Here is a 68,482-nt window from a genome sequence, read left to right on the forward strand (position 1 = left end):
GCGTGGCCCTGTGAAGGAAGGGCTTGGTATCCTCCTAGCAGACGTGGGATGCCCAATGCCCCTGCCCTGACATTGCTCCCAAAGAAAGCTTGGCCCACCCACTTCAAGACGAGAGCACCTCCTTTCTGCTCTCATGCAGGAAGGTTCTTCTTCCGTTCTCTGTTGACACTCAACTTGTAGGGTGTTTTCCCAGCCCCAATCCTGGGACACTCAACACCCAACTGTTTTCCATTTTCAACGCAGGGGGTCCCTCCCCAATTCAAGAACCTGGAATCTGAGCTCCTCCAACCTTCCTGGTTCCTCCTCATGACTTAGTTCCTAGGACTCGATCTCTGCTAATGGGAGCTATTCCCAGAGCCCCTAACAAACTGCAGTTCCCAGGATCATCGGGGGAAGACATCTGCTTTTTAGAACAGGAATGAGGAACCTGCAGCTTGCTCATGAACATTTCCTAGGAACTGGAAGCTGAAGTGCTTCTTCTAACAGTATTACAGGGTCTTTTCTTCAGCCAGAATTCTCCGGACCTCCGTTCCAGCACCTTAAAAACAAATTTGTCCACCTTTCCCCTGCTTTCCCCCTACTGGCTGCGAAAAGCATCTCCCCACCTGGCAGCGCAGCTAAGATGGCTCGCTGCTGCATGCCCAAGGAAGGGCTGCCCTTGCCCACTGCAGCAGACACCTTGTGTGTAAAGAGAGGGACGCTGATTGGGAAGCATTGCAAGAAGAAGCAGGCAGCTTCTGGGATGCAGATTCCTGGACGTCCTTGCAACTGTGTGGATGCAGTAATTGCTGGGCAGGAGCCCTGGTCCATTTGTGGGAAAGAAATCAAGCTGCCATTCAGGTATATCTTTATCATAAAGCTGCCATTCAGGTATATCTTTATCAGCACCACCTACAATGTCACTGTGTGGGGAAAAAGATTTGGGAATACCCAGAAATGTTACTTGGAGTAAACTGGAGGGAAAGCACAGTAACAGGGTGGGGTGCAGTGGAGAGGAAAAGTGGGCATGATGGAAAAGCTCAAAATTGATGCAGGACTGCAGGAGGTATTGTGCAGCCTTAAGATGAACATTGTTTTATGGAATTCAATGTGTACTACAATAAAATACACTGCAATCTATGAGAAACAAAGGAAGCAATTTGGGCACCATTTGCGGGGGAAATGGTTGTTTCTAATCCTGATCTGTGAGGCTGTCTTCCACTTGGAAATAAATCCCAACAGTTCCATGGGATTTCCTCCCCAGGAAAACGTGCCTGGACTGGGGACCTCAATGGCTAAAGTCATTTGTGAGTGGAAGTACTGCTGCCCTAAGATATTCCAGAGCAATTGCTGGGGTGTCTCTCTCTCTCTCTCTCTCTCTCTCTCTCTCTCTCTCTCTCACACACACACACACAGTGGTACCTTGGTTCTCAAACTTAATCTGTTCTGGAAGTCTGTTCCAAAACCAAAGCATTCCAAAACCAAGGTGTGATTTCCTATAGAAAGCAATGCAAAATGGATTAATCCGTTCCAATTAAAAACAACCCCTAAAACAGCAATTTAACATGATTTTTACTATCTAATGAGACCATTGATCCATAAAATGAAAGCAATAAACCAGGCTGCAATCTACTACAAAGTATCAAAAATTGGCAATTGTCTACCCATTGCCACTGGAGGGACGAGGCAGGGGGGGTTAAGTGGGGGGAGGGGAGGAAAGTGAGGCAAAAGTTCTCTCCCCCCCCCAAGCCCTTCCTTTCTCTTTCTCTCTCCCCCCTGCATGTTTTCTGGCATCTGCCAGAAATAAATATGGATGAATAGATGATAGACTTCCACTGATAATCTTTGCAGCTTAAGAAATTATTAAATATAGTTTCCTGAAAATAAACTACTAACCTCATTTTATGTGACCCAAGTGAACAGCAGAACAAAAAGCAGATAGCTCTGGTAAAAGCTTTATTACACAGAGGTAAAATTATAACATCAAAATTCAAATGCTACAACAACAGTGAGAAACACCAAAGTAACCCCCATAGATCGGAAAGAAATGGCAACTTGGGAGGGCAAAAGTGTTCTAACGACAAAGAGCTACCTTTTTACAGTAATTGGAACAGTGCTGGTGCTTTATTTCTCATGAAAGAACTTCATTCATAGCCTTTTACAGCTGCATGTAGCTCATCTCTTATCTCACAAGCATTAATTCCTCTCCCCCTCCTAAACCTTTAGCTCAAAACCTGAATTAAAAATTTCAAGCATGTATAATATATGTTTCATCCCCCTAAATGCTTTCTAGACTGAAGAACAGTGCATTCAACATATATTTTAGAGTAGTATTTTAGCTATTATTTTCAAGCTCAAAGGAAAAGGCTCCCAAATTTGACAAATCAGTTTCAGTACACATATAAACAATGGACACAACTCACTGGCAACATCTCTTGAACACAGCTGTAATAAACCTTGGTCATTGGATGGTGCATAAGCATTATTATAGGTTACTGTTAGGGAACTTTTGAGTATATTATTTGCTAAGAGATGACATAACTAGCTATATTATCAGGTTAAATTCAACCACACTAAATATTCTCATCTAAATCTATCCTGTGTCCAAAACCAACAGTAGCAGTACACGGGGAAGGCTATTACAGCATTTTTCAAGTCTTATTCCAAATCAAAACCATGACTACAGAAATATGCTGAGGCTGATAGTAAACATTCTCAGCAATATACATGGCAGATCAAAGTAAACAAGTGAATTGAGGCAGAAATTGAGGTAGCAGGTGAGAAAACAGGCAACACTACTGAGCTCTGAAGTTGTTGAACAAATGGATTCTGGGATACAGCTTATCATATAATGAACAGAAGCAACAAACTAGTTGCCTATTTTTGGCAACTAAACAAAACAACATGGAGGTGCTTCTCCAATGGCAAAATATTTTCATCTTAAATTAGCTGTCCTGTAGTAGGAAACAGGATAACTTGCTCTATGAATATGAAAAATACATTTGCACCCAAACTGAAACAGTAACTCAAGTTCACAGGCACATTGAAGAGTTACTAGTTTCATTAATAAATTGGCTATACTTTTCTATTTAAGCCCTGAAAACTCCTTCAAGAGTTTCTGGTTAGGTATGACACAACTGATCCTTGGACCAGGAAGCTTGCTCACTTGCTCCTATTTTTTTTACTCCATTCAATATCATAAGGATGGGTTGACTCAGAATCACAGGGAAACAATAAACAAATAGCCCTCTGAAAGAGTGCATGTGTGGTCAGTATATTGAGCAAGATGTTACCAGTATGATCTTGTCTCTTTAATTTTTTTCTGCAGAGCGTTTCAAAAGGTACACAGCAGCATGGAGTCCCCCAACATTCACCCAGATGGTGTGAGACTTTCGCCATAGGTGTCCCATTTTTGACAAGGCCTGAAATGCAAACAAGTGGCAAGTTTCTCTTGACAAGCAGATATGAAAGTTACAGATATGTTTCCATTTTCACTTGCTATTGAAAATGCGCCTATATGTCACTTACTACAGCCCCTATCTGAAACTCTCTCTTTTTTTTAGTCAGTACACATAGTGTACCAGGAAAATCAGTTTCTCCCTCTGTCCACCTCCCTTCTTGGCTTTTTTTTTTTTTTTGAGGGTGAGGGAGCCCTTTATCCTTAGTTTAAAAGCACAATTTGGGATCTAGAATAATATATATTACACAATTGAACAATGAAAATTGATAATGCTGTAAGAGAGTTAGTCTTTTCTAAATGGCAGCAAATTGCTCTATACCGAAACAAGAATATTTGATTTTCAGTTCTGGCAGTATTTATCCTAGATAACAGCAATACCATTGTCCTGCCTTCAGCAGTGAAGAGCAAAAGGCACTGTTAACAAATGCCTGGGGGTTAGCTGGCCACTACCTACCTTGGCAAAGCATTTCCTATCTTGAGTCAGCAGCACAGCTCTGCCAGTCCTTGGTCTGCAGATCCGGCCCATCTCCATAAGGCAGGATGGGTAGAGATCCCAGTTCTTTTTCTTGGACCCTATCCTAGAATGAAATTGAGAAGCAACAGAAAGGAAACTTAGAAGTACAAACAGTCTATTGTCCAGTATTTCTTGCCCATAGTAGTGAGTTTATCCATATATTTAATCTACGGCAACTCCTTTCAAATTAATGAGGTGGAGTGGGGAGAGAATCCAAGCCTTTCATACTGCCTTGCTTTTAATAACTTATTGAATGAACATTGCATAGAGGGTTGCATGAATACAAGTGAAGAATAAGGTCTCCAGTTTGGAATCTGGTTGGTTATGCAGAACCCTGATAATCTCAGATTTAACTAAACTTCAAAAAAGATTTGTAAACGGTAGAATAATCCTCCTACCCTCTACCTCCCTTTTAAGCAATTTTTAAGCATCTTAAAGCAAGGGATTTCCTGAACAAATACTGAATATTTGCAGGGAATGTTCCTCCCATCTTAAGGTGCAAAAGGGAAATTGATTATGGAGATATTTTAACATTAAATACCATCCTGGAAAATCAGCCATGTACGATGAAGAAATGGGCCCAACAATGTCTTGGAAATCTGCACACATTTCTAAAGAAGATTATGAACCTATCTAATTCAATTTCACTGCAGAATGTATTATTAATAAAATAATTAAATATTACAATGAATTTCTAAATCCAGAAATAGGAACGCAGTACTTAAATGATTTAAAGCAATGGCAAAATACCAGTTTAAAAAGTACACTAGTAGCCAAAATTGTGGAAACCTTTTGGGAAAGTGTATTTCCGAGGTCTGATGGCGCATAACACCACTTTTTTTGGAGTAATACCATAAAATTATTTATCAATGGAAAGTTATTTAATGAAGAATGTAATGCAATAAATTTTATGAAGGATTATTCATTACAAGAGATACCTGATTGGCTCTCTAAACACTCCTTTTTTGTTATTTGGCTATAATTTTTTATAGAATAAAGATAATTGAACAAACCAAACCTTGTTGCATTACATTCTTCATTAAATTATCTTTCCATTGTTATATAATTTTATGGTATTACTGAATTAAAAAGTGGTGTTATGAGTCATCAAACCTCGGAAATACACTTTCTCCAAAAGGTTTCCACAATTTTGGCCACTAGTGTATAAAGAAGATGTTACAGGGTCAGGTCATTTTGACCACTGAAGGGGTTACAGGAGTTATGGAAGGAAAGAGAGTCATATTGTTCCAATACTTTCAAATTAGAGGGGCAACCTCTTCCGCGGTACATAAATATGGGGAAACCAGGAAGAGAACAAATGGATTTTTTTATGACCTTTGGTTTAGATTGGAATGAGGTTACATACATGAGAAAATGGCAACAAGATTCAGGTCAAAGAATAACTAGGAAACAATGGAATTGCATTTCAGCAGACCCAAATAATTATTTTAAGACCATTTATCAGTGCTATTTAAAGGTAAAGGTAAAGGTAAAGGGACCCCTGGCCATTAGGTCCAGTCGTGGCCGACTCCGGGGTTGCGGCGCTCATCTCGCTTTACTGGCCGAGGGAGCCAGCGTACAGCTTCCGGGTCATGTGGCCAGCAGAACTAAGCCGCTTCTGGCGAACCAGAGCAACGCACGGAAACGCCGTTTACCTTCCCGCTGGAGCGGTACCTATTTATCTACTTGCACTTTGACGTGCTTTTGAACTGCTAGGTTGGCAGGAGCTGGGACCGAGCAACGGGAGCTCACCCCGATCGGCAAGTCCTAGGCTCTGTGGTTTAACCCACAGCACCACCCGCATCCCATCAGTGCTATTTAACACCCCCACAAAAGAAACTTTATATATAAGTGGGTATCAGATAAACACTGGTGATGCGGATCGAGCAAAGCAAGGTATATATACACATTGGTACCTCGGTTTTCTAACATAATCTGTTCCAGAAGACAGTTTGAGTTCTGAAACGTTCGAAAACCGAAAACTCAATAGCCGACAGCAAGGCCTCCAAGGCGTATTCAGAAACCGATGTATTTACTTCCGGATTTACGGCGAAAACTGAAATATTTGTCAACGGAAATGTTAGAAAACCAAGGTACTACTGTACACACCTTTTGAAACTGCTCTCAAATACAAACTTTTTTGAAATTTGTACAGGCTACATTTCTGGTATGTTGGGATATCACATACCTTTAGAAGTTAAAATATGTCACTTTGGTATCTGCATGATGTTGTCCAGGAAAATGGCTGAGAAATATTATTCAACCTTGTAACTGCTGTGAATGTTATAGCCAAAATCTGGAAAAATGTTTATCTCCTACTTTATGTACATGGTTTGAAAAAAAATCTGGTCTATAGTAACAATGATTACATTAACTTATTATAAAAGAATACATATGAACCAGCCTAATCTGTTCATAGAAAAATTGTGGGTTGTTTGTCCAAATATTATGACTGTTTGTCCAAATATTTATGTATTTACTTTATTAGAGCTAATAATTTTTTTTAAAAAGAAAGAAAAAGGAATAAAGATCAAGACCCAAAGATATGTTGACCATCAGCTGAGCAGAGATGGAGACCTATAGAAATGCGATCGTTTTCAACTTGGTAACTCTACAATGCAGTTCTCTACACTCAAATCCAGCAATTTCTTCCTAGTTTGGAAGCTTCATTGTACCTGTAAGGCTCTGGATCAGAAGCACAGCTGTAAAACACCCATCATTTACCTCTTTCCAAATGGCATATCTGTTACAATGACATCCACAGAGCCAGTCCTCAGAGGTAGAGAACATATATCCCACTGAATACTATCTATAGGTTTGCCTGCAGGTGTGCTGTTAAGAACAAAAAAAACTAGATAAGTTAAGGAGTCACTACTTGGAAGAAATTTTTCATACCATACCAACAAGCTCAAGTTAATGAACTGGGAAACATTTTTTTAAAATATCTAAGTGACTATAAAAAAGTTACACAAACAAACGGCAAAACAAATATATGGCATAAACCACCACTGGGTACTTAATTCCCACCTTTCTTTACTTTGAATTTGCTTCAGTAAAGAGGCGATATTATTTGCTGTTCTCTTCACAGCCTGTGGATTGTTATCCCCAGCCATATGGTAGCAGTTAGGCCATTCAGTAGCCCCCTATCAATGAGAAAGAAACAGCAAACTTAGCAGCAATGCAAGAACCCAACTGAAATCTAATTCTAGGAGATAACATCTATGAATGCATTACCGGTATATGGCACAAATTATCAGAAGGGGAACTGATCCTTAGTCCACCACCCCAAGTAAGGGGGCGGGGATTTCTCTGCTGTAGTGCCAAGGAAATCCCAAGGGTCAAACAAACAGAAAGCAGATGAGAAATCCACCCACCTAAAATGACTTTAGATTGGAACTTTATGTCTCTGCATGGCAGCTAAGAAATTATTCCCTTTGTGGGAGGGAGGATTGTTAGACAAAAGCCCAAGCTAACCAAGATGAGGTTTCCAAACTGTGATCCCAGCTCAGAGGAGAGCAATTTGTTCTTTTACCTTGCTTAGATTCTGGAAAGACCTTTAAGCCAGAGAGTCACAACAAGTAGAGAGAAAATTCTGTATCGGACAGCTGCTGAAAATACCTCCCACATTGAGCTGTGGGATCTTATACAGGACCAGCAGTGAAGCAATATTGGCCTATCTCCTAGGGGTGCTACAAAGATTTCCAAGACTACATTAAAGATGACCAAGCACCTTTACTTAATCATAGTTGTCCAAGTAGAAATGGTTTATACATCATGCTATCCTGAGGATGCGCAACTTATCTGGTCATAACATTTACACAACACAGCATAAGGAATCAAAGTCTACAATCCTAATCAAGCAAGGGAGTAAATCCCTTTCAACCCAGTCTGATTTCCATGTAGAGATGTTTAAGACCGCTTTGTCACCCTTATGTTCCAGTACACCAAATCCTATACAATGTGTTGCAATAATACATTAACATGCCAGGACATTTCTGGGACTTCAAGGGATTAGGCTGTTTCGTAGCTTTCTATCAAATCTGAAGATATTGCTACTAATAAATAATAATAATAATAATTTTATTATTTGCACCCTGGCCACCAGACTGCTTTGCCCCAGATTGTCAGTAGACATGGTGCAATCCTATGTATGTCTAAGAAGAACCTAGTACCACTGGATTTAATGGTACTTACTTCCTGATAAGTGGGTATTGGGTTGCAGCCCAATACCTGGGTAAGGTTTTTTATGCTTTAAAACTGAAAAGATAAAAAGCTACAGTACCTCTATTGGTATAGCACCTGTACCACACATTGGATCAATTATTATGTCCGCTGGCTGAAGATCACAAAGCCTAAACAAAATGAGGACCAAAGTTTGTGTAATAAAGACAAAAGCAAAATCTAAAAATATTATAACAGACATAAAAAAAATGAAAACAATGCTGTTTCTTTGAAAAATACATCCAACTTCCTCTTTTGAATTTCTGGGCCGAAATCAAGGGCAAAGTGTAAAGTAGTGAATCACACAAAAGACACTGCCAAATAGATGTCTGATCTTAAAAATCCCAAGCATACTGTAACTAATAATTTATAAATGTGGTCCCTAGAGGCTGTATGACATAACAGAAAAAAATTAATACACTTAAACATTAAAAAAAATATATAAAAAGGTGAACAGGAGTATTTCATTTGAGGAGGATTACTTATGTAAGATACATTGAGACTGTCCTCTGCTTAATGTTTAAAAGTAGCAGAATATGCAGAACATGCAGTTACACAACAAGTTTGAACAGAGAACATATGTTTTAAGAGATCTTGCAACTGTTCCAGTTTCCTTACCTGAGCATACCATAAGCTAGAGTAGATCGAAGAGTTGTGGGTCCAAAATGGGTAATATTTCTTCTATGAAGACTCTCTTCTGTTAAGGCAATCCCCACTACCACTTCATTATTGTGGATGTTGAGGAGAACCTAGAGTAAAAGTCCCTTACATTTAACACAGACATTCCCCCTTTCACTGTAGGTAAACAATGAAATATACACAAAAAACAGAACAGACTACCTCACTGAAGGTCTAATGTAGGATTTCCCAAAATTCTATCCTTTAAAGGGCTATCTTCCATAGTCCTCCTATACTTGGGAGATGAACAATCTGACCCACATAATCTGTTTAGTCTCCCAGGATCTAGTTCATCCTTCGCTACCTGTCCCTTCCTACAGTTATGACAGGATAGCTGAAATAGGCAAACAGCTGAAACATCCCAGGCTAGGAATTCTATGAATTAGAAATCCTAAGGTCAGAGGAACCAACTTCTAGGAGCTGTGGGGGCTTTGGCCTCCACAATAAAATATTTGAGGGGGCTGGGCCCCCACAAAGTTGATAGGCATTGCCATTCAAATGGTGTGTGCACTGTGTCACGTGATTGATTATGCGGGGCAGGGCTTCCCTGGGCCCCCACAATATTCTATTCAAGTTGGCACCCCTACCTGAGGTAATGCAAAGAAAGCAATGACCATCCACTGGTGTATTTTTGTTATGTGAAGTGGAGTCTGAGGTGGGGGGGAAACTAGGAAAACATATGCCAACCACTAAAATATACAGCAATCCAACCAATTCTTAGAACATTTATCCTCCCCACCCCACTTTTGCAGATTACAAGGAAGGGAGATAGAAAACACTATATCCAACCTCCACTATGTTTCCTTGTAACATAGAATGAGGTATCTTGCAGTTGGGCAAACTTGAGACCATTAGTCAGCACTTGATTGTCAGTCATTCCAACCCTAAATCTCTCGAACTGGGAAGGCTATGTTATATCTAATGTAAAAGATGTAATTTTAGACTGGCCAGTATATGTGACCAGTGGTCCCAGTATGAAATCTCAACATAAATTAATACTAACATAGCCATCTCCATTTTCGTTTGAGCTGGTTCAGACATCAAGACAAAGAAAAGCTATGGTTTTCCATGATGGGAACAGAACACAGCAAGCCTTGGGCTTCAATGCTCCCCCACTGTCCTTTCTTCCTTTGGCACAGCTGCAAGATCAGATGTTTTCACTTCTGTTTTTTTTTTTTAACTGTAGCTTGTCTTTTAGTCCAAACACAACAGGCTCTGACTAATCTTAATTATAATGATTTTGAAGCTAGCTTGTGCCAAATAAGCCATTGTTAAGATAACCCCCCTTTAGGGTTAGGGCATAATGTTAAAATTGCAGTTAATAGCACACATAAGCAAAAAAGCTTTGATCACATGAACTTCATTGTAATGTCAGAAGCAGACTACTGCATATTGCTAAAACATGTAAATTCTGTCATATTTTAACCCACCCCTACTATTAATGCAGTAATAGTAATAATATTTTAATTGGGGGGGGGGGAGAAAAGTATGCTGCACCTCCACATCAAAATTTGTCATGTCTGCTTTCCACTGAAAGAAATCTTGCACAGCTCCTCCAAAATCTCTCGCCGCCTCATTTGATTTGAAGCTGTGGTTATCACCGGCTCTGTTGCATGTTACCCGGAACTTCAGCGTCTCAGCTTTCATTTCACACTTCTTGCAGTCACCTGATCCATTTTTGCTTTCGCCATTGGATGTCAATTCTTCTTTAGAATCAGACAGTTCATCATCACCTGGTTGCACAATTTCATCTGCATTTTCTGGGTCTTGGACATCAGTATCCTCAAAAACATTTTGCACAGGTTCATTAATTGTTTTATCAACAGCTTGCTCTCTGCTCCCATCATCCTCTTGTTTCTCTTTCTTTGCATTGGTTTGATTGCCCTTTTTTCGCCTTGTTTTTCTTTTCTTAAGGCTTGTATTTAACCTCCACACATCCAAAGGGTCCGTCCATGGCAGTTTCTTAACCAAGTCTTCTAAATCCTTTAGAGCTTCTTCCTGAAACGTATCAGGAGAAAGTATCCATAAAAGTCATTTAATACAACCAATTATTTGCTGTTTGCTAAATTTCAGAAGAGTAGCTGAGTTTATCTGGAGCAGCTGCTGCCCTGCTGCAGATATGGCACATTAGAGATTGGGCCTACCATGATGGAAGTTTAGGTACGTGAAATGGTTCGTGTATGTCATTAAGCTTTCAACCCCATTCACCAACAGCCACACCTTCATATCACATAGACAACTACTGAAATTATCCTGTATTTAAAAAGCACTCTCACATGTGGCACAGATGGGGTGTGTTCAGAAGGAAAATAATGTTCTGCAGTTCTTTAGAATACTTTCATAGGATATCAATGTCATCAGATGTGTCAAAGAGGCAGCAAAAGTGGGTACATATACACAAAAAGAAACTGATGACGAACAATTTTTTGCTGCAAGAGACTAACTAGGCTACCTCTTTACATACTGATACATACAAGGCGGTGATTGAGAGAGAGAAACAACCTACCTTAGTTTCCTTGAATTGATAATCTTTGAATTCTTGAACAACAACAAATAAGTTGTCCACGGACCTTAACTGGTGAACCTAAATGAAATTAGAGACAATATTTTTTAATGCTGTATTCTCCTTTTCTGATATTTGTCACTTGTACTTCCATTTGTAGTGGCTGTCTTTATCTTAAAAAATGTAAAACAAAATGTGTTGTGTCTGAGGGCATTTCATGTCTTGAAGACATTTTGTGTTATATCACTGTAAACTTTAAATACAATTTTTTGTTTCATTTTTGTAGCTTCTATTTGCAGAAATGCAGAAATAATGCACATGCACCTCCCTTCGAAATTAAGTGTGATATGGTATTAAATGCTTCAGTCCTGTATCTACTTACTTGGGAGTAAGCCTCATAGGACAGAATGTAGATGTGTAAGGATTGGCATAAAAGTACCATTATTTCAAAATAAAATACAGACAACTCCCTTTTTCCCCTGGGGTTGCATTCTGGGTCATTGTGCATGTCAGTGATCACACAGAAACATGCTGCACCCCCTCCCCATTCCAGGAAAACGAAACATACACTGGCGGTTGCGCTGGTATTTGGCTGTTTCCGCCCCCCTCAGTTTTATTTCCCCCCCAAATAATCTTTACTGGTTTTCATGTAAATACAAGGAAAGTTTCCTTGCTCCACAAAGACTTTTTTTAAAAAAAATGTTTGCACTTCTACAGTTTACTATAATGAAGGAAATGTATATATCAGTAACTGCAAGGAGTACAATCAATCAAATAGTTACCAGGATATATTATTCAAATAATAAAATCTGCAAACCTTTGGAAGGCTGGTTACGGGAATTTCAAAATAGATTTTCCCTCGGTCCTTGCTAATTGTAGACTTTGATGCTAGCTTCTCTTGTACTTCATCCGCTGCAGTTAGCTCAAAGCCAGTTGGCACAGTAGCTCCAATAGTGACCACAATATCTTTAGGGGTTGCATCAGGATTGGCTTCTCTGTGCTCATCTAATGGCTTGCATGAATCACCAATGTTCACTTCAGATAGCACAGCAGCAGCATCTTCAGCTCCAGACATTCTGGTAGCATATATGGCCTGCACAGAGGCTTATGTTTTAGAAGAACTTCTGTAAAGGACAATAAGTCTTTAAGCAAATCTGCAAATGTAATTCAAGTAATTCACTTGTTGAGGTACAGTAAACAGTACAGATTCCAAAGCCATTACTTCTTCCCTATTTATAGGCAAAGTACAATTTAAAAGATGTTTTTGTAACAAACAGCACATCTTTTTACGTAGAGCCATCTGATCTCATTGAATTTGATGGACTTACTTCCAAATTAGCATTCACAGGATTGCTGCCTAAATTTCAAGCAAGTTGATACTTGTCATAATCTCAAGATAATTTATTTTTATTTCTTTTAAAAATATTTATAGACCACTATTTCATTAAAAGGATTAAAGCAGTTTACAATAAAAATACATAAAACCATCCAGTAAAAACGTACAGGCAACCCCCCCATTTATGTGGGGGTTACGTTCTGAGGTACACCATTGAAAAAAGCCTGCAAACACCCCATTCCACCCCTGCCTTATTTTGTGACATTTTCAGGTCACTTCTGGGTTTGGGCTGATGCTTGTTAGTGCTGTCACACACACATATTGAATGTGCATAAATGAGAAGTTGCCTGTATTAAAAAGTTCGTAACAGGTATAAATTAACCACTGTATAAAAATGTATTCTTAATTTCTTTCATAGGCCTGGCAGAATGAAGATGTTTTCAGCAGGCATTCAAAAGTTAAAACAGCAAGCACCTGCTGAATGTCTATTGGCACAGCATTCCACAATATTGGGACAATGACATGACAGGTTCTATTTCATGTTGTTATAAAGTGAGCCTTGCTAACTCGAGGAATGAGCAACAATGCTCCTGCAGATTATCTCAGTGATTGAGCTAGGATTGAAGGGGTCAGGTGATTCCTGAAGTATCCTAGACCTAAGTAGTTCAGGGCTTTGCAAATTAATACAAGGATAAGGCTCCTCTGACAATAGCACTCCAAAAACACAGGGTTGTGTTTCACTTCTATTTTAATTATTCCCACCTATCTGCTTATTCAGATACTTGCACACAAAAAATAAACCTCTGTGAAACCTGATAGATAGCCCAATAAAATGTATGGCTACTAGAAATCTTTATTTGGCAACAGCTTTCTATTTGATATTGCTTCATGCCAAATTACAGCCAAACTCAGCACTCCTAGGTGCAGTTACTTAAGAGGAGGTAGCATTCAACATGGCAGAAATATACACTAAGTTACACACCCAAATAAATGGAATTAATATGCACAAGTAATTGAACTGGGGCCCTACTGGGATGAACTTAGGCTGGCGAAGGCCCTACTGAATCCTAAGCCAGTCAAGTCCCCAAAAGGGACCCAGTCCAGGTCCACTGCTGTTCAAGCGTGGAGCAGGCACAACTAAACTCACAACCAAATACTTCAAAGGTTTTCACATAGACTTACAAGGTCTTGCACAGCTTGGTGCTAGCTACATTACCTTTGAACTGCTTCCTTCCATACTGCCCAGCTCACTCACAAAAGTTATCATCAGAAGCTCTTCTAGCTGTAATATGTCCAGTGGAAGTACACCATATGGTGACTGAAAGGAGAAATTTCTCTGTGGTTCGCTCCACACTGTGTGTAACTACTGACTTTTGGAGATGTGCCAGGCATCTATGGTGCAGGTGTTGTACCAGCTGCTAAAAACTTCATGCCAGCATCCCTAGGCAACGATCCCTAGTACCAGTACTATTGAACTTTGGCAATCTGTTTATAAATGTTATTGCGTTGGCTTTATTTTGCAAACCACCTTGTTGTTTTTATAACATAAGAAAGTCTATAAATGGTTTAAATAAAAAAACCTGCTGCCACATTCTATTCTGGCTGGAACTTTAGAACTTTGTGAGTCCCACTAGACATAGTGGAACTTCTTCTATTCATGTGTTTACATAAAATGTTTAAAAACAAGTTTAAGCCTTTCACTAAAATTAATGGGACTTAAAAGCAGTTACAGCTACTAGTCACAGAATAACAGCAAAAACAAGTAACACAATGAATTATTATCATTACATATTTATTTATACCCCACCGTTTTCCCTGACGGGACTCAAGGCTACTAACATACTGTAAAAACGATCACTAAAATCATTTAAAAATCATTAAAAAACAATCAAACATTAATAAAATCAATACTATATACAGTACATGAACCACTGAGTCTTGCAGAAGAGTACAGGTGAAACTAAAAAAATTAGAATATTGTGGAAAAGTTCATTTATTTCAGTAATGCAACTTAAAAGGTGAAACTAATATATGAGATAGACTCATGACATGCAAAGCGAGATATGTCAAGCCTTTATTTGTTACAATTGTGATGTTTATGGCATACAGGTGATGAAAACCCCAAATTAACAATCTCAGAAAATTAGAATATTAAATGAAATCAGCAAAACAAGGACTGGAAATAGAGCAATATTGGACCTCTGAGAAGTAGAAGCATGCACATGTACTCAGTACTTGGTTTGGACCCCTTTTGCATCAATTACTGCTTCAATGCGGCGTGGCATGGATGCCATCAGCTTGCGGCACTGCTGAGGTGTTATGGAAGACCAGGAAGCTTCAATAGCAGCCTTCAGCTCTTCTACATTGCTCGGTCTCATGTCTCTCATCTTTCTCTTGGCAATGCCCCATAGATTCTCTATGGGGTTCCGGTCAGGTGGGTTTGCTGGCCAATCAAGCACAGTAACCCCATGGGCATTGAACCAGGTTTTGATACTTTTGGCAGTGTAGGCAGGTGACAAAGTCCTATTGGAAAATGAAATCAGCATCCCCATAAAGTTCGTCTGCGGAAGGAAGCATGAAGTGCTCCAAAATTTCCTGGTAGACAGCTACGTCGACCCTGGACTTAATGAAGCACAGTGGACCAACATCAGCTGATGACATGGCTCCCCAAATCTCTTTTCTGATGAGAGCAGCTTTTGCATCTCACTTGGAAACGAAGGACCCAGTGTCTGGAGGAAGAATGGGGAGGCACACAATGCCAGATGCTTGAAGTCCAATGTAAAGTTTCCACAGTCTGTGTTGATTTGGGGAGCCATGTCATCAGCTGGTGTTGGTCCACTGTGCTTCATTGAGTCCAGGGTCAACGTAGCCGTCTACCAGCTGTACGCCATAAACATCACAATTGTAACAAATAAAGGCTTGACATATCTCGCTTTGCATGTCATGAGTCTATCTCATATATTAGTTTCACCTTTTAAGTTGCATTACTGAAATAAATGAACTTTTCCACAATATTCTATTTTTTTGAGTTTCACCTGTATACTTAAAAAAAATGATCCACGTAAAGCTAAGCACTGATTTCCTCATAATGAAGTTAAGCATATTGTTAAGTCCCTTTCTATTTGAATAAATGGGTTTACAATGCTTAAATCTGGATGAATCGTGGCATATAAAATATCCTGGCCGGAGATGAGACACACGAATTCCTTTCAAACCTTTTTGTGTGTGTGTGATAGAAATGATGCTACCTTATTTTTTAGAACGACGACGATAAAACTGAAATATCCACAACTTCCCAAGAGTGACACCCACAAACCCGGAAAAGTTAACTACTTAAATAGGACCGAAGTTCGAAAGGAATAGCAAAGAAGAAAAGTTTCTCGTGTCTTACAAGGCAGGAGGGGGCAGGGAGGGAAGCGCCTTTCCTTCCGAGCCCGATTCGCGTCGCCCTGGCGGTCCGGGCGCCGCGCAGAGGGAGAACGAGGGCCGCTCGAAAGGTAAGACACACACAGACACAGACCGTATTTCAAGTTCTTCTCTCAGGTAAGGCAACTGCCGGGCCCGTTTCCCTCAGCCGCAACGGCAGCAAGCATCCGATCCGGCCTGCGCACGCGGAGCACCGGGAATTTCTTCCGGGGAAAAGAAAAGGAGCGCGCTCGCTCGCTCGCAAGCACTTCCTGCGGAGCGAAGTGAGTCGGGGGCGCTCACGGCGAGGCGCCCGCTCTGCTCTCGCGCACCGCTCACGGCGCCGCCGCCACTCTGCCGCCTGTAGGAGAGCTCGTGCTCAACGGCTACATCGGCCCGCGTTGCTATGGAAACCGACCTCGCGCGAGACCCAAGGCATTGGCTCAGCCGCTGCCAACTGCCTTTGTTTTTATAGGGGTGCTCGTTTGTTTCCGTATGAGTGCCGGATTTACGTAGAAGCTAAACAAGCTGTACTGTATAGCTTAGGGCCCCACTCTCTTGGAGACCCCCCAAAATTTAAAGAAAACAAACCCTGGATGTACATTTCCAAAATATAAGATAAAAAACAAATAAAATAAAACCAACATACAGCAAAAGTGTTTTGTGTTGTGTAGGCTCCTATGATGCAAGTAATGGGCCCCGCCTGCTAGCCTGCTCTCTAAAATAACACTGGTTTGCTCATTTCTATATATATAGTGTGCTTACATTCTGCATGGACTGGTTGCATTTCAGTTCATCAATTACTTTGATAAAATACAGATTTTGTGATGTGCAAATAGCTTTAGATACCTATTAGGTCCATAAATTGCCATTTAGCATATAGTCAAAACAAAAAACAGCGACAATTTGTTGTTGACAAAGGACAGCTGGACATACAAAGGGCCCCATTACCTTCAGTAGCTTAGGACCTCATCAAACCTAAATCCAGCCCTGCATATGACCCTATAACAATAAGCCGAGGTCCTGTTGGAGCCCCCGCATCGCCTTATTTGCCCTCTGCAGGCAACAACAGCACAATCGCATTTGCATTTACTGTGGGGAGCAAGCCCCATTGCACTGAGCAAGGTTTGCTCCCAATCAAGCATTATATTTACACAACTTTTGTCACCAGGTTCTGTTGTTGCAGCAGTGTGGATCTGTCCCACGACCAATGTTCATTGCTTTGTGGCAGGGTCTGCAACAGGGATGGAGAATGCTTGGACCTCCAGGTGTTATTATTATTTATTAAATTTCGAAATCAGCCTTCATCCCAAGATCACTTTGGGTTACCGGTATATAGAAAGACAAAACTGTGTAACATAGTAAGAAAAAAAATAATCCCTTCCCCCTCAGGTTGTCAGGCCATAGATTGCCTAATTAGCTAAAGGTCTGGGAGAAGAGGGATGTTTTTGCTGAGTGTCTAAAGATATGTAATGAAGGTGCCAGGTGAGCCTCCCTGGGGAGAGCATTCCACAGGTGGGGAACCACCATGAAAAAGGCCCATTCTCTTGTGGCCGCCCTCCGGACCTCATCTGGAGGAGGCACACAAAGAAGGGCCTCAGATGATGATCGCTAGGTCTAGGTCACTTAATATGAGGAGTTGCAGTTCCTGAGGTATTACAGATGTTGTTGCACCACAACACACATCATGCCAGACTGGATGGGGACTAGCAACGTGCCCCATCCCTCTCAGAATGCGCCTGGTGGGTTTGCCTGTGTGTTCTGATGATGACGAAACTGAACTGAAATCATACTGAAAGTTGTTTTCTTCTCTGTCCAAACGTCTGACTAAGTTCACCTACATAAATTTGTTTAAGTTGTTTAAGTTATCTGCGTCCTGCTTTTCAAACAATGTTCAAAGTGGTTAACAGGAAAAAATAAATAAATAAAATACATGGGCATAGCAATGCCAAAAGGAAGCAGTGAAGTACTTCCAATGAAAACAGCACCAGCAGTATATCTGTACTAAGGCTGACTAACTCATAGCAGGGGCGTAGCGCTATCTGCCAACGCCCAGGGAGGTTGCATGGGCATATGTGCCAGGGTGGGCGGAACACATTTATCCAGCCCTCGCCACTGCCGGGAGGGTGCGGGGCATGGAGAGTGTTCTTCACCCTTTGCGCTCCCCAGCCCCCATTGCTGATGGTGGGCGCTTGCGCGTCTGATCTCTCTCTCTCTCTCTGTGTGTGCCTGGTTTGCCCAATCTGTACCCAGGGCAACAGCCCCCCCCCCGGTGCCCCCACACAATACCACTGACTAGTAGTCTTCCTGGTGTTGGATGCAAACACCCATCAGCCCCAGTTGGCATGGCCAATGGTTAGGAATGATATGAGCTGTATTCCAGCAACATTTGAAGGGCCACAGATTCCTCCCCTCTGAACCACTCGCATGCGCATAGTAGGAGCCTCCAGCAGCCATGTTCCTCTCCAGCAAAAAAGGCACCTAAGCTGCAGCCTAATGCCTTCAGCCATCAGATTTGGGGGTTAAGGTTGCTCTGTAAACTATCTTCTTATGTATGTAAAATGTAAGGCTGTCATCACGCTGCAGTTTGTGCAGCTGCCAATATGAAGACACATCAATTTCCAGCATGACAACAGGCAGACAAGCAAGGAGGCAGCAGCTGGCCTAGATGTGTTTATCAAAGGGGAGAAAGGGCAGCACCCCCACCTCTGACTTAAAGGTGGAAATAATACAGTCTCATCTTTCAGATGCAGAAATCCAAATATATTAAAAGAACACCGTAGTCACAGTACCAAGTAAAATGCTACAAGCAATGTAATGCTACATATGTAATAGTTCACAAGTCCTGGTCTTTATTTCTAAAATGTTTTATTTCTTCTAGTCCTTTTCTTCATATATTCCTTTCAGTGTTTTCTAGGGTCATGCAGCACATTTTTGTTTTAAAAAATGCACCAAAAGGTGATTGCAACAAGGTGATGCACCAAGAAAGCATTTTAATGGCAGCCACCTGTGGCTGTTTGCAATGAGGAAATGATGAGTGGGGAAAGGGATAAGCAGGCCTCCTGCTGGCCTTTCTCCCCTATCAATTGCACCCTTCCAAAGTGGCCGTTGAAACAGGACATGGGGAGCTGAGCTGCAGCTTCATGTGCCTGTGTGTAATATGTGGTTTGGCTCTCAGGATGCTCACTGAATGATTTAACATGTGTGTCCAGGGTCAGCATTCATCACATCTTCAGAAGTCTGAGGGAAATGGGTTGTACCAAAATGGAGGCCATTATAATCTGAGAATATATTCCAACAGTCTGAAGACTAGTTTATCAATTGGAAATCCACCAGGAAAATAAACAGGTGTTGACTTCAGCTGAGAGTCATGTGATTTGTTAAAGGATTATTCCAAATATTGCTCCAAGTCTGAAATGCTCATTTTACTTCAGCTTGATTCCCTCAAAGCTGATATTTACCGTATTCTGTGGGTGATACTGAATGGCTCACTAGAGGGCAGTATTGCATGAATATATCAATCATAAACCTCACAACCACATCAATAGGTCTGGCTAATTAGTACCCAGGGTAAAACCAGCAGAGTGGGCTGAGATTTTAATTCTGGAGGGCTTTGAACATCTAAAACTCTTACTGAGGACAACTCTCCATGATATTTACCATCTAATAGGTCTGTTAGGTCAGTTTGGCAGTTGCAAAACAAGTGTGGCCCACTAAATAAAAATAAAAGCTGCAGTGTAGAGTGCTTCTGTTCATGACTACAGGGATCCCATAGGATACCCCATTCCACTCTCCTCGGTTTTCCATTTTTCTTTGCCAACTGATAACATGCCTTGGCCACTGAACATTCCTCATTAGCCTCTGGCTTTTCTTTAAAAAACCCCACCAATGTTTTATGCCTCAAATGTACCCCCCACTTCCTCTCCCCACTGTCCTCACACATCTCCCCACTCATTTCACCTTCTGTTTCTTGCTTATTTCCACTTCCACCCCTGTCAGCCATCTCTCCCCACCCTCTCGATGTAAGTGGCTTGGTTTGGTGGCCTGGTGCTTCCAGATTTTATATTTGCTCATTACCACATGTTTGTGCAATCTAGCTGTTCTCTGTTTTCAAAGGATGTTACCCCCTAAGCCTGGGTTGGGGGATCCCTTTTAAAAATTTTCTAGAAGCCATTAACTCATGCTGGGGGACCAAACAGGGGCCAGTAGGCTTTTCTTAATCCATGGCCCCTGCCAAGGCTGCCCCATGTTGCATCCTCAGTCTTCAGCCAATTTACAGCATAATCACACTTTCTCTCTGCCACCACCATCAGATAATAAAGTTCAGCATTTCTAGTCACACTTTAATCAAAGGTAGTCTGATAAGATTCCAAAATGGCAGCAGTTGGTTTTTGCTTTAAGCCGTGCCCTATATCAGATGTACATTCTGTGCTCAGGTTTGACTATATGCTATCTTAAAAGCAAAGCATAGGATTACCTTGTCCTTATCAGGCCCATAATGAGAAAATATATCCCTGTTGTTAACGCAATCAAATTAAAGACTCCACTCACTTAATATATCTGGCTTCTTCATCGACTTTTGCAGTGTAATGGTCTCAATAGCATTTTTTTTTATTTCAAATGCAGAGGGTTTCAGACTGGAAATATCTCCTTTCTAATATTCAGACGATGTAGAGGAATGGCAGCCCTTGTTGGCTCTTGAACAATGTGAAAATGTGTACTGTGCCAAGAGGAACTATACCAAGCCAAATATTAGGAAAAATTTTTGTCTCAAGCGGTTGGTTTCAGATGGTTTTGTAGCATTCTGATCCAAATGATTGTGTACTCAGAGCCATTGTTAATCAAGCAGCTTGTGTAGACAGCTTTCGCAGTGTGCCATTGATGAGGGGGCTGGCATATATAGCCTTGGAGAAACTGTACATTGCAATGCCAAGACTGTTAGAAGTACTTCTGCAATCAAAGAACCTTATACTCCAGTAGTCTGTTTACGAATGATGGTGTAAAACTGTTGTAATTTTAACTCATCTTCCAGTTAGTCAAACAGATATGGCAGTACAAAGCTGCTAGTCAGTTTTTCTGCCCTGGCAAGACTAGCTCCAATGAATGAATCTCTCTGTGTATCCTTTATTCACCACTAAAATGGGAACATAAGCTTACCTCAACTCATTTTGGAAATTGGGCACTTGAGAATTTTAATTATTCTCTGTTCAGCATAAAAAATTACCACTGTGAAATACAGACATGCTAAAAAGAATGAAGCACTTATGATTGACAAAAAAATATTGAAGGTCAGCATTAAGAAATAAAATACAGCAATTAGGAACTAACTTATAGCAGCCTCAAGGAATCCCTGTTGGAGTTAGAGAACAAATGAGAATGGAAGCTGTGAGGCACACAAGCAATGTCATTAAACAGAAAGACAAATACCAAGCACCTTAAGGTGAAGAATTGTTTCCATGACAACAGATTGCTGCTAGAGCTATTTCTTAAAAAAAATATGATGATCTTTCTGTCTGTTTGGTTGCTACAATCTAGGCCTCCATGTTCAGGAAAATTATGCTGATGAACATGAGAGGTATATCATCCTCTTGACTTCTTGTTCTTACAACCATGGTCCTAAACACTTGCTTCTTATTGGAACGATAAGAAACCTTGCTATAGTTAAAAGGGTATGAGGAAGTGATGCAGTGTAGGAGGGAGGGAAGAAAAAAACAACCCCAAGATATGTTTTATAGTTTTAGGGTTGCCATACATCCAGAATTTCCTGGCCATAACCAGAATACTGCAGTTGGAAGCAGTGTCTGGGCGGAAATCACTGAAATGTTTGAAATATGCACCTGATTTGTCTGGGAGAGATAAACCAGGAACCTGGATTCACACAGAACACTAAGCCAAAGCATAGCTTAGCTAACAGCAATGGGCAGTGGTGGTTGTACTTACTTACTTACCTACTCTGTAATAACAAACTTCAAACTCCACTCCAATGGGTTCTCCTAGACCCAGGCTACTACTACTATTCAGTCTCACTTACTCCCTGTGAGCTCCTAACAATAACCTAGGAATTGTGGGGTAGAGGAGTAGTACAAAGGCAGCTAGATACAGATGTTACCATTAACAAATATATTTATGCTTCTTTGTTACAAGATCAAAGTATTATTTATACCCCGCCCAGAGTTGCTGGGGAAACTCAGCCAGATGGGCGGGGTATAAATAAATTATTATTATTATTATTATTATTATTATTATTATTATTATTATTATTTTATCATTAAGTGCACAGGCTTATCTGGTTATTTTAAAATAGTACTGCATATTTAAACGAGCACACACTTTGTTAACTTGTTAGGTAAAGGTAAAGGTACCCCTGCCCGTACGGGCCAGTCTTGACAGACTCTGGGGTTGTGTGCCCATCTCACTCAAGAGGCCAGGGGCCAGCGCTGTCCGGAGACACTTCCGGGTCACGTGGCCAGCGTGACAAAGCTGCATCTGGCGAGCCAGAGCCGCACACGGAAACGCCGTTTACCTTCCCGCTGGTAAGCGGTCCCTATTTATCTACTTGCACCTGGAGGTGCTTTCGAACTGCTAGGTTGGCAGGCGCTGGGACCGAGCAGCGGGAGCGCACCCCGCCGCAGGGATTCGAACCGCCGACCTTTCAATCGGCAAGTCCTAGGCGCTGAGGCTTTAACCCACAGCGCCACCTGCGTTACTGCCCTTTTAAATACCAACAGCTTCTATTCAACTACAGTACATATTAATGAAGGAAGGAGACAGCTTGAAGGAAGCAGTTAGTTACCCTATAAAAACTCCTTACCCAAAATGCTCCCTTTATCTCTCTATGCACCCCAATTAAGCTCCACTAACACTGTCAATGAGGGCTGGGCTGGAAGCCTTCTTTCCCCAGCCCTTTACTGGCCTATTAAACCACAAGCTGGTCTGGCTCCACTGCCCTGGAAATCTTCCCCCTGATCCTTCTACCAGCCACTAGAGACCAACATCCCAAGCTGCTTCTCCCTTCTCCCCAGTTTCTCCCCTTGTCTCTCTCATCTAAGCCAAGTGATTCAATTGGCCTCAGCAAGTCCCTGGCTATCTCGATCCATTTCAATTGGGGTTTTGGCCTAGTTTTGGCCCATAAACTGCTTTGGACTCTCTGCATGATAACCTCTGTCAGGAGAAAGATGGAGGAAATGTGTTACTGTTAATTCTCCTCAATCTCTCAGCAGCTTTTGATACCACCTGGAATGGCTGTCTGAGTTGGCACTGATTTTGCAGTGGTTCTGGTCCTGGATGGTCATTTCCCAGAGGGTGATGCTTGGGGTGGGGGTGGCCCTGTGTAGCCTCCAATGTGGGGTTCCTCAGGACTCAATTTTATCCACCATGCTGCTTAACATCTACATGAAACCGCTGAACTTCTGGAGTTTTGGAGCACGTCAGCAATATGCTGATGACACATAGCTCTACCTCTCCATGATATCTGCAGGTGTAGCAGTGGATGTGCTGGACCATTGCCTTGCCTTGGCAATGGACAGGATGAGGGCCAACAAGCTGAAGCTCTATCCAGCTAAGACTGAGGCATAGCTAGTGGGTGCTTCACTAGACCACATGGCTGGGAGGTTGCCTGCTCTTGATGGGGTTACATTCCCTTTGAAGGAGTGGGTACATAGCTTGAGGGTACTCCTGGATCCTTTGCTTTCGCTTGAGGCTCAGATGACTTTGGTGCTGCAGAGTGCTTTCCATCAGCTTTGGCTGGTGGCCCAGCTGCACCCTTATCTGGACAGGGATAGCTTAACGCAGGGCTGCAGGTTGGGGATCCTCACCTAACTTCTGTTGCATGTGCTTTGAACCTCTAGGTTAGTTTACTGCAAAGCGTTATGTGTAGGACTGCCTCCGAAAATGGTTTGTAAACTTCAACTGGTGTGGTATTTGGTGGCCAGGTTGCTCATGTGATCATCATCTGAGGCCTGCCTTTGTGTGTCCTCACTATGAGAGGCCTGGAGGGGAGTAACATGAGAATAAGCCTTTTCTGAGGTGGCTCCCCATTGGTGGCTTGCCTGGTGCCTTCATTACATATCTTTACGCACCATGCAAAAACATTTCTCCATTACCAGGCCTTTGGCATATTGATTTGTTTATTTTATTATGTATTTTGTGTTCTCATTTTGTATTTTTATGTTGTAAACTGCCCTGTGATCTTTGGATGAAGGGCAGTATACAAATTTAATAAATACCAATTATCTTCATCATCATCATCAAGCCACTCTGCCTGCCTCTGAGATCTTCCTTCTTCTTCCCTGGTCCTCTTCCATCTTCATCTTCTAGATGACTTCATGAACACCAAGCTCCAACATCGCTAACTAACTCCCTACTGATCAGCACGCATTCATATATACACTTCCTCCGGTTCCTCTAGTTCAGCTCCAGCCAATCACAGTGTCTAACTGAAAATTCTATACTGCCCTCCACCAATCAAAATCTCCTTTCCCTCCTTCTTCATACTGAGAATTCTGACACAAACCTTCCTTGCATGAGTCTGTTAAGACTCCAAGCACAGTTAAACTGATTTTTAAAGGATCAGACAAATACACTACAAGACAAATGTCACTATGAATTATATAATACCCATTCATATGAACAGGATTTCTCCATAACATCTAAAGAAGGTGGGCCAGGGAAAACAGTTAACAGCACAACCCTTAACTGTTTTCTAGTAAGAAGTAAGTTATATTGAATTCAATGGGTTTACTTCCAAGTGAGTGGAATGATTGCAGTCAAAGCACAGAATCTAAAATTACCTAACTGCACCAATAACTGTCAGGGCCTGTAAATCTTATTGCTGTTCCAGCAAGGAAGGAGGCATGCGTAATCATTTCCATACTGTTTTTCGGGTCAAAGTTGTTCTACCCTCTTAGGTTGTTTTTTCCACTGCAGGCAGACAAATAGAAGTACAGTGGTACCTCGGGTTAAGTACTTAATTTGTTCTGGAGGTCCGTTCTTAACCTGAAACTGTTCTTAACCTGAAGCACCACTTTAGCTAATGGGGCCTTCTGCTGCCGCCGCACCGCCAGAGCACAATTTCTGTTCTCATCCTGAAGCAAAGTTCTTAACCTGAAGCACTATTTTTGGGTTAGCGCAGTCTGTAACCTGAAGCGTATGTAAACTGAAGCGTATGTAACCTGAGGTACCACTGTATACTTGACGCATAATTAGACTTTATACCTTAGACATTTTTAATATAGATGTAGTTTACGATTTTTATGCAGAGGATCAACTGCTGACTGTGTGAGGCTACTGTAATGTGACAGTGCCATATTTCTCTATATTTTCCTCTGTTCTATTGTAAAAACTTCAATTGCTCCATTATTGCCATATTATTTGGCACCAAGGAAGCCATTTACAACAGAGCACCATTATAGCTGTGCTAATTGAAAACCAGTTTGGACAGCTATAATTTAAAATTGCTGACAACTGAGTTCCAAAGTCCCTTTTGTTTTAGTACATCATAGGTGTGTGGGGTGTGTGTGTGTGTGTGTGTGTGTGTGTGTGTGTGTGTGTGTGTGTATACCACCAAATTATTAATCTATTAATATAACTTTACAGAATAAAAGTTGCAATGTCTCAAAATAGTGGTTTTAAAAATACTTAATGAAGCTATGGAACCTACAAATTATTTTCTATGAGCCAATTTGAATGGAAACGAGACTGGAACTTACCAGAAAGAAGAAGAATCCCCTTTCTTCCACCTGTTCTAACTGAACAAAGAGCTCCATGTAACTCAAAAGCTTCCTTAAAGGAACAAAGTTATATGAGCTATAGCTCTACCCATCACCATAAGATGGTTACTTTTTGTATACATTGGTGGCTTCTAACATACCTCCTTCCCCACTTTAAAAAGAGTGGCAAACCACCAGTTTCTTCTAAACATTTTAGTGTTGTTTCACACCACCCCAATCTCCAAGCGGTGTGAGATTCAAGGGGTTCCAGGCGCTTACCCAGAGTTCATGTTTCCTTAGGAATTGAGGCACAGTGGAGACTGTGCTGTCTTTAGGATATATGGTATATTTACACATATATACAACCTGAGCTTACAATGGAGGGGTTCACAGCATCAACACCCTAAAGGGTCTTGTTTTTCCCATAGCCACAGCCCTGGACTCAAGCTGAGATCTACCATTTCTCTGCCTTTCTGACTTTCTCGCTTGCTGCCTTGCTTCTCAGTGATATAACTCCTTCCCCTCTCTACTCTAAATTCTGCCTTTATCTGTTGAGGGATGGGGGTTTCAGCCATTTGCCGACTTGCACAAGCCATTTGATGCCCTTACCAGTTCATTAGCACCATGCATCAAAACTCTAGGACTGAAAGGTACATTGGGGGTGGAATTTTATTTTGAGAGCTATCGGCTGTTTGGAGACTCCTGTTCAAAAGTATTTTGATATAATGTTTAGGCTGTTTGTGGCTTCAGATCTGTTCATGATGAAATTCCAGGTAATGTTTCATAGGCTTGGCTTCCGGCCTCTATTAGTTCTAAAAAATATTGACATTTGATCCTTTAAATAGGTGATATGAGACGTCTGCTTCCAGTGTTTTAAGATGGCATCTATGAATGTTTCTCATTTTACATCAGAACCTGGGAAAATAAAGTAGAGACTTCCTACTAGATAGTCTGGCTGCAGTAAAACCTATTTTATTAGGCTGTGTATGCATTTGTTGTTTAGCATTTAGTCGTGTCAGACTCTTCGTGACCCTATGGACCAGAGCACACCAGGCCCTCCTGTCTTCCACTGCCTCCCGCAGTTTGGTCAAACTCATGTTTGCAGCTTCGAGAACACCGTCCAACCATCTCGTCCTCTGGTGTCCCCTTCTCCTTGTGCCCTCCATCTTTCCCAACATCAGGGTCTTTTCCAGGGAGTCTTCTCTTCTCATGAGGTGGCCAAAGTATTGGAGCCTCAGCTTCACAATCTGTCCTTCCAGTGAGCACTCAGGGCTGGTCTCCTTAAGAATGGATACGTTTGGTCTTCTTGCAGTCCATGGGACTCTCAGGAGTCTCCTGCAGCACCATAATTCAAAAGCATCAATTCTTCAGCGATCAGCCTTCTTGATGGTCCAGCTCTCATTTCCATACATCACTACTGGGAAAACCATGGCTTTAACTATACGGACCTTTGTTGGTAAGGTGATGTCTCTGCTTTTTAAGATGCTGTCTAGGTTTGCCATCGCCTTTCTCCCAAGGAGCAGGCGTCTTTTAATTTCGTGACTGCTGTCACCATCTGCAGTGATCATGGAGCCCATGATCCATGATACGCATGGTACGCATTACCAGCTTACTACTTCACTCCTCTCCAGTGTGTTTCCACTGCTGGTGTTTAGAGGTGGCACTGTGGGTTAAACCACAGAGCCTAGGACTTGCCGATCAGAAGGTCGGTGGTTCGAATCCCTGCGACGGGGTGAGCGCCCATTGCTTGGTCCCTGCTTCTGCCAACCTAGCAGTTTGAAACCACGTCAAAGTGCAAGTAGATAAATAGGTAAACAGCGTTTCCCTGCGCTACTCTGGTTCACCAGAAGCAGCTTAGTCATGCTGGCCACATGACCTGAAAGCTGTACGCCGGCTCCCTCGGCCAATAAAGTGAGATGAGCGCCGCAACCCCAGAGTCAGTCACAACTGGACTTAATGGTCAGGGGTCCCTTTACCTTTACATATGACATAGCCATAATCCAGGTGTATCCTGTAGTTTCTTGAGAAATACTTGAGTTTGATGTGTTTCCCCTCAAACCAGCTTTCATCCAATTTAATTATGCAAACCATGGTTAAGCTGAAGTATGTACAGTTCAGAAAGTTGTTGCACATGTGCAGAAGACAGCTTCCTTGAATAGGAGTTTGCGGGGTTGCAGGGAAACAAATAAGGTCATATCTACAGTGGTACCTCTGGTTACACACGCTTCAAGTTACCCGAGAATCAGGGGGTGGGGGGAGAGTTAGGAGAAAAAACTTAAGTGGGCCACCTGCATTCCCTAAATGGAACAACCTGGATTGAGCATGCTTTGTGGTCACAGAACACAGGCTGAAGGCGGGGCAGAAAACTAGGGAGGAGGAAGGAGAATGGAATGGAGTATCCTGAAAAGAGGCAAAGTTGGTGGAACCCTGAACAGGAGCACTCCACTTGCTAAGTTTACAGAAAGCAGCTTCTACCTCACGTAAAAAAAGAGGGGGAGGGAGTCCCTTTACTCTATTATTAACTAAAGAAATGCCCAAAAGGAACTAGAGCAAAGCTTTCCAAACTTTTCAAGTTGGTGACACGCTTTTTGGACATGGATCATTTTGTGACACAGTAAGTCAGTTTTACTAGCAAACCGGAGGTTAAACTAACCCTTTCCAGTCCCAGGAGGAGCGCAGGGAGCGTTTTGTGTGACACACCTACTACACATTGTAGCTGACACACTAATGTGTCGTGACACATAGTTTGGAAAGCTCTGAACTAGAGGCTAAACTGGCTTGTTCATGTACCTTCGTAGTTCTGGAGAAAGGAAGACTGCCGGGGCTCAAGTTGACTTAGGGCTGCTACATCAGCCACTATAATTTATGAGCACGGTAATATCGATTTTACAATATATGAAAGCAGAACATTGATCTTCTTGCCTTCTCCCCCTTCTTGCCATCTTCCTATCCATATTTCTCCCCCCCTGGAACTGCATTGATTTCTGAGCTCAGTGGTTGAGCCGTTGAATGAATCACAGATTTACAGTGCTGAGCTCTGCTGTGCAATTGAACACAGGGAAGGAAGTCCAATCAGGGTCTAATCAGAGATCTACTCTCCAAAAAAGCCTCCTGACTGCATCACAATTAGATTAATCAGAGCTTGAGAATATTTTCTGACCTCTGCAGCTGAAGCAGATGCAACACAGGGAAGGCTTTTTGCTTAGAAAATGAAGACCCACTGAGCTGCAACTGAGGTGAAGGGATAAATCACCCATTTTAGTCACCATTCAGCACAGAACATTATTATGCTTACCTTCTGATTAGGGTGGAGCTCTGTGTGGGAACACAATGGCACTAAAATACAACAGTTCTATGTTGAATTTTTCCTGAGAATTCAATTATTATTCTTTAAAAAAAATAAAACCTGGATTTGTGTGTTGTTTCTTTTTTATATATGCGTGAATTTCCACTTGTGATGGCCCATGTTCTGTTGAATAGCTAGAATCATTAAAGTTGGCACCAGAATGTTTTATGTTGCTTTTCCTCCAGAAGGCCTAATCACTCACTCACTCTTGAGAACAAAACATTAAATTGGACTGCCAGTGTTGCCAGAATCCCAAAAGATGGGCACTTAATTTGCATCTAATTTAACTATTATTTGCATACTTTGATGTCAGAATGGCATTTGCTCAAACAATTATTGCTGCCTGGATATAATCCCAATTTTTCACATACAAACCCTGTCTACAGTGCCTTCTGTCCTCTCCCTCTGAAGGGAATAGGCGGGAATCTGTACTACGTTATCAGACGCCAGCGACCATACACCGTCTCTGCCCTAGCACCCTGAACTTTTATAGTGGGCTTTTAACGGTGAACTTCTTTTGGGAGCTAATCTTTACTCCAAAGCAGTGTGTAAATGTAGGGTGGAGTCTTTGTGCATCTGAAGGGCATCTGATCCAGTGGATGGCTCCACAAATAGTAGAGGGGAGGTTATTTTTACCGATTCTCTGCTCCCCTGCAGCTCCCCCAAACCCAAACATTGGCTCCAGAGAGTTGGGGCATCTTCCACTGGTGTATCTCCAACATTAGGAAGTTGATTAAAGATAAAAAAGGTAAAGGTAAAGGACACCTGACAGTTAAGTCCAGTTGCAGACAACTCTGGAGTTGCGGCGCTCATCTCGCTTTACAGGCCGAGGGAGCTGGCGTTTGTCCACACACAGTTTTTCTCAGTCATGTGGCCAGCATGACTAAGCTGCTTCTAGCGAAGCCAGAGCATCACACGGAAACGCCATTTACCTTCCCGCCGGGGTGGTACCTATTTATCTACTCGCACTTTTTGGCATGCTTTCGAACTGCTAGGTTGGCAGTAGCTGGGACCGAGCAATGGGAGCTCACTCCGTCACAGGTGCTTTGAAGAAGGGCGAGCCCAAGCCATTCTGCTGCCTGAGGTGGAGCTACCAAAATCAGCCGCCTGAGTTGGTCACCTCACTCTGCCTTCTGGCAGGGCCAGCCCAAGGCAGGTCCAAAATGCATCTTCCTAGGAAAAGCAGCTGCAGTTTAAAAGCTCAGAATACGAACCAGCTGATAGTAAAGAGCATTCTCTGTATTTTAGGAACACCCCCGACAACACACATTACTCATTACAAACAGAAAACGGTTAAAAGCTCGGGGAGGATGAGGATTAATACAGATCTGTTTTTGTCCTCCCATAGCTTCACTCCTCAGGACTGGAAAGCTACTTATCGGCTCCAAACAGAAATCAACACCCTTGCGAGGCTTGGCAGGAAGTTCGCTTTTAAAAACCATTTACAGTAGGAGATTTCCCTTTGTGTGGAAACTGCTAGAGGATTCGAGGGAGAGGAATGCAGCCAGGCTCAGATGCAGAATTGTTTGTGCTCAGTGGATAGGAAAAGTGAATGAGTGCGGATGGGTCGGGGGAGGACTGTAACACGGCCAGAGAGTCTGTAAGAAGAAAGAGCTGTTTGGCATCTGGCTTCCTGAAGCTCGGCTGCCTCTCTCTCCTCTCTCGCCTTGTCTGCCATATCAAATAGCTTTTTGAATGCAACGTTCAGTGAACCAAAATACATTTCAAGATCTTATGTGGGGGAGCCTTGCCCCGAATTGAAGTAAGTGGTGGAACTCCCATTAATTTCAAAGCAAGGTAGAAGGAAGGGGGAAAGGCCTTTGTCATCGTCCCCCACATTTTTGCCTTTGTTTTCCCCCTCCTCCTCCATGCTCTGAAAATCATGGCTCATATCCATCTCTGGTGGTACTTGAATAACTGCTCTGCTGTGATCTGCATCACAAAAGTGCCTTTAAAAGCAAGTCAAGCGAGCAACACAGCGCTTGTCAGGGCTCCATTGCTCCCTCTCCCACTTTGATTTCTCCTCCCTCGGGACCAACTGCAAATCTGCCAGGCATCCAGATTTTGTTAGACAGAACACGGAAGCGTTGGAAACAGAAATGTGTGGCGTCTTTGCAGCGGGAAACTATGGGTGTTTTCATTTGCCGTGTGCTCATGAGACACACAGGGTGGGTAGGTGGGGGGGAGGGGGGTGAATAGTCAATCAATAAATTCTATAGGTATCTGGAGAACTATGTTTTCAGGGGACGAAGCCAAATTTCCAAGAATGAACAGGTCATAGGACTGGTGAATGTAAAAGTAGGCAAGGCCAGCAAATGCTTCCCTCTAGTTCAGGCATGCCCATTTCCATGAGTGGACTGCTGAGTCACTTGATTTGGCAGGGCATACCTGAAGGGTGTTGGGCACCAGAGCTGCTGTGTAAGGGTAAAGGGAACCCTGACCATTAGGTCCAGTCATGGCTGACTCTGGGGTTGCGGTGCTCATCTCACTTTACTGGCTGAGGGAGCCGGCGTATAGCTTCCAGGTCATGTGGCCAGCATGGCTAAGCCGCTTCTGATGAACCAGAGCAGTGCACGGAAACGCCGTTTACCTTCCCACTGGAGCCGTACCTATTTATCTACTTGCACTTTGACGTGCTTTTGAACTGCTAGGTTGGCAAGAGCAGGGACCGAGCAACGGGAGCTCATCCTGTCGTGGGGATTCGAACCGCTGACCTTCTGATCAGCAAGTCCCAGACTCTGTGGTTTAACCCATAGTGCCACCCACGTCCCTGTGTAGATACAGCTATACTGAAGTGCTGATTTGGGGCTATCACATCAGTCACTACGTCTTGCTGTATTCTGCTGAATCAAAAGGCAAATTCAACACATTCTGCAACCTGCCCTAACATAACTCCTTGTGAAAAGAAACAGGCCATCAGGCTGGACTGGCTGCTTTTAATCCAGGTGATCCATTTGCATCCTGTGATCGACCAATGTTTCCTTCTGCTTAGTACTCTCTGCCCACTTTCCCACCCACCCACCTGCTTGCTACCTCCCTAAACCATGGTGGTACCTGGTGGCACTGCCTCCAGAATGAGAGCTGATTTTTTGGTGAGAGAATGGAAGAACATCCTTCTATATGTGTTGTCCTAAAACCACTTTTTTGTGGATCCAAGGTAAATAATCATAGCTCCAGTTTCTTAGCAGACAAGGAAGAAGAAGCATTATAGAGGATTTAACCACTTCCCTAACAATGGCAACAAAGAGTAAAGTGGAGTAAAGGGGAATTCATGTTTATACAATATTTCAAACAGGGGCAGAGACTTCCATGAAGTTGTGGATACTGCAGGAGAAAAGTCCTATGATGGGTCAGAGGCTGATAAAATCCTGCCATGCTCTGTAGCTGCATGAAGTACATCAGGCACAGTTAATAATAATTTGGAATTATAAATCAATTATAGTTGGAATGTAGTGAGTAGATCATCTTTTTTTGTAATTAGTCAAACTTAGTTTTTACCAGCGATTCAGCACAATGCGTGTCTGTATCTATCTTCCCCCATAGAAACACCAGAATACAATAACAGGTTGGAAAATCTGCCCTCTCCAAAGAGGAGAAAAATAAATTAAGACAAATTTTATACCAGGATAAAAATGATTTATAACATTTTGAACATCAGGTTGAACTGAGAGATAGCCAACTAAACAGACTTTACTGGGAAAATTGGAAAGAGAGAAAAAAACAGTATCCTGTTAATAATGCTGCCATGCCCAGCATGCAGGAAGTGATTGATGGTTATTGGCACAACACATGTTAATTAAACAGATGAGTCCTATGAATTCCTTAATATTTCCTGTTCCAAGGCCAGGAAATGGTTAAAAATTTCATATTTTGTGCTGATAGCACCCATAAAGACCATATTGATGGGAGAGTCTCTCTATATAAACTAGGAAAAATTACATTGTGAATAATGCCCTGGTGTCATTCATCCAGTATATTTCTCTGGGGAGTTTCCTTCTATTTGCAACAAGGCTCCTTCAGTATTAAACTGGAAAGGTTCAATTCAGAGTTCTATGCTAAGGAAATTTTGGAGCACGTTCACTGCCCGCTAATAAGCCACTCTCTTATTACTCATGTGACTGTTGGCTTTGTCAGGTAATCAAAACCTTACAACATTGTTGAAAACTTCCTACACACAGCACTGAAAAATGAGCGTGGGTTAAGTGCATTTTTAGATGCTGAGTGAAGATAAAATGAGATTGGCAGACCGTAAGAGCAGCACTCAACGCCTATTAAAACCCTTCATGCAAAGTTCTTGATTCTTAATTTAAGAGCTTGTTGGAATTATATTTGTTAATCCTATGTATACATGGTTAAAGGGGTTATATGATAGCAATCAAACCTAAACTTTCCAACCACGGCTGCACCCTGACAAAACATTTTTTGAGTCAAGAAAGAAGTGATGGCAAATGCTTCTATATATAGTGAAGTACAGTGGTACCTTGGTTTACGAACTTAATCTGTTCCAGAAGTCCGTTCTTAAACCAAAGCATCTTTAAACCAAGGCCTGCTTTCCCATAGCAGTGGGGGACTCAATTTACAAATGTAACACACTCAACCGGAAGTGAAACATGTACCAAGGCAAAGTTCACAAACCAAAACACCTACTTCCGGGTTTGCAGAGTTCTTAATCCAAGTTGTTCATAAGCTTTTGTTGTTGTTTAGTCATTTAGTCGTGTCCGACTCTTCGTGACCCCATGGACCAGAGCACGCCAGGCACTCCTGTCTTCCACGGCCTCTTACAGTTTGTTCAAGCTGCTAGCTTCGAGAACACTATCCAACCATCTCACCCTCTGTCGTCCCCTTCTCCTTGTGCCCTCCATCTTTCCCAACATCAGGGTCTTTTCCAGGGAGTCTTCTCTTCTCATGAGGTGGCCAAAGTATTGGAGCCTCAGCTTCACGATCTGTCCTTCCAGTGAGCACTCAAGGCTGATTTCCTTCAGAATGGAGTTCATAAACTAAGCTGTTCTTAAACCAAGGTACCACTGGAGCAGCGGTGGTGGCGGCAGCAGCAGTTTTAATAATAATAATATTTATACCCTGCCCATCTGGCTGGGTTTCCCCAGCCACTCTGGGTGGCTTCCAATAAAATATTAAAAATACAATAAATCATCAAACATTAAAAACTTTCCTAAACAGGGCTGCCTTCAGATGTCTTCTAAGAGTCAGATAGTTGTTTATTTCCTTGACATCTGATGGGAGGGCGTAAAATCTGTTTTACAAAAGGAACCCAAACAGAATTGTCTTAAAGAAAGCATGTCATGTGTCTCACAAGACTTGCCCCACTTCAGACATTCAGATAAGGGCAGTGTGGCGTCACTCATGATATCTGACTTGTATAGATTCGCATGCTAAGAGATATATGATAAAATGTTATGTAGCTAAGGAGATATTTATAAGGTGTAAGGTAAGGAGTGAGAGCAAGTGGGGGAGAGGGGGTGGAATGAAGGAGTGTGTCATGTGTTGATATGCTGAGGGTGGAGTGTGACAGTTAGGAGATGGGTGCGAGAGGAATGGGGAGAGTTGGATTTCGGGAGGGAGGAGACGGGGGCAGGGGGCTGGTGTGGGTGCCGAGAAGCAGGGAATAGGACAAGATTAGGATTTGCATTTGTATTAGGAATAGATTTATGAACACATGTCATGACATACAAAATAAATCCAAACGCTGTTTTTGAAAACAAACCGTATAAGAACGTGTTACATTCAGCTGTTAGATTATAAAAAAGGTTTGTTCATTCAAACTACTGTACTTTTCCGTGTATAATATGAGATTTTTTTAATGATAAAACAGTGGTTAAAAATTGGGGGTGTCTTATACACGGGTAGTGGCAAAGGGTGTATTGTTTCCTGCCACTGGCGTTAGTGCAGGAGATTGGTGACTGCGTCAATGGCTGCTGTCGATTGGTCAGTGCTGCGGTAATTGGGTGGGTGATTGGCGGCTGCTTATGATGAGTGGGAGATTGGAGGCTGCGTCAATGGCTGCTGTCCATTGGGTGCTGCTGCAGCAATTGGACAGGTGATCAGCGGCTGCTTGCAGCGAGCAGAAATAGAGGAAATGGAGGCTTCTGTGTTGCGTTCGATCGGAAGCGTTGGCTGGTCGGGTGAGCCTTTTTTGGCACCCCCCCCCAAAGGCTCAACAACTGTGGGCAACCCTTCCCCAAAAAAGCTCAACAACTATTTTTGAGTCCCCCTAAATAGTCTTATACACAAGGGTGTGTTATACACAGAAAAATACGGTATGTCTCGTATTTGGCCAAGCTATCAAGGATGTGACAACAATTAGTCAAAGATAGTAGTGCCTGTATGGTGGCAGCAGAATGCTGGTAGTTAAAAAGATGGCTTGAGGTGCTGGGAGCCCAGAGGTGAAAACCCTATAAGGTAAAGGGGAGGGGAGAGGAAGCCAGGTGGGCTGAGAAGGATTGGTGATTTGAATTCAAGTCCCCTCTTGCTCTAAGTGGTGGGCTTGGGTGAAGGGTTGCAGCGCTGCAGTGGTGTGGTAGAGAAATGGCAGAAGCTCCTTCCTTCCATCATGCAGATGGGTCTGGAATGTGAACCGAATTTTCCATGTGAGCACCTAATTACATAGATGCCCAATTTTGTGCTTCCCCCTGTCAATAAGCAGGCCTCCACTTGAGGGCCCAGCTCAAACTACAGGCTTCCACGTCACCAGCACATTATTACAGCACCACTTGCAGCCAGATGTATAAACTAGGCCACGCCTGTGTGTGTTGACAAGGACCTGCATGGAATGAAACTGTCTCAGGCACAGCTGTGCTCAAACACAGAAGACTAGAGCAATGTGCATCAGCTTTAGTCTCTTAACGTCCTATCTCTACTGTAATAATAATAATAATAATAATAATAATAATAATAATAATAATACAATTTATTATTTACATCCCGCTCATCTGGCAGGGTTACTAGTGCTTATGCAAGACCAGCCCAACCAAGGTGAAGCATCTGCCACAGGTGGCAGAAACCCCTGAAGTGGTCTTTCTGTGGGCACCCCTTTGCCTCTGGCATCGGCGGAGAAGCAGTGCCAGCATCGGAGCTGATTTCTGATGAGATCTCATGAGATCTTGGCTGGAAATCGCTGTCGATACTGGCACCGCTTCTCTGGTGGCAGTGCTGGCAGAGGTGTGTGGTGCCAGCAGCTGTGGGTGGGCAGAGTGGTGGTGCCAGCAGCAGAGCAGGGTGGCACTTAGCACTGCACGATTTTTGCTTCATATGTAGATTGCAAACTAAGATGGTCCAGAAAAAGAAAATATATTTTATTTGTAAAATCTTTTTGTGCACAGGTATAATGCATCATAAATGGCTTAAAGTAAAAACTTATGAGCTGCTTCCCGCCCCCACTTGTATATGAATCTAAATTTGGTTCCCAATAAAAAGGGATCTTAATCAGAGCTGTCTTGCACAGAGTTTTTCTCTTGACTTTACTGCAGACACAGGCAAACTCGGCCCTCCAGATGTTTTGGGACTACAACTGACCACTGGTCCTGTTAGCTAGGGATGATGGAGTTGTAGTCCCAAAACATCTGGAGGGCTGAGTTTGCCCGTGCCTGCTTTACTGCTTCAAGAAAGCTACTGTGCTAGAATGTAATCACAGTAATCTGGAAACTCTAACGGAAACTATGTGGTACCCTCATTAATACCGCCAAGGCTGCAGCCTCCTACATGATTGGATGGAACCATTAGTCATCAAGTTTTATGCACATTTTCTCAACATTAAATTTATTTCCTTCTTTATTACAGCCTTGTGCTATCCATCCAATGAAAAACCTTTCAACCGGGAAAGGCCAAGTGTCTCAGGCCTCAGGGTTGGGATAAGAACTATCACACAGAACGTAGCTAGGATTGTAAATAAGGCAGCACACACTGGCATTTTCACTGTTCATTAAAGGTTCCTTCGAATTTGTTCTTGAAGTACTGCAGCTGAGTACCAGAAAGGCAAGTGAGAAAGTAAGTGGTATATTAATTTGTTGTTGCTGTTTAATCCATAGCTGTGACCAGAGGAGAAATGGCTGCTGAGAGGAGTGCAGAGAGAAGAAACGCCATGGTGCATCTGCAGCAGCGCAACCAGACACCTTCATCTGCCCAGCTGCAACAAAACATGTCTCTCTTGTATCGGTCTCTACAGCCACAGCAGGCACTTGTAAATCTCCAGTGGTTTAACTTCATCCCCAAAGGCGCACTCCTGTGTTGTCTCCTGAAACAAATGGATGCCAATCCTATTGTTAATATAAGACTTTGAGACCTGTATTGAAACCAGGCCGAACCATTAATGAGTCTGCCTGGAAACTATTATAACTACCAACAACAAGAAGAAAAGTGAACCAGGACAAATGCAAACTACAGTGGTACCTCGGGTTAAATACTTAATTCGTTCCAGAGGTCCGTACTTAACCTGAAACTGTTCTTAACCTGAAGCACCACTTTAGCTAATGGGGCCTCCCGCTGCCACTGCACTGCCAGAGCCCAATTTCTGTTCTTATCCTGAAGCAAAGTTCTTAACCTGAAGCACTATTTCTAGGTTAGCGGAGTGTGTAACCTGAAGCGTATGTGTCAGGAAACTGCCATCGGAAGAACAGGTGGCGGAAGGGCTCCAGGAGGATAGAAGAGACTCAGCAGCAGAAGAGGGAACCAGTAGGGGGGGAGCAGGAGCTCCAAGGGACAGGAAGTCGGAGGGGAGGCTCTGGGACACTTCCAGTGAGAACAGTGAGGAGGTATCAAGGCCCCCTTTAGCGACCCCCACCCCTCGCCGGAAGCTGTCACGCAGGGAATCTAGGAGACGCGTTTCCGTTAAGCAGCTTTTATGCTGGAAGCGTTTCCGCAAGCGCCCACTGTCGGATTCTACCAGTGACTGACGGAGCCATGTCCAAGGGCTCCGCTCAAGGCAGAGCTTTGCTACGTTAAGCAAACTCCGAGGGACTAACCCTTTTACGCACAAGTAGCTCATTGTCCCATCACAGCAATCCGACAGTCCCTGAAAGCGCTTGTGCAAGGAGAGGCATCATGAGCAATCCAGCCGGAGCCAGAGAAGGGGGAGCAGCTGCAGCCGTTCCAAGCCTGGAAGAAAGGTACAGGATGTTGGAGGTTCAGTTAGTCCTGCAAACGGCTAGGCTTGAGGAGAGGAGGGCTCACGATGCAGAGAAGGGAAAAGCCACCCAAGTCTCAAGGAAGGTGCCGGGACTGGTGCAGAAATTTGGGGGTGATCCCAGGAACTATCAAGCCTTTAGGACAGAAATGCAATATGCCCTTAATCTGCAGTTTGATGATTTTCCTGATGAGGAATCGAGGGTGGCGTTTGTGATTGGCCATCTAGAAAAAGGGGCGAGAGACTGGGTGAGACCCCTGATGGCAGCCAATAACGAGGTCCTAAAGGACACAAGGAAGTTTTTTCACGCCATGGATCTGATGTTCTCCAGTGAGATTGAGCAGGGAGTGGCGCGCAGACAGTTAATGGCGTGTAAGCAAGGGAACCGATCTGTCCGTGAGTACTGGACTGAGTTCACCATGTTGATCCATAAATTACGTTGGGATTTGTCTGCGGAACCGATACAAATGCTGTTCGAAGAAGGATTATCTTCGGCAGTAAAAGATGAACTTTCCCGGGCGCCCAGGGCGGAGTCTATGGACCAGCTGACTAAATCAGCGCTGGCCATAGGAGCACGGCAGGAGGCTAGAGCCTTGGAGAAGCGGGAAGGGAAAGAGGAGCGTTGGAGGGATTTCCGCATTCCAGAGATTCCAGAGCAGCCTTCCCAGCCAGCAGAGCCGATGGAAATCGGAACAGCGCGCGCAGTTTCAAACCCCAGCGAAGGGCGGAAGAAGGAGGGGAAAGGCGCCAAGAAATGTTTTCTCTGTCAACAGCCAGGTCACTTTGCCAGGGTTTGTCCGCAAAGAAAGGAATGGCAAGGAATGGCGGGAGCTGTTGGGGAGGGAGGCGGAGGGAGCTAAGGAGTCAGTAAAAGCCAACGCCTGGCTGCAACCATCGGGGCACAGCAGCCAGGCCAAGGATCAGTGAATGTGCCCACGCCGGAACCACCAAGACCAGCGCTAGTAATAGAGGTGTTGCTAGAACTGGCAAACGGACACCCGCTAAAGGTTAAGGCGCTATTGGACTCAGGCAGCTCCTGCAACTTTATGAGTAAGGAGTTTGCAGCCGCACACCAGATACAAACCATCCCTTTAAAAAATCCTCTGCAGGTGACCACGATTGATGGGAGGGCGCTGTTGGGAGGAGAAGTTAACCAGCAGACTGTCCCCATGACAATGAGGGTGGCAAGACACACGGAACTGATAGCGTTTAATATAGCCACTTTGGGAGGAGCGCCCATCATTTTGGGGATGAGCTGGTTAGCGCTGCATGATCCGCTCGTGGGATGGCATCAGAGAGTGGTTTCCTTTGGGTCAGCGCATTGAATGGGACACTGCACGGAAAAGAGGGGCCAAGTAGGTACCCAGGCCACGTTAGCAAAGATAGAAGCAAAAGATCAAGGAAGGGTACCACGACAATATGCAGATTTGGCCAACGTCTTCAACGAAAGGGAAGCAAATAAACTACCCCCGCACAGACCCTTTGACTGCCAAATCAACTTACTCCCAGGAGCACAATTGCCAGTGGGCAAGGTGTATGCAATGTCAGACAGGGAGATGCAGGAGTTAAGGGAGTTTATTGACAAAAACCTCAAGCGTGGGTTCATCAGAGAGTCACGAGTGGTGGGGGGTAGCCCAGTGTTCTTTGTGGACAACAAAAATACAGATAAACCGAGATTGGTTGTGGACTTCCGGGCCCTGAACGCAGTGTCCGAACCCGTGACTTTCCCCATGCCCAGAATCGATGACATTCTGACCCGGGTGAGAAAAGGGAAAATTTTTACCAAGCTGGACCTGAGGGGGGTGTATAACCTGATAGGGAGATGAGTGGAAAAGGGAGATGAGTGGAAAGGGAGATGAGTGGAAAACCACTATGTTCACCCCCTTGGGGGCCTTTGAGTACTGCGTTATGCCTTTCGGCCTCCAGGGGGGGTCGGCCGTTTTTCAATCATTCATGAATCATGTCCTAGGACCATTGCTTTACAAGAACTGTGCTGCGTTCTTAGATGACGTACTAGTGTACTCAGAGGATGAAGAGCAGCATGTGCGAGATGTACGAGAGGTACTGAGCAAACTGCAAGAAAACCAGCTGTGGGTGAAACTGGAGAAGTGTCAGTTTCACACCAGAGAGGTGGAATTCCTAGGGTACCGGTTGTCAGACAAGGGGCTGGCCATGGATCCTAGCAAGGTGCAAGCGGTACTGGAATGGAGACCACCGAAAACTAAGAAAGATGTGCAAAGGTTTTTGGGGTTCGGAAACCTCTATCGGAAGTTCATCAAGAACTTTCCCCACTTAACGGCCCCCATCACGGATTGTCTCAGCAGTAAGAAGAAATTTGTCTGGACGGAAGAAGCGCAGCGAGCATTCGAAAGTTTAAAGAGGCCGTTTGCTTCGGAAGAACAACTCTTACACGTGGATCTGCAGCAGCCGATGAGAGTGGAAACCGACGCGTCTGACAGAGCGGTGGGCGCCGTACTCCTCCAGCCGGGACAGGATACGTCAGAATGGAGACCGTGTGCCTTCTTCTCGAGGAAGTTGAACAAATCCGAGAGGAACTATACCGTGTACGACAGGGAATTACTCGCCATCCATGAAGCGTTCAAGAGATGGCGACACCTGTTGATCGGGGCGCAACACAAGGTTCAAGTGCGGACAGACCACAAAAATCTAGAATACTGGAGGACAGCCCGAGTACTAAACCAGAGACAAGTAAGATGGGCGCAAGAGTTCTCCAAGTTCAATTTTGAAATTCGCTACGTGCCGGGGGCAGAGAATGTCAGAGCGGACGCTCTCTCCAGAAAACCTGAGTACTTAGAGGGGGAAGGAGCGGCGGAAGAAAGACACATCATCCCTGAGGACCACTGGGTTTGTGGGGCGGCATTGGTGGGGCAAAGAGAACTGGTAGAGGGTACTGAGAACGATGAATATGCCCAAGAAAAGCTTAGGGAACTCAGGGAGACAGGTGAGAACACGGGGTTTTGAGGAAAAGAACGGAAAACTATATTACAAAGGGGCACTCTACATACCAGATGGGAAACTAAGAGGGCGGGTGCTCAAACAGTTGCATGACAGCCCCACGGCGGGGCACTTCGGACAGCACAAGACCATGTGGTTGGTTACCAGGGAGTTTTGGTGGCCCAAGGTGGGGGAAGACGTGCGGGAGTATGTCCGGGGATGCAACAGGTGCCAAAGAGCAAAGGGAGAGAGGTTGGCACCAGCAGGGTTATTAGAACCCTTACCCACCCCAGAAAGGCCATGGGAGATGATATCCATAGATTTCATGACCAATCTACCGAAATCCAAAGGGAAAACAGCGGTCATGGTGGTAGTAGATCTACTAACTAAGATGTGCCATTTTATAGCTTGTTCACATGCAGTCACAGCGGAAGAAACCGCAAGGTTGTTTGTAAAGCATATTTTCAGGTTGCATGGCACCCCCTTGAGGGTTTTGAGCGACAGAGGGAAACAATTTACTTCCAGGTTCTGGAGGAAGCTAATGAGCTTGCTGCATGTGGAGGTACGTTTTTCCACCGCCAGGCACCCAGAAACAAATGGGCAAGCAGAAAGGGCAAACGGGGTTTTGCAACAATATCTGAGGTGTTATGTAAAAGACAGAGAAACTGATTGGGTAGATAAGTTACCTCTGGCAGAATTTGCCTACAACAATGCGGAAAACGTGTCTACAGGGATGAGTCCCTTTCTGGCCAATTATGGGTGTCACCCTCGAGCATTCCCAGGAGAAGGAGGGGAGAACTGGAGTGTACCGGCGGCGGAACACTTTGTGGAAGAAATGGAAGCAATCCACCGGCAGCTCCAACTCAACTTGGAGAAAGCCAAAGAAGAATATAAGAAACAAGCAGACAGAAATAGGAGGGAAGGTGAAACCATAAGGGTGGGAAACCGGGTGTGGCTATCCACCCAAGGACTGCCGTTTAAGAGAGGGTGTAAGAAATTGAGACCCAAACGGTTGGGACCCTTTGAGGTCATACAACAGGTTAACCCAGTAGCATTCAAACTCAGATTGCCCAGTCACATGAAATTGCACCCAGTATTTCACAGATCATTACTGTCACCGTACCGAGAGGGACGGGAGTGGGGGGAACGTGAGAGGGGGGTCACCCAAACACCTGTCATAGAAGAGAGAGAACGCAACATGGAAGTGGCAGGAATCATTGATTCCTGGTGGAAGGGGAATCGGGTGGAATACTTGGTGGAATGGGAGGGGGAGCAAGAGTCAGAAAACACGTGGGTGCCGGCAGAAGAAGTCCACGACGAGGTTTTGATAGAAACGTTCCATCAGCGTTTCCCAAGAAAACCGCAGCCGGTGGAGCGATTTAGGAGGGAATACTTCGGGACCACTGATGAGGAAGGGGTGTTTGAAGGGTTCCCAGAGTCAGGGGGTGAGGAGGCGGCATACTCCGACGAAGAAGAGGAAGACGGGGAAGGAAATGGAAGGCAGTGGCTAGAAGTGTTTGAATCCTCTGAGGACGAGGAGAGTTCCTTCCGAGGCTTTCCAGCCTCGCCGCCTGTAGAAGAGGAGGCGGGAGGGGGTGGAGGGGGGCCTGGAGGGGAGGTGGATGTCAGGAAACTGCCATCGGAAGAACAGGTGGCGGAAGGGCTCCAGGAGGATAGAAGAGACTCAGCAGCAGAAGAGGGAACCAGTAGGGGGGGAGCAGGAGCTCCAAGGGACAGGAAGTCGGAGGGGAGGCTCTGGGACACTTCCAGTGAGAACAGTGAGGAGGTATCAAGGCCCCCTTTAGCGACCCCCACCCCTCGCCGGAAGCTGTCACGCAGGGAATCTAGGAGACGCGTTTCCGTTAAGCAGCTTTTATGCTGGAAGCGTTTCCGCAAGCGCCCACTGTCGGATTCTACCAGTGACTGACGGAGCCATGTCCAAGGGCTCCGCTCAAGGCAGAGCTTTGCTACGTTAAGCAAACTCCGAGGGACTAACCCTTTTACGCACAAGTAGCTCATTGTCCCATCACAGTATGTAACCTGAAGCGTATGTAACACAAGGTACCACTGTATTTTCTTTTAAGAGGCAGCATCAGAATCCACACACAATGCAACAGGTGAACATCATTAAATACCCAAGGGTCCACAATTGACACTCGTCAAATATTACAGTCACACTCCTTCAGTGCAGTTCATAGCTGTCAACTTTTCCCTTTTCTTGCGAGGAATCCTATTCGGAATAAGGGAATTTCCCTTTAAAAAAGGGAAACGTTGACAGCTATGGTGCAGTTCACTAACAACTTAGTTTCCTCAAAATAATCTGATGGCCTGGTGCTGATAAAGGGAATCAACAGCTAGGAGCTAGTGATAGTTAGGAGTGTATATAATTTGCTTGTATTACCCAGGTTCTTCTCAAAATCAGTTGTGGCTGGTGCCCATTGGAACTGATGGAGTCAGGGAGGCCAATAGTAAGCTGAACCACAGGCAGTGACAGGCAGAACCACCCCTGACTGGCAGACTGAGGTTGGTGGAGTAGAGCCCCTTATGGACCAGCCTCCATTGCTCAAAACACTGTATCAATCTACCTATTTTTTTGTGGGGCCACATTAAGTCACCCTGGAATAAGAATGATTGTCCACCACCATTGTTGTGCAAATGACAGACTCCATTTCCTGTTTACTGTTTAAATCTAATGTTTCCAGAGCAATTCATTTGCAAACTGTGTTTGCAATAGAGATGCACCTCACATTTAATCACAATAAACATTGTTGTGTATTGAGTCAAAGGATTTTATATCTGTATTATTATTGTCTATATTTGCATTAGGGTAAAGTAACTGCCTTTTGGTTCCAGAGGGTACAGCTACTATTGGTTCATTTAAGCTGCTGTATTTGGATCCTCTGTCTTATTAGTTGCCTCCAAAAGGCAGGACTGTGATTGCCTGATATTGTTCCCTCCAAAATGTATCCTTTCTAGCTAGTTCCCTGTCCCTATAAATGTAGCATCACAGATCGGCCACAGCGAACCATGTTCTAAAGGACTGCCACTACGTAACGGAGATCAACGGGAGGGTCGTGCAGTTTCCAGCGCAAGGCAAGGCACACGTCAAGGTGAAGATTGAGGGTCAGCTGTGCGACATGGAGGTGGACTCCGGATCTGGATTCACTATCGTGTCGGAGCAGACCGCGAGGACATTCTTTCCCAGGGGTAAGTTGCCCTCTCTGGAGCCCTTCCCAGCAACTTTGCAGTCATACTCAGCGGGCCGCATCCATGTCATGGGAATGTGTGCCGTGAGAGTACAGTTCCGGGACAAACAGGCGGTACTCAAACTGGTGATTGCGAAGGGCAGTCGCCCCAGTCTCCTGGGCACTGACTGGTTTCCCGCCCTGGGACTGAGTATATCAGGGCTTAATTCAATCCAAACCTGCCCTGAGATGAGCGAGGCATTATGCAAAGAATTTGCTGGTCTCTTTAATGGAAAACTGGGTTGTTATAAAGGGCCCCCAGCTGACTTCGAATTGGACCCTGGGGTGGCCCCAATCCGACTCAAACCAAGGCGAGTGCCATTTGCACTGCAACCCAAGATCGAAGCAGAGCTGGAGAAATTGGTCATGCAGGGAGTTCTCTCACCCGTGGACTCCGCTAAGTGGGAGACTCCAATCGTCACGCCGCTTAAAGCAAATGGGGAAGTCAGGATCTGTGCTGATTACAAATGTACTATCAATAAGGCACTCAGGGGAAACTCATACCCCATTCCAGTCGTATCACATCTGTTGGCTAAACTGGCTGGGGGCAAGGTGTTCGCCAAACTTGACCTGGCACAAGCTTACCAACAGCTGCCAGTAACCCCACAATCTTGCTTTCAGGCCGAGGGAGCCAGTGTTTGTCCACAGACATCTTGCTTTCAGGCCGAGGGAGCCAGTGTTTGTCCACAGACAGCTTTCCGGGTCATGTGGCCAGCATGACTAAACCACTTCTGGCACAACGGAACACCGTGATGGGAACCAGAGCGCAAGAAAACGCCTTTTACCTTCCCGCCACAGCAGTACCTATTTATCTCCTTCACTGGCGTGATTTCAAACTGCTGGGGTGGCAGGAGCTGGGACCGAGCAACGGGAGCTTTACCTTTATCTTAATATTTAAAAGTGATAGAGTATGCAAGACAACCAAGGTAATTGAGGTTTTTTTAAAACTTGAAAGCCATGTATATATGAAAAGGGAATAATATGTTCCATGTGTCAATAAGATCAAAGAGATGTCTGAAAAAGTATGTGCGTGTAGGAAATAAATATTTTTTTTGCTGCAATCATATGTACTTTTGCAGAGATCAAGCCCCACTGAACTCTGAACCCTCATAAAACACTCACATCGCCAGAAAGCACTTATAGGGTAATTTGGAGTGAAAAAAACTCTCACTTTGAGAAGGACACAAACGCAGCTTCATTTTTCCAGCATCGCATGTCCTTTTGCTTTTGGCTCTATAAATGGGAGAAAGGTGGGATATACATTTTTGATGGGGGACAGATGGAAATAAACCTGGGATAAAGACTAAGACTGGGGTTGGGGCAGTAAATGAGGGATTGAGGAGGAAGTCCTATCCTCTCAGCTGATTCCAAATCCTGTCCTGGCATTCATAGAGCACGTTAGCATTGCTAATGTGTAAACTGTGCCTTTCCAAGCTTAGTAAGAAAAGACCTCCAGCTCAGCTGCTTCCCTTCATGTGACAAGATTACCCTTCTTGCTTATCTTTTGAGCAGTACACGATACTGTAAATTGAAGAGAATGCTTGCCTGAAGAAGTTGCATCCAAGGGTGTAATAACAGTCCATCGTCTTTACAAAAAGTGGAAAGTGTGGGTGGGTTGGGGGGGGGGAGGCGTGGAGAGATCCACAGTCTGCCAAATCACATGACCCAAAATCTTTGAAGCAGATGGAAGATGCCGGTAATGCCCAGCTGGAAAGCGTTTTGAGTAGTTGAGAAAAAACCTGACTCATATATTTCCTCTACATTCTCTTAGTAGGTTTTATTTGAAAACTCTGGCATGCATTGCTTGTAAGGCTGTGTGTGCTCTGCCGCTAAACCTTTCTCTTTGACCACAAGAAACCCCTTTTCCCCCCTGAACCTGGTTGTTAAATATGAATACGCTTTAAGTACGTTATCATTTTTGTGCACATGGGTGTTCTGATTAAAACCGGTAATGTGGCTAAGCTGGTATGTGTGCCATGATTTTAATTTTGTGAATTCCAGCAGTTCTTTTATCAAGTATTTGTACAGTTTTACCGAGGTAAGTCATAGGAAGATAATACGCACATATGCTGCATCTTTGGATAATTTATTGCAGATTGTGTGCTTCTGAAGCAGTTGTGCAAAGTAACATTGCGAAAACCAGATGCAGCCACGTATCCTTTGGAACTTTTCTGTGGGTGGAAGAGACTGAATGATACTTGGGTTATATGAGAAGAAAAAAATCTCTTTAATCTAATTAATTGACAAACTTTGGATACCAACATTCACACACTGATTTTCAGGGTGGTTTAAAAACCAGCTTTCTGAATATACTCAAGACAACACAACAAATTCACAATGAAACCAAAAGCAAAACAAAAAGAGGAACCTAACAAACATAAGGATATTGGATGAGGAGAGCCTTGCTCGGACAGAAAGCTTTTCCAAGCAGTGTGGTGGAAATTGAGAAGGTCTTATTTCTAGTGCAGACCAACAAGGGTCTGCAAATAAGTTGTAGGGCTGTATCAGCTGATCTTAAGATTACAGGGAAGCTCATTTAAAAATGTTGTGGATAAAAATGGAAACCATATTTGCAGGTGTTAGCATAGTGAAAGTTCAGACAGTTGGTGGCCTACATTGCACTCATTTCTATAGAATGCAGTTCACTCTATTGGCATCAAGATATCCTCACTGGTATACAGCAAGGAAGAAGCAGGCCAGCCTAATTGTGGCAGCTATCACCTAGAGACAATGTCATTGGACAGCAACCGTTGGCTACAGAGTGGGCAAGGTCTCAAAGATGCCATGGGAGCACAGCTATGGAAGACATAAGAGGATGTTATGAACATATTAAAGTAGAAGGTAGAGAACGAGGTGAAAGCAAGGAATAGAGGGTGAAGGAGATAAGTGAATGAAGCAGTGAGAAGACAAGAGTAGAGAAAAAAAGAAGAAAGAAGGCTCTGACTGGCTCCAGCTGAGAGAAAGGAAAGGAATGGGAGGAGAGGAAAGGAGAGTTGGAAGGAGTAGGCCATTAAGATGGAAAGCATGCAGGACTGGAACAAAGGCAAAAGAGAGAAGGAGACTGTTGGGGCTAAGGCAGAAGAAGGTCAAGAGACAAGGGGAGAAGCATGGTGGAGTGATCACAACCAGCATGGGTGGGAAAAACTTCCCAACAAAATGCAGTTATCTGAGGGTGTTGTATATCTCGGCCTCTTTCTTCCATCAAGAACCTGCTAGGTGATTTTGATGTTTTACTGTGGTTTTCTAATTTGTTGGAAGCCGCCAAAAGTGACTGGGGCAACCCAGTCAGATGGGTAGCAGATAAATAGTAAATTATTATTGTTGTTGTTGTTGTTGTTAATTAACTGCCATCTCCTCAGGGTTTTTTAAATTAGGAAATTAAGTGGGTAGTAGTGAAGATAATAGAGATTATAGCCCTTCACTCACCCCCAAGTTCTCATGCTGTACTATAGGGAACCAAACCCAAGCATATGTAAATGAAAGAGTTGCATATTCCTACCTTATTTACCATGCATTTCCTACCCCCGTTCCTCTGTTGTTTTTCCTGTGTCAGATTTTAGATAGTAAGGCCCTTGAAGCAGGAGCCTATTCTTTCATTCTCAGTGCATTGGCGGTGCTGTATACATACAACAGAGATGTATTAGTGGACTTCATCTTGGATATCATATCCCTGTTAATGCCCTGTAGGGAAGAAATCATCCAATTATTTGCATCAGTGTGTGAAATGCAGCCCCCTGACTTTCCAAGAAAGCCGCCTTGCTTCCTTGGTTCTACCACCACTTTGGCTCCTTCCCGTTACTATCCCCATGCTCAGTGTGGGTTTTCATCATTAGCCTCACAAACTTTCTGCTTCTGTCATAGTGATCACACTGATGGATAACGTTCCTCGACTAACTCTTCCCTCCAAATGGTTAATGAATATTCAGTGTGAGAATAGTTCCATTGTGGGAGGATGACAGGGAGCTAGCTTGTTTTCGCTCGTTCTGTAAATCCAGTGGCCCATTATTTTTGTTTGCTATATCTTCTCATAGATATATGAATGTAAGGCTATCATCACACAGAAGAAGAAGAGTTTGGATTTGATATCCCGTTTTATCACTACCCGAAGGAGTCTCAAAGCAGCTAACATTCTCCTTTCCCTTCCTCCCCCACAACAAACACTCTGTGAGGTGAGTGGGGCTGAGAGACGTCAAAGAAGTGTGACTAGACCAAGGTCACCCAGCAGCTGCATGTGGAGGACCGGGGAATCGAACCCGGTTCACCAGATTACGAGTCCACCACTCTTAACCACTACACCACAAGAAATTCACCCCTCTCCACTCTGGCTCAGAGTGGCTACGTCCATGAGCTCTCCAGGCCGCTACTCTGGGCGGCCAGGTGAGGCACACAGGCTTATCTTGGTGCCTTGGCGGAGGAATGCAAGGGGCGTGTTTGTGTGTGCCAATACAGCTCCTTGCCAAGGGCGCAAGGGAGCCTAGGTATGCCTCTGGTTGAAAATGACTGCGGGCATGAAGAATAGGAGGGGATGGTGGCTTCATAATGAGGCAGAGGGTAAAAAGGGTGCTTGGTATTTGGAATGTATGGGAAGAAAAAGATGCAGGAGGTTAGCAGGAGTTGGTTTGTGTGCAGGTTGTGCCCAAAAATGAAGGGATGAAAGTGAATACCTGGGTGCATAGCAGGGCTGCAAAACAGAAGAGAGAAGAGACTTCAGAAGTGGGGTTGGGGTGGTGAAAAGCAAGCTTAGTAGCTGCATGGGGTGGGAAGGGGAAACTCTAGGGGGTTAATGTGGTTGGAATGGCAGTGGAGTGAGTGGGGGCGCAGTCCCTAGCGTATTTATAAAAATGAAAGATAAACATTCATGTGCTGTCACATAAAATTAAATGCAACTTGCATTCTGCAGACATATTGTTCCTAGATGACGCTTGGAATGGAATGGGAGAAGTTCTATAAACACACCACGCACATGCAGACATAAAATGTTTGTACCAAATTTGTATTAATTGAAAACCAGTGTGGATTCTCCCACCTCTCCCACCCCATTCTGGCAGTGTCAGAAAGCTACATGTTGCCAAAACAATACAAAACAAATTTGAATGAACCATCTGTTATGATTGCTCATATGTCTTTTGTGGTTTGGGGTGGAGAAGGGAGACCAAATTGGGACAGCTTTTTATAGGAATCGAAACAGACACAATGAGCACAAAAAGTCCCTGCTATTGATATACAATGTAGTCTGATTTTATGCAAAGATTTTTAAACAACATTGAAGGATTTGCATCATTTCCCCTAAGTCAAAATGGAGAATGTATTCTCAAATAATGCTCACAATCTGGCTAAGAATGTTTGTGACTAATGTAACTTTTGGCACTCTTATGACCACTGGCCCACATGGAACGTGACTCATTATTTTTTTAAAAATATGATTTTTATTCAGTACACAAATGTATTTTTCTGGTCAAAAGGTTGACTGATGTCCCTGTTGATTAGTTCTTTGTATTTTAATGTTACCACAAATCTGGGAAAGAAGGATATGAAAATGAGATTTAGGCCTGGTTTTGGCACTGAAACTGCTTTGGTCGCCCTGCTTTTGGTCTCCTTTGTTGGGAGAGAGATAGGGGAAATATATCCATGTTTATTCTCCTTGACCTGTCAGTGGCTTTCGATACCATCAACCACAGTATCCTTCTGGAATGGCTGTCTGAGTTGGGAGTAGGTGGCACTGCTTTGCAGTTGTTCCGGTCCTACTTGGATGGTTGTTCCCAGAGGTGATGCTTGGGGAGTTCATTTCAGCCCCATCAAGCCTTCCCTGTGCAGTTCCTCAGGGCTCAATTTTATTTCCTATCATAGCTGTCAACTTACAGATTTGAAAATAAGGGACCAGCAGCCTTGAAAATAAGGGACCAGCAACCAAAATAAGGGACCTGCAGCCTCACCTATTCCAGGCACTCCAGTCTTCCTGTCCTCCTGCAGTCTGGTCAAACTCATGCTGGTAGCTTCGAGAACACTGTCCAACCAACTTTGTAACCAGAGGTTCAACTGAATAGAATCTGAATCACATGCACCACAAGGCCTATGCAGCCTCAACTTAAGATGGCTCCCCAGCCTGGCTTTGCACTGCAAAGTTTGCAGCAGCACATGCAACAAAATGGCATCCAGCATTCAAAAACCCTCTCAGCTTGCATTAACTAGCCACACACAAGGCATGCAAGCTCCACCCCCCAGTCGTTCTTAGACTTCTTATTGGGTGAGCAACACAGCCAAGCAACACAGTTGGAGCCTCCCTCCTCCCTGGCCAGCAGGGAGGGAGGGAGAGGAGCTGCTTCCTTTGAAATTTAAGGGACATCATTTAAGGGACATTTAAGGGACATCCATCAATAAGGGACAGCAGCGGGACATGGCACTGGAATAAGGGATTGTCCCTTCAAATAAGGGACACTTGACAGCTATGTTTCCTATGCTATTTAACATCAACATGAAACTGCTGAGTGGGGTCATCAGGAGTTTTGGAGTATGGTGTCAGCAATGTGCTGATGACAAACAACTCTACTTTCCCTTTACATCTGCAGGTGAGGCGGTGGATGTGCTGGACTGTTGTCTTCCTTCAGTAATAGAGTGGATGAGAGCCAACAAACTGAAGCTCAATCCAGATAAGACCGAAGCATTGTTAGTGGGTGGTTATCCAGATAAATGGGAGGTTGCCTGCTCTTGATGGAAGCTGGTATGTAGCTTGACAGTGCGTCTGGATCCTTTGTTGTCGCTTGAGGCTCAATGCACCTGCTGTGACATGCACACAGTTTTATCTACGAAACCTCTGTTGCTGTTGAAATCTCTGTACACTTGGATCTTTGTCCTGTCTGCAGAGCAGGACCTTTGGGCATTGCTAAGGAGTCTGTATTACATTTGTTGTTATAGGATGATTATAGCATTGTACACACTGCTCTTTTGAATTTCTTTCTTTCTTTCTTTATTTTTTCTGCAAAGCCACTGTTAGGGCCTATCCACACTTTTGTTGAATGATTTCAAGTGATTTTAAGTCACATCACCTAAGATGGGGTTGTTGTTGTTGTTTTGTCCCATCACTTTCCCCAAGAAAACCCACTGTTTACTGTTGAATTGGAAGAAATGTCATTTATGTTTTCTGCAGATTGATGTTTGTTCCAATTCAGTATACCGCAGGTTTTCCAAGGGAAAGCACTGAGAGAGAGAAGAAACACTCCCAGACAACTAACTTGAAATCACAGAAAAAACAAAAGTGTGGATGGCCCATCCTTTTGAGCCGTTTTGTGTTTTAATTATTATTTAGAAGTTGTTGTACTGTATGGTTTTATTCTGTAAACCGCTCTGTGATATTTCATGAAGAGCAGCATATAAATGAAACCACCACCACCACAATATGGAAATAATAATAAAAGCTTCCCCTTCATAAGTATTTTATTTATATAAAAATGCATGGATATTTAGCCTATTAAAGCTCACACAATTAGTTAGCTGAAATTTCTTTAATCAGGTAACAGATGTGCATTTATCAAATTATTTCAAGTTCTTTCCTCAGTTCCATCAGTCTATAATTTAGCTCACATCTCTGCCATGTTAAAGGAACAATGGGGAACTTGTGGCCCTCTAGACGTTTCTGAACTACACTCTCATCTTCCCTCACTATTGGCCATTATGCCTGGGGCTGATGGGAGGTGAAGGATTAATACAACTTTGGGACTTTGGTTCTTGAGACCAATGTCATTTTAAAATATCTTGTTCCTCTGTCGGTCAGAGCAGAAACCAACTTATTTTATGATTTATAACCCTTCTTCCTCTTGCAAATTTCTAGTGGCTTTTCTGGGACCTTTGGCCTTGTTTCTGTGGACTTAATGGGTTAATTGCAGCTCAAAGCCATAACACTAATGTGCTGTTTCTTTTTTCCAGTTGCTACATTAAATATGGATGCTGTAGGAGCTCTTCAGAATTATATGACTATAAGAATGGGAACACTCATTCTATTTGCTTTCTTCCTTGAAACGACAGATTAGATTTCAAGGTCTGGGAGAAAATGTATCTGTTTATAACGAGATCTTTTCTGTGGTCCTGTTTCTACAGACTTGGCTGTTCTCACCCACTTTTTAGGGGTCATTTTCTACAGTGGGTTGAGTAAGATAGAGCTTTCATGATGATTAGCTCTACTGTTATATTGCATATTATACAGTAGATAAATATATGTATTAGCTTTTATCACGAATCACTGCATTAGCTCTAAACATATCCATGCAAATGACTGGGGGGGACCTTTTTTTGCTGAAGGGCTGCATACCCTTCAGAGGTCCTCTGTGGGCAAAGCCCGAGCCTCTGGTTGGTAGGGATAGAGCCAGAGTTGGCAAAACACTTCCTTTTCTTCCTTTCTGCCTACCCACCCTCCCAAATCTCCCTCTGTCTCTCTTCTCTCTTTCTGCCACTGTGGAGACACCTGGAGAACCACAGGTGTTCCTCATCCCTGCCGAAGCCCGCTTACCTCATAATAGGTGCAGCGGCAATTCAAGCTGGCTGCCTCCTTCCCTGGTGCTGATCCGATACAGGCTTGACACGGTGGAGGATTTCCAGCAGGCGGAAGGCCAAACGAGCCTCCTCAGCTGCCGGGAAGTTTGAATCCAAGCCTGCTGCCTAATTGGCCAATGGCGAGCAGGCTTAGGGGCAGGCACTCATCCGGAGGGCTGGCCCAACTGAGCAGCAGGCTTCATTTGGGTCCGCTCCTAGAGTATATAAGGAGGCCTGCTTCTTCCACTACACACAGTTCCTGATCTCCATTAGTTAGTTAGTTAGAATTGCGTTTGTCACTTTTTTCACAAAAGTGACTCAAAGCATCTTACAAAATAACAGCAGGTATTAAAATCAGGTGTAAAAATGAAAATAGAATAAGAACTTACACTGCTCATCCACAATGCATTGTTACACTCTACTCCAGTCTCTGAGTGGTATGGGATTCCAGGGTTATCAGGCACGTTAACCAGGGTACGTGTTTCACTTTGCAACACTGAGGTACAGCAGAGTCTGTGGTGTCTTTATGATATATGGTTTATATCATAAATTCCAATCTGTTACCTCCGAGGATGTGGACAGGCTTCTTGGACGAGTGAAACCAACCACCTGTCTCCTGGATCCTTGCCCATCCTGGCTTATAAAAGCTAGCCGGGAAGGACTGGGTGATGGGCTCCGTGGGGTGGTGAATGCTTCCCTCCGTGAGGGAGCCTTCCCAGACCCACTGAAAGAGGCGGTTATCAAACCACTTCTTAAAAAACCATCTTTAGATGCGGCCACGATGGCCAACTATCGCCCAGTCTCAAATCTTCCATTCTTGGGCAAGGTGATTGAGCGAGTGGTTGCTGAACAACTCCAGGCACGCCTGGAAGAAGCGGACCATTTGGATCCCTTCCAGTCGGGATTCAGGCCTCATCATGGGACTGAAACTGCCTTGGTCGCACTGGTTGATGATCTCCGGCGGGCTAGGGACAAAGGTGAGAGCTGTTTCCTAGTTCTGCTGGATCTCTCAGCGGCGTTTGATACCATCGACCATAACATCCTTCTGGACCGTCTTGAGGGGCTGGGAGCTGGGGGCACTGTCATACAGTGGTTCCGCTCCTTCCTCCTGGGCCGTGTTCAGAAAGTGGTGGTGGGGGGATGAGTGTTCAGACCCCTGGGCTCTCACTTGTGGGGTGCCTCAGGGTTCTGTCCTCTCCCCCATGCTTTTCAACATCTACATGCAGCCGCTGGGAGAGATCATCAGGGGGTTTGGGCTGGGTGTTCATCAGTATGCGGATGATACCCAGCTCTACCTCTCTTTCAAATCAGAACCAGTGAAGGCGGTGACGGTCCTGTGTGAGTGTCTGGAGGCGGTTGGAGGATGGATGGCGGCTAACAGATTGAGATTGAATCGTGACAAGACAGAAGTACTGTTTCTGGGGGACAGGAGGCGGGCAGGTGTGGAGGACTTCCTGGTCCTGAATGGGGTACCTGTGCCCCTGAAGGACCAGGTGCACAGCCTGGGAGTCATTTTGGACTCACAGCTGTCCATGGAGGCACAAGTTAAATCCGTGTCCAGGGCAGCTGTGTACCAGCTCCATCTGGTACGCAGGCTGAGGCCCTATCTGCCTGTGGACTGCCTCGCCAGAGTGGTGCATGCTCTGGTTATCTCCCGCTTGGACTACTGCAATGCACTCTACGTGGGGCTACCTTTGAAGGTGACCCGGAAACTACAACTAATCCAGAACGCAGCAGCCAGACTGGTGACAGGGAGCGGCCGCCAAGACCATATAACACCGGTCTTGAAAGACCTACATTGGCTCCCAGTACATTTCCGAGCACAATTCAAAGTGTTGGTGCTGACCTTTAAAGCCCTAAATGGCCTCGGTCCAGTATACCTGAAGGAGCGTCTCCACCCCCATCGTTCTACCCGGACACTGAGGTCCAGCACCGAGGGCCTTCTGGCGGTTCCCTCACTGCGAGAAGTCAAGTTACAGGGAACCAGGCAGAGGGCCTTCTCGGTAGTGGCGCCCTCCCTGTGGAATGCCCTCCCACCAGATGTCAAAGAGAACAACAACTACCAGATTTTTAGAAGACATCTGAAGGCAGCCCTGTTTAGGGATGCTTTTAATGTTTGATGTATCATAGTATTTTAATATTCTTTTGGAAGCCGCCCAGAGTGGCTGGGGAGGCCCAGCCAGATGGGCGGGGTATAAATAATAAATTATTATTATTATTATTATTATTATTATTATTATTATTATTATTATTATTATTATTTATACATACCTACAACCTGAGCCAGCATGGAGGGAGTGCAGAGCATTCACATCCCAGGAGGGTCCTGTTCCTTCCGTTGCTGCAGCCTCAGATTCCAAGAGACCCCAAATATTGGGTCTGACCCTCTTTGCAGCATAAAACAGACAGCCTGCCTTTTACTCTGGTCCTCTGGCTTGCAAAACCGACACTTTTCCTCTGTTCACTTACATCAGGCAAACTGCAGTCCTAAACAGAAACTACTGGTCTTTTGTCTTACTAAATACCCCCCATTTACATCTGGTGCGGCAATGGAATGGTCTCCCTCGGGCAGTAATTCCTTGGAGGTTTTTAAGCAGAGGTTGGATGGTCATCTGTCACAGATGCTTTAGCTGAGATTCCTGCATTGCAGGGTGTTGGACTAGATGACCCTTGGGTCCCTTCCAATCTTGATGGGTCATGACTCTGTCTTTGCTTCATAATGGCTTATTTCCAGGTAATTCCCTGGTCAGGAAAAAAACAAGTTTAGCCTGTATTTTTACACTGCTAAATTCAATGTCTGGCACATTCTCTTAACTACTCCAAGTATTGCTTATATTCTAACATTTGCTAAATGTAGGCAGAAGGGTGAATTGCACCCACAAACCCAAGCACTCAAAACCTATAGCAATATATAAAATGGAAGATCCAACTCAAGCCACCCCACTGAAACGACAAGCAGAAAAAGAGGCCTAAAATACCTAGGTACCCTTCAAATTAAGGGCCAAAAGCCTGGGTGAACTAAAAGGTTTTTTCCAGGTGCTCCAGGGTCTTTAATTCTCATTCTTTTGATTTAAAAAATCACATTGGAGTAGTTCTGTGAGGGATAAACCTGAGAATCTCTGACAACGATCTCTGGTAGTAAGACACTGGATCTTATCCTATGGTCTTCTCCTTTAATAACAGTTTCCACAATTTTGAATATGATCATTTTTAACAAATTCTGTTGAGCCCAATTTCTCCTAAAGGAATTGTTTCTAACATCATAAACACAACAGCAAGGCTCCACTTGACGCCAACCAAGAGAAGTGTTTCCCAGCAGCCTTTGAATAATATTTTTTTTAATGTGATGCATATATATTGCTGTGCTTTGCTGTAACACCGAGTAGAGGCCGTCCTTTTTTCTTTTAGTTTTCTCTTGATATTATGCTAGCTGTAGGATATTAAGTGAAGACAATACAGCTGGGTTATAAACATACTTTTCATATTATGGATCTTGTTAGGTGCATCATAATAGCCCCTTATTGCATTATGCACTTCAAATGTGATAGTCTTATACACATGATACAACCTGACAGCATGTTGAGAGGGCCAACTGCTGTTCCCTCTGGTGAAGAAGTGCAGTGGAAAGCAAGGCAGGCACTCTCTGTGGGGATCCTAACTGTGAGACACAGAGCACCATTAAAAATGGCTTAGAATAACGCTGAGAGGGTTTTGTTTTGTTTATTTTATTTTATGGTTCTGAGAACCTGATTTACCTGTGACTCAGCACAGTGGGAAAGTTCTCACATCATTGCTGTTTGCTAGTTGGTTTTGTGTCGATTCATACGGCTAAGTTTTCTTGCAATCCAGAGCTGGCTCCGATTAAAGATGCGTTAATATAAAAAGTAACCTAAATTTGTCCAGCTTAATTTTTGAGATGTGTTGAACTCAAGTTGGCTAACAATCTCAGCATATTTGAGTTTGCCTCATACTTCAGGCCCACTTGCATTATTTATTTGTCTGTCTGTTTATTAATCTCTGATATTTATATCCCACTTTTCCTCCAAGGAGCTCAAGGTGGCATACACACATCTCCCACTCTCCATTTTCTCCTCACAAAACCTTGTGAGGTAGATCAGGCTACGAGATAGTGGCTGGCCCAATAATCACCCAGTGAGTTTAATGGGTGAGTGAGGATTTGAACCCTGGGCTCCCATGTCCTATTCAAACACTCCAACCACGACACCACACTGGCTCATGTCATCACTGCAATGAGACAACAACTACTAAAAGGACTACACCAAGTTGGATGAGTTGAAAAGGCCCAACGCCATAAATCTCCGCCCACTAGCTCCTTGAAAATCAGCTGATTCATTTCAGGCTCCAATTTGCCATTATTTATTTATTCAAGCCATTTACACACCACCTTTCCTTGACAGAGCTCAAGGCGGCTGATCATAGCAGAATCAAAACATTACGTTGTTGTTGTTTAGTTGTTTAGTCGTGTCCGACTCTTCGTGACCCATGGACCAGAGCACACCAGGCACTCCTGTCTTCCACTGCCTCCCGAAGTTTGGTCAAACTCATGCTGGGAGCTGTGAGAACACTGTCCAACCATCTCGACCTCTGTCGTCCCCTTCTCCTTGTGCCCTCCATCTTTCCCAACATCAGGGTCTTTTCCAGGGAGTCTTCCCTTTTCATGAGGTGGCCAAAGTATTGGAGCCTCAGCTTCACGATCTGTCCTTCCAGTGAGCACTCAGGGCTGATTTCCTTCAGAATGGAGAGGTTTGATCTTCTTGCAGAGTCTCCTCCAGCCCCATAATTCAAAAGCATCAATTCTTCGGCGATCAGCCTTCTTTATGATCCAGCTCTCACTTCCTTACATCACTACTGGGAAAACCATAGCTTTTACTACATGGACCTTTGTCAAAACAAAAAAAATTCCTTCCAGTAGCACCTTAAAGACCAACTAAGTTAGTTCTTGGTATGAGCTTTCGTGTGCATGCACACGTCTTCAGATACACAGTGTGCATGCACACGAAAGCTCATACCAAGAACTAACTTACTTGGTCTTTAAGGTGCTACTGAAAGGAATTTTTTTTGTTTTGACTATGGCAGACCAACACGGCTACCTATCTGTATATGGACCTTTGTTGGCAAGGTGATGTCTCTGCTTTTTAAGATGCTGTCTAAAACATTATAGTACAACACTAAAAACAGGAGGGAGGGGAGAAGGCAACTAGCTGTTGCAAAGAAGGAAGGTCTCTGTTGGCCACTGATTTAGATGGGGCACTACTGGATGTGGCACTTCTAGGAGAGCCAAGTCCCTTCCTTATGATTATCCATCAGACATATCCCACTTTTCTTCTCCATTGATCTGTTGGGCAAGCACAAGAAGAAACAGTTTCCACAGATGCCCCTGGATCCTCAGAGATTTATTCCCTGGGGAGCTGGTCCATCTGCTCTTCCTTTTCAAGGGCTCTGACTTCACTGTTTTAGTTGTTAGTCTTTTATCTAGGCTCCAGGCATTCCAAAACACTGGCCTGGCATCGTGATTGCTGACTGTTTTATCAGGAAATCGTGAATGCGCCTCTCCGCCAAGGACAACACTTGGATAATGTAATCTTTCCAAGCCAAAGCCGTGTGTCAGCTCACTTCCCTCGGCTTAAATAAATGACAAGAGGAAGCTGCCAAAGGGAGCCTAAAGAATCTGGAGAGGCATCAATGAATTGTCAGGTACACAAGTAATATCAGGACAACATGGCCTGAGGGTTAACCAGCAAGTTCCAAAGTGCTTCAGATCACAGTGAGCGAGCAGCTTGTGCAAAACATGCCTATGAATTCATGGGTCTACACCAAAGGCCAACCATTTTCAGCTGTCTTTCTGGCCAACAAAATATCTATCTCCTTCCCCCATAACCCCGTTCCCCTAAGAGGCAGGTTCTTGACTCTGTGCAGTACCTCTGAAATGTAGCACAAGGTTAGGGGGAAATTGTGGAGATGAGATGGGGTTCCTGTACAAAAAAGCAAGCAGCCACCCCACTGCATTTCAGAGCTGGAGGGGAAGTGTGGATGCTCCTGTCTCTGTGTCTGACTGGTGTTCAGAGCCTGAAGCACCATTCAGGTGAACAGACAAGCCCACACATCTCCACCTCTTCCTTTCAGTGCTGGAAGCGAGAGATGGCGGTGCATCACCTTTCTCTGTCTCTGTGCCTGAGTGGTACTCCATGCTTACATGTTCCATACATACATGCTTCATTGTATGTATGGATATCAGATGATAATAAGAAGTTGCCTTATACCAAGTCAGACCACTGGTCCACCCTGTTCAGTATTATGTACACTGCCAGGTGACAGCACTCAAAGGTTTCACACAGGAATCTTTCCCAGCCCTACCTGGAGAAACTAGGGGGCTTAAGAAGAAGAAGAGGAGGAGGAGGAGGAGGAGTTTGGATTTGATATCCCACTTTATCACTACCCTAAGGAGTCTCAAAGCGGCTAACATTCTCCTTTCCCTTCCTCCCCCACAACAAACACCTGTGAGGTGAGTGAGCCTGAGAGACTTCAGAGAAGTGTGACTAGACCAAGGTCACCCAGCAGCTGCATGTGGAGGAACGGGGAAGCAAACGCGGTTCACCAGATTACTAGATCACCGCTCTTAACCACTACACCACACTGGCTGAACCTTTTGCATGGAAATAAATGCACATGCTGAAGTCCAGTCGTGAGGTGTATGGAGCAGGCAGGACTTGCCTTCAGGGATAGAGAGCCCTCCTCCATGAACAACAACAACAACAACAACATTACTTATACCCCGCCCATCTGGCTGGGTTTTCCCAGCCACTCTGGGCGGCTTCCAACAAGAAATTAAAAATACATTAAAACATCAGTCATTAAAAACTTCCCTAAGCAGGGTTGCCTTCAAATGTCTTCTAAACGTCAGTTGTTTATGTCTTCGACATCTGATGAGAGGGCGTTCACAGGGCGGGTGCCACTACCAAGAAGGCCCTCTGCCTGGTTCCCTGTAACTTTGCTTCTTGCAGGGAGGGAACTGAACTGCCAGAAGGCCCGTGGCACTGGATCTCAGTGTCTGGACAGAATGATGGGGGTGGAGACGCTCCTTCAGGTATACTCCTTCAGGTATGAATAGCTAGAAGCACACTGGATGTTTACAAAGGGCTTTTGTTGCTGTACCAGGTATAGACTAAAAATTTAAAATGATCTGTTGTTGGGCTGAGTGGATAGAAACTGAACTTCAGCAATGACAAATGTAAAAGGAGGGTCATAGTTCAGTGATAGAGCACTTGCTTTGCACGCAGCATGCCCCAGGGTTCAATACTTGACACCTCCACCAGGTTTGAATTATACATGGAAGTGAATGGACCCAATTTGGTTCAATTTCCATTATTATAAAATAATGCCATGGGTAACAAATGTGTACAGATGCTGGTTTTCATTATTTCTTTTGTTAGTCCTTTAGGGCTGCTGGGGTTTAACTCTTTTAAGAGGCCCCAGTCATGTTTCCCTCCCCCCGAATTTCCCGCATGGCATATACTTCTGAGGCATTCTGGGAAAATAATGATGGGCACCCGTAAGGACCACCATTTTTTTCTGTAGAATGTCCGAGAATGATGCAATATCCTGGGCATGACAGGAAAATCAACTGTTGCCTCCCAAAATCCTGATGTCAATGTTACCAGGGGCAGCAAAAAACCCAAACAAATAAAAATATGAATGAAAACTAATGTGATATGAATTAATAACAAAATGAATGAAGTCTTTAAGAAGCAAAATTAAATGAATTACAAAATGAAAACGTTTATTTTGCAGGCCCCTGCTTCATTCCAAAAGAATAAAAGAATGGGTAGACACTTAAGCTTTAGAAAGCAAATAAGGTGTTTAGGGGAATGCAAGCAAGTTTGCTCTCAAAGCAAGACTTGCTTCAGTTTGGCAGTGTAGTGAATAATCTATACCCAGTCTTGCATTCTTCATTTGCAAAAGACTGTCTATGGCTCAAGATGGAATTGTGATTATGGCATACTATTTCACATCTGACTGAATGGGGGGGGGGGGGAATTCAACAGAGCGATGCCTGGCAAATTAAATGCTGAAGCCAAGAACCCCTGGGTGCAACTCAATACTGGCAGTGTCTCTAGTTTGGAGAGAAATCTAATCACATTCTAATCCACAGCATGAAACATTAATGAATAATTCGGCCATTTCAGTTCTTCCAGCTTACCCCCAACTACGAAGCTCAAGGCAGACAACAGTAGTACAGCCACAACTAATTTACAATAATTAAAGCTTTCTATTATTACTAAGGGCAATGCTTTAATTTCAAACATCAGAGATGTGCCGGCCTGATTCTCTACTGATGTATATTTTATGTCAATCACCTAGACTAGGATAGTCAACCAGGTGCCCTCCAGATAGTGTTGGACCACAACTCCCATAACCCTCAACCATTGGCCATACTGGCTAAGGCCAGTACTCCCCCCCAAAAAATGTTTAGGGGTACTCTCATTTTGACTAAAGAAAATCACCATTTTATAGTTCAAATCGGGAAAAATAAATACAGTAAATGAACAAGAGTACAAAGATTCACAAATTGTTATGGGTATGCATACCCCTGTATCCCCCCAGAAAAAAACATTGGCTGAGGCTGATGGGAGCTGTAGTCCAACAACGTCTGGAGGGTGCCGCATTGAACCCCTCTGACCTAGACTATTCATTTTCATGCTTCTTATCCTCAGGGAACTCTTTCACAATGATTTGTCAGCCAAGAACCCCCCGGTTTTACCAAAAGAATTGGGACATGTTCCAGAATGACGCTTATATCCTTTTGTGAGAAGCTAGAAGTGGAAACTGATATCTGTATGCACAGCTGACTGTTGTGGCAAGCCACCAGAGCTATAGTTTGGAGTATTTCTCCTAGACAGTAGATGGCTCCCAATTACCAGAGTGATTCCACCCACCTAGGCTGAGAGTTGATTTGGGCTACAATAACATTTACTGGGTCTAGCTTCTTCTTGGGTTCTGATGACCTGACTCTCTTCTCAACTGTTTCTTTTGACTTATAACTGGTTCCCACCATGCGGAGAGAGGAGAGAGGAGAGAGGAGAGAGGAGAGAGGAGAGAGGAGGAAGTTCCCTTGTACAAGTGGAACTCATACTAATGGAACAAGTTAGGGCTTATCTGTTAGAAAAACACTGGGGCCTAATTTGAATAGTAGAATGTCTGGCATCTGGTGGGTGGGGCTTTTGCGTTGTGCTCCAGAATCAGCCCCTCCCCTCGGGTGTTCACTTAAGTTCAGTTAGAGAGGCCAACTGTCATTCTTGCCTCACGATGTTGTTTTAGTTTCTCTCAGGCAGTATGTTATTGTGTTTCCATTTTCTTTATCATTAAAGCTTTGCTTGATATACACATGAGCCACTTACTTTGCTGAAAGAAAAGAAACTCTGCTGAAGAATGGTGGAGTATCCTCAACTTGGTTGAGTGAGGGGATATCCCAGTCTGACAGGAAAATTGATCTTTTAAAAAAATCACTCCTACACTCTACAACATTATCCACACTTACATTTTGTCTTAACCTTTCAGGCATGGTTTGTGATTTAAAGCTCTGTGTCCAAGCACCCTTTTTTGCTCTGGAGCTTTCCCTGTGAAAACCCGCTCTTTAAAGCTTAAACCTGGATTGGTGCACGATCCATACCAACAAAGCACAAGCAGTGGCTTGACCCACAGAAGTGAATAGACATGACAGACTTAGGTCCATTAATTTCAGTGGTTCTGCTTTGAGTAGAACTTGGTTAAATACAACCCATTATAATTTTCATAATTTTTCCTCCTATATTGTTTATGGTTTCTTCTGTTTTTATTGATTTTTGCCAGTTCCTCATAAACTAGCAAAATGAAAGAGCTGCTAGGTTCCTTAGAGTTCAGCTTGTAGCTCCATTGCTAACAAAAATAATAATTCTTTTTGTAATTATTGACTCACTAAATTATTATTTTAAATATACCAGATGTTAGCATTTCACTCCTCCATTGCTGGATGTGTGATTGTCACATCACATGTCAGTGTTTACTTTCTAGGCTTCGAAAGTGTGAGAACGGAAGTCAGTCTTATCTCTCTTCCGCTGTACTGTACTTTTGTACTTTTCTTTACTCTCTCGCTCTCTTGGAGAAGAACTGAGAGCTCGCCATTATTGTTTTGTCCTATATATATTGCTTAATAAATACTTAGAATGCTACACTCACATTCCACGATCGTTTCTGCTATACTCTGCTGAATGAGCGTGCACGTAGTCTTCTGATATGTGTCGCTGGTATGTGCCGGGACTGAAGATTTATGGACATCCCGGGCTGCACCGCATCAGGAAGACGCCCAGAGAGGTTTGTTTCATTCCAGGGGCTGCATGTGCCCCCCAGGTGTGTTCTGACACCAAATACAATAATTTAATGGCAAACTAAGTTATACATAATACATTTTTTGTATGGAATAAGGAATTGAAGTGGGACAAGGGAGGCAAGAGAATTCACAGCTCAGTGGCACCGGCTAGTATTAAATCATCCGCTATGGATTTAATGTAAGAATAGTTCAGTAGAAGTTTATATTAGTTTCCAGTGGAACATTTTAATAAACGACGATTTCCTGTGGAGACAGGCAACCTGGATATTATACGGTTTATTAACATAGTTTTGCCATGGGTGAGATCTCAGCCAGGTTTTAGGGCAGTCCACAATGAAAGCCATGATTAGAGCAAACTGATAGGAAATCCATTACAAAAGAAAGGGCCAAGGAGAGATTGGGACTGGGGGAAATAAACACATAAAATCAAATTACAGGCTTTCTTGCATTGTTATTTATTTATTCAATTTATATAGCGCCCTTTTTCTGAAGTTCCCAAGGTGGTGTACAACATTAAAAATTTAACTTACATAGCATGATAATAAAGAACAATAAAAAAGATCACAGGAAAAAAATACAGTAACAGTCTGCCCACTTTTAAAAGGCTATTGATTGTTTAATTACCAAAGGCCTGGTTAAAGAGGAATATTTTCACCTGGCACCTAAAGTCATATAATGATGACACCAGGTGAGCCTCTCTGGGGAGAGCATTCTACAAATGGGGAACAACCATAGAAAAGGCCAGTTCTCTTGTCGCTCTCCAAACCTCTCAAGGAGCAGGGCCATAGAGAAGGCCTTCGGATGACAAGTGTTGGTTCGTATGGGGAGAGGCAGTCCTTAAGGTATTGAGGTCCTGAGCTGTGTGTGGCTTTATAGGTTAGCACCAGCACTTTGAATTGGGCCCAGAAACGGTTACTAGTGCAGTTGAGCCAGGATCGGCATCGTATGCTGATCATCAGCAGAAACCAGCAGTCAAGTAAATGTTTGAGGTAATGGGACAGTGTTTAGGTTACCAAGCATAGAAAATAGTCTAGTACCATTTTGGAATACAAAGGAGGAAGAGTTCTGACAGCAACAGCTTCTTCCATTGTTGGGCAAAGTGGGAATGAACATGTAAGTCATTATCTGGTAGGTAGAAACACAGCTGCCCCTGCATTATTTTTAATGTGCCTGTTCCACCTTTCTTTTGCAGGCAGATTGTGGGGGCATAGCTGTCAACTTTTCCCTTTTCTTGCGAGGAATCCTATTCGGAATAAGGGAATTTCCCTTTAAAAAAAGGGAAACGTTGACAGCTATGTGTGGGGGTGACACCGCTTGGAAGAGACAAATTGTCAGATTGTAGCAGGCAATCATCTGGAAGTGGCATGTGGCTCATGGCAGGGGAGGTGAAAGTTCACTAGCGAAAGCCAGTGGAATTGCATATAGGAGTGGTGAGTTTCAGGCTGAAACTAGCAGAAATGCACAGCTGGAATCTGACTGATATTGGGTGATGGATTTGGGAGAAGCTGGTGGGTGTTAGTGGACAGAAGCTGATGGAGTCTGCATTTGGAAGTTGAAAGATGTCACAAGGTTGAAGCTGGCTGATATTTGTGGATTTAAGCTAGTGGAAGTTTGCCTTTGGAACAGAGCTGATGGAAGCTCACTGAATATTCATGGATTAAGGTTGGAACACATATGTCAATGGATAGGAGAGCGGCTGATGGAGTGGTTGGTTGCTGCTGAATGTTCTGAGGTGTGTTTGTGTTAATATATGGGAGGCAACAGACGTAGTCAAGGTGAATGTTGGTGTATGTGTGCTTTCAGAGACTGGCAGAGGTGAGCCTCCAGATGCTGAGGGAATGTGGTAGATGGAAGGAAACCAGTGGATATTAGTGAGCAGAAGCCAGTGGAAGTTGGCAGGCAGAAGCTAGAGGATGATATTGTAGGATGGAAGCCAGTGGATATGGTTGGGTAATGCTGGAGGGTGGCAGCAGATGAGCTGTCCCAGTCACCATGTGTGTTTGTGTGTGCCTTCCAGAGTTATCTGAAGCCAGCAATGAAAAGAACCACAACAAGGCTTATTAGGCAATGCGAGGACAGCTTCCTTTCTCCTTGCTAGGTCTTATTTCTATTCCCCTTTTGCTCTTCCCTAAAAGAACACCATGGACAATGGATGTGCTGATCAGCATCACTAGGTCTTCTTCCTAGTCAAGGATTTCCAAGAACGCTTAAACCATGGGAACCTTTTCTCCGTAGGTGTGCTGTCTGTTATCCAGATGGCAAAGATAGAGCTACCCCTGCCTTCCTTGATAACCCTATTATGAGCCACATTGAAATACCCATTCTGCCTATCTCTCTCAGGCAGACTACAGGGATGCCGTAATGTGGAGAAGATGATCTGGCGCATGTAAGCAGGTGATCATTTGGCAGGGTGATGTGTCTCATGCACTGGAGGCAAGTTTGGTAATGAAAGCTGCTGGAATGTGCATAGGATGGTGGTCAGCCAATTTGCAGACTGAAGGTAGCAGATATCCATGACTGTAATCTGGCTGATGGACAATGGATCTGGTGGAAGCTGATGGATGTTAGTAGGTGGAAGCCAGTGGAATGTGCATTTGGAAGCTGCCATGTGTTGTGAGATGAAATGGGCTTGTGTCCATACTCTTTTAAGGATCTAGATGCCTTGCGTCTCAGCAACTGAGCCACCACACAATCTCTGGAACTCTACCCTCAAGCACATACAGTGGTGGACATACATTTGGGGGCCCCTGAAGCTTGAACTGTTAGGGAGGACTCTTCACAACCAGCAACGAAGTCTGGGTAACCACTGTTAGCTTCTTCAATGGGGTTGTTCCATGGCAAATATCAGAAACCCACCAAAAAATTATGGTGATCTGTCATGGAACAACCCTATTGAAGAAGAGAACATTGTCTACCCAGAACTTATTGCTGGTTGTGAAGGGGCCCCCATAACAGTTCAAACTCCAAGGCCCCCAAAATGTAGTCTACCACTGGGAGTAACTGTTTTGGCTGTACAGTGGTACCTCGGGTTACATACGCTTCAGGTTACATACGCTTCAGGTTACAGACTCCGCTAACCCAGAAATAGTGCTTCAGATTAAGAACTTTGCTTCAGGATAAGAACAGAAATCATGCTCCAGCGGCGCGGCGGCAGCAGGAGGCCCCATTAGCTAAAGTAGTGCTTCAGGTTAAGAACAGTTTCAGGTTAAGAACGGACCTCCGGAACGAATTAAGTACTTAACCCTAGGTACCACTGTATATTATTATTACTGGCCATAGCTCAGTGGTGGAGCAAGTACTTGCATCTAGAAGGTTCAGTTGGACTGGGAAAGATCTCTTATCTGAAGCCTGTTTAACCATTCTAGAACCACAACATCAGAAATTTGAAGTTACTGAGGTCTGGAAGCATTAATGTCAGACATCATAGATTATAGTAATACAAGAAAAAGGATACACAGATTGATTATACTAGTACAGTCGTACCTTGGAAGTCGAAGGGAATCCTTTCCGGAAGTCCGTTTCACTTCTAAAACATTCAGAAACCAAAACACAGCTTCTGATTGGCTGCAGGAAGCTCCTGCAGCCAATCGGAAGCTGTGGAAGCCCCGTCGGATGTTCGGGTTCCAAAGAATGTTCACCAAAACACTCACTTCCGGATTTGCGGCATTCGGGAGCCAAAACGTCCAAGTACCAAGGCGTTCAGGATCTAAGGTACGACTGTACAGTATGGAGAACAGGCTATCAAATTTTCAAGTAATTTATCTTTATGCTGTTCAGACTCTAACAAAATTAGTTAGCTTAACATTTCTGTGATCTGCCGGGCCAAAGCTTTTTTAATTCAACAGTCATCAATTGTGGGTACTTCATTTTATTTCCATTTGGCTGCTTGTAGCTCATTTAAAAAATCTGACAAATTTCAGATTGCACTGTTCAATCCTATACTTTAAATAATTTAATGATGACACAATTGGGTTCCTCGTTAATTCATCTCCTAATACTTCTTTAATAAATTCTGTAACTGTCTCTCAATACTGCAGGTATCTTGTTTGTTTTTTGCTATTGCACCTCAAACATTGTGCATAGGCTAAGAAAGTAATTCTAACCCTGCTGTAAAGTAGGGATGCAAGAAGGCCTCTCATGCCACAGAGGTACAATTTTCAGAGTGGTTTAACAATCAATTCATCTTCCTAGGGAACTGAGAATTGTAGCTGTCTGAGGGGAATAGGAATTTTGGGAAGTATAGTATAGTATAGTATAGTATAGTATAGTATAGTATAGTATAGTATAGGAAAAGGAATTTTGGGAAGTATAGTATTCCCAAAATTGGAATTTTGGGAACTGAGAGCTGGTCCATAAAAAAGGCTGATCGCCGAAGAATTGATGCTTTTGAATTATGGTGCTGGAGGAGACTCTTGAGAGTCCCATGGACTGCAAGAAGATCAAACCTCTCCATACTGAAGGAAATCAACCCTGAGTGCTCACTGGAAGGACAGATTGTGAAGCTGAGACTCCAATACTTTGGCCACCTCATGAGAAGAGAAGACTCCCTGGAAAAGACCCTGATGTTGGGAAAGATGGAGGGCACAAGGAGAAGGGGACGACAGAGGACGAGATGGTTGGACAGTGTTCTCAAAGCTACCTGCATGAGTTTGACCAAACTTTGGGAGGCAGTGGAAGACAGGAGTGCCTGGTGTGCTCTGGTCCATGGGGTCACGAAGAGTCGGACACGACTAAACGACTAAACAACAACAACAACATAGTATGTCAAGGGTGCTGAGAACACCCTCTCAGCACCCTTAACATACCAAGGTTCCCAAAATTCTTTGGAGGCAGCCATGTACTTTTAATGTATAGTGGAGATGGGGCGTGAGTTAATTTAGATAGGGTTGCCATATGTTCAGAATTTCTCAGACATACCTGGAATACTGCAGTCGGAAGCAGTTTCTGAGAGGAAATCGGCAAAATATCAAGGGAAATCTGGACGCATGGCAACCCATGTCGGCAGTGTTGTTTTTGCCAATTTTCCTTAAAAACAGCATTTGTGTGTGTGTGAGTCCGGATTTTCACTTTTTGAAATATGGTAACCCTAA

At 43.8% G+C, this 68,482-nt stretch overlaps 1 protein-coding gene across 7 annotated transcripts; it reads right to left on the minus strand.

Annotated features, from left to right (window-relative positions):
- Positions 1-1,918: 1,918 nt before the first annotated feature.
- On the minus strand, positions 1,919-24,477 carry THUMPD3 (THUMP domain 3 tRNA guanosine methyltransferase). 7 transcript variants are annotated; one of them, XM_083727251.1, is made up of 10 exons: positions 24,361-24,477; positions 12,173-12,479; positions 11,359-11,436; positions 10,350-10,850; positions 8,793-8,923; positions 8,236-8,305; positions 6,981-7,096; positions 6,678-6,785; positions 3,894-4,017; positions 1,919-3,401 (listed from the first exon to the last, which is right to left on the minus strand). In XM_083727251.1, the coding sequence occupies exons 2-10, from the start codon at positions 12,428-12,430 to the stop codon at positions 3,291-3,293; spliced, it is 1,497 nt and encodes a 498-aa protein (XP_083583377.1). In that variant the 5' UTR covers positions 12,431-12,479; positions 24,361-24,477; the 3' UTR covers positions 1,919-3,290. The 7 variants fall into 7 exon arrangements, with proteins under 7 accessions (XP_083583377.1, XP_083583373.1, XP_083583374.1 ...); XM_083727247.1 differs by having other exon boundaries at positions 12,173-12,448; positions 24,361-24,420; XM_083727248.1 differs by lacking the exon at positions 24,361-24,477 and adding an exon at positions 16,083-16,499.
- Positions 24,478-68,482: the final 44,005 nt, after the last annotated feature.

This window comes from Podarcis gaigeae, assembly GCF_964106915.1.
Source record: "Podarcis gaigeae genome assembly, chromosome: 2".
NCBI lineage: Eukaryota > Metazoa > Chordata > Lepidosauria > Squamata > Lacertidae > Podarcis > Podarcis gaigeae.

Bases quoted from the DNA above. Each gene is read 5' to 3' on its own strand.
- THUMPD3 (XM_083727247.1), bottom strand. From the start codon at position 24,405: ATGAAGATGGAAGAGGACCAGGGAAGAAGAAGGAAGATCTCAGAG. The intron at 11,437-12,172 runs GTTTGCAGATTT...AATTTCATTTAG, and splicing joins CCGTAACCAGCCTTCCAAAG to GTTCACCAGTTAAGGTCCGT. The intron at 8,306-8,792 runs GTAAGGAAACTG...CATTTTGTTTAG, and splicing joins CTAGCTTATGGTATGCTCAG to GCTTTGTGATCTTCAGCCAG.